The 72,089-nt window shown below is 39.8% G+C and overlaps 3 protein-coding genes and 1 non-coding gene across 4 annotated transcripts; 3 read left to right on the forward strand and 1 right to left on the reverse strand.

The window, feature by feature from the left end:
• The first annotated feature begins 11,425 nt into the window (after positions 1 to 11,425).
• Positions 11,426 to 21,422, forward strand: TTN7 (Structural maintenance of chromosomes (SMC) family protein). The gene is made up of 30 exons (XM_078979385.1): positions 11,426 to 11,601; positions 13,155 to 13,194; positions 13,310 to 13,385; positions 13,495 to 13,533; positions 13,616 to 13,683; positions 13,782 to 13,853; positions 13,942 to 14,021; positions 14,100 to 14,178; positions 14,271 to 14,388; positions 14,460 to 14,635; positions 14,713 to 14,958; positions 15,759 to 15,880; positions 15,981 to 16,125; positions 16,224 to 16,396; positions 16,487 to 16,586; positions 16,693 to 16,829; positions 16,926 to 17,127; positions 17,211 to 17,298; positions 17,379 to 17,528; positions 17,673 to 17,824; positions 17,909 to 18,100; positions 18,195 to 18,378; positions 18,721 to 18,791; positions 18,878 to 19,029; positions 19,286 to 19,454; positions 20,195 to 20,341; positions 20,453 to 20,545; positions 20,622 to 20,796; positions 20,907 to 21,111; positions 21,230 to 21,422. The coding sequence occupies exons 2-29, from the start codon at positions 13,180 to 13,182 to the stop codon at positions 21,095 to 21,097; spliced, it is 3,612 nt and encodes a 1,203-aa protein (XP_078835511.1). The 5' UTR covers positions 11,426 to 11,601; positions 13,155 to 13,179; the 3' UTR covers positions 21,098 to 21,111; positions 21,230 to 21,422.
• A 1,108-nt stretch (positions 21,423 to 22,530) lies between these two features.
• LOC145030936 (putative disease resistance protein RGA3) lies at positions 22,531 to 26,165 on the forward strand. Its single transcript, XM_078979383.1, has one exon. It carries the CDS (start codon positions 22,609 to 22,611, stop codon positions 25,786 to 25,788), a length of 3,180 nt encoding a protein of 1,059 aa, XP_078835509.1. The 5' UTR covers positions 22,531 to 22,608; the 3' UTR covers positions 25,789 to 26,165.
• A 4,162-nt stretch (positions 26,166 to 30,327) lies between these two features.
• Positions 30,328 to 30,933, forward strand: LOC145029710 (uncharacterized). Its single transcript, XM_078978190.1, has one exon. The coding sequence runs from the start codon at positions 30,328 to 30,330 to the stop codon at positions 30,931 to 30,933; it is 606 nt and encodes a 201-aa protein (XP_078834316.1).
• Positions 30,934 to 40,918: 9,985 nt separating this feature from the next.
• Positions 40,919 to 41,025, reverse strand: LOC145033139 (small nucleolar RNA R71). Its single transcript, XR_013677378.1, has one exon. It is a non-coding gene; the product is annotated as a small nucleolar RNA R71 (small nucleolar RNA).
• Between the last annotated feature and the right edge of the window lie 31,064 nt (positions 41,026 to 72,089).

Raw genomic sequence — 72,089 nt, forward strand, 5'->3', positions numbered from 1 at the left:
GTTGAATCGTACACAAAGGCACATTTTATAACATCGAGTTACCAGTGCGGTTTCGTGCAATCAATGTATAACCAACTCATAGTAACAACTCATATCTCTAGGTTTGAAGAATATAAGATAGTATCGTCTCATGATCACTCGTGATAAAATCCATGAAGTGATTCCAATGAGCGTGGGTTGAATCCAATACTCAGAACTTATGAGCACTCATGAGTGTTGTAGCACCACTTTGTCCAACAACTTAGACCTTTACAAACCAACCCATGACAGTCTTGATTAATATATAGTTCCAACATATGACCAACTGTGGATGGTTTGAATAACTTAGCCTTTCAGGAAGAATGACCTAGTTTATTATGGAAGTCAAAACATGCAAAATGAAATACAAGAATAATTGAATCTGATATGGTATCAAAACCTATGAATATAAATAAAACACCTTTTATTTATCATCATATTGATTACTCATTATTCATTGTTTCCGTTTTATCAACTTAATACTCGAATTAAAAACACTAGTTGTCCCATGCTCCAAGCATGTACACCACTATGTTTTTCTAAACAATAGCTTTGCCATACACTAAGTATGCACTCTATCTTTGTCTATGATCCTTAATTTGTGAAATAAACCAATTTGAACATAATTTCAATGATTCTAATTTCACACTCCCAAATCCTTATCGAAAATGTAAGAATTCCAAATTCCTATCATTTATCGAAATCTTTTAGATTTTAAACTTATATGCACAGGTCCTCTTGTAATGACTATGTACAAAGTCACAAAGACTTGTCAAAAGACATTACAGAGTATTCCAATGGAGATCAATTCCATGGGAAACATCCTTCTTGCATTAAGTTTTCTAATCTTACATAGATTTAATAACTTCCACCTATGAAACATTCCCATTTTGACTATCACTTCTGAACAAGAGTTGCCCCTTTTTTTTTTCAGAATATGTCAATATGGTCCTTCCAAAAATTATACTTCCAACTGTCCCTGAACAACCGATTATCAGTAAACCTTAGATTGTCCTCGACAATTGCTTAATCATTTTAGTCATGTCCAATTCTAGACCTTTTCCCTCTTAATGCCCCAGACATTTGGAAAATTTAGAAAGGATGAATATTATAGCACATGTATGGGACACGATTCATGATGTCGCACATAAAGACATGATACTAGACCAGTCCTTTTGCTACAATATTTCTATCTGCCAAGTTCTCATAATTCAAATTATAAAAAGGGATGCCGTAATCATAATCGAATTTTAGAACGTAAATAATACACCCACATATAGAATTTTCTTATGTTGAGCCATTCTAACACAAAGTTCATATATATCCTTGACTAAAGATGATTAAAACATCAATCTAAGCTTTTAGACTTGAAATGAAGTATAATTTCCTCTCCCTTAATTATAACAAAACAACTTTTTCAATAGGCCTAGCAATCGTGTCGTGTTCGGGTTGGCGTGTCGCGGGTTGGCGGATCAAAATATGCCAACCAAACACGACCCATTTAAATATACAGGTCCCGAGTTGGCGGGTTTGGAACATAAACCCATATATGACCCACCAACCCATTTATTTATACGAGTTCACAAGTTGGCGGGTTTGTGGGTCAGATTTGGGTTCCTGGGTCTAAATTTTAGATATTTAAGTCTTAAACATCCAAATGAAAATTAAAAACGTTCATAGAAACATGTTACAGACTTAGCCAGACTTATGACCTTAGACCATCCACCACGAGTAATAATGTCAAAACAATCAAATGGTTTATGAATAAATGGCATATACTACATAATACTTATTAAATATTAATACTTGATACATAAATACATTTAAAAATATAATAGTTTTTTTATTAAGAATATAAACGGGTTAGCGGGTCAACCCGTTTATTTTTTGAGAAATCCATATATGACCCGTTTAATAAACGGGTTGGCGGGTTGAAAAACTCAACCCAAACCCATTTATTTCGTGTCGTGTCGCGGGTCGTGTCGAGAATTGTCAGCCCTATTTTTCAACCGCTGCAACCTCACGAATTAAAACTTTTGTTTTCTATAATTAACATTGTTAACTTGCAATACTTATCATAATTATCATGCTCCCACTAACATGATGATTATTAGCATAACACTTATGCTCCCGCTAGCTTTGATGTGTACTCAGAAATCAGCTGGACTTCTAAAAGTCAATACTTTACTGACTTTCTTACCAAAGTTCAGATTTTTGAGACGAGATTGCCTTGATAAGACTTTATCAAAATCATACACCTTACCTTATATAGCTCACAGATGTGTCTAAACAATTTTAGAACTATGAAAAGGGATGCCTTAATCATAGTCTCAATTGTTTATATCTTTGATATCTGCTTCAAATCTACTTGGTGGAAGTGTTTCCTCACCATCATTTTCATGAATCGGAGAGAAACCTTATGACCCTTAGATTTTATGGTGTATGTGTTCTTATCCGTGTGAATTTGTCAAAACCATAATCACAAGACACAGTTAATGACAAATCCAAACTCATATGGACCGAACTCAATCTTAATTTCTTGCCACCTGGCAGCTCAAGGGCCTGCCATTGCTTCCAAGTTGTTATGCAACCAATTGAGAACTCTAAGAACTCATATGCAAAGCCAACTTTAACTGGAATGGGCACAAAAATATAAATATGTCAACACGATAGGTTATAAACCTCATGTCGTGTGCTAGTGTAAAACTACATGTTTTTATTCTTGATTAGATCTTGACATTCTTTTCAGGATCTTTAGGACTCCCACTGTCCTCTTGACATATAAGACTATCTTGCCAAATATTCAAGAGATAGTTTGGATTCTTTATCAAGACAAACACTTCACACAATTGGTCTTAGTTGGTATTTGTTTTATCCAAAACATCACAACTTACCAATTACAAATGTACAAAAGTAGGATACTTTTACTCTTACATTTGACTACTGTTAATAAACCTTTCTTTAAGATATGTCACTCAAGTTACAGTCTTGGAGTATGACTCTAAGAATTATTTTCTGGAACGAGGTATGAATCATCTTCTTGATTTGACCACTTCAACAATTCATAGCTCATCTTCTTAGCTATCAGAATGCACTTAGAAGATGAATTGTGATAAGGTCTCTTAATCATTAAGATGATCATATAACACGATACTAAAGTACTCTCCCATCTTTTAAGATTTGAGAAACTTTTATCCTTCTGTCTAACTTGATTCTTTTCATTCGTTCTGCCATACATCGGAAATTTTCCAATGTATCAGAATTACACTTAAACTTGTAAGTGTAAATCATGACGAATAGTCTTATAGATCTTTTGTGATGGAATTGATCAGTGTACAAGAATGTGTACTCGCTCCCTTAGTCCTTCACTTGATTCATTTAAACATGTGAACAAGGAATTAGTCTTAATTTTCCAAAGATGAAAATTCTCATTCATCATACAACTTACATGATTCCAAGTTTCTATCCAACTGAAACTTGGGTGATGAGAATCTTTCCTTGTTTGGTAAATTTAGACACTACTACAAATGAAAGAATCAAATCCACTTTCCAATATTGCTATCAATGGAATCATATAAACAACAATTTTTCACAAATGCCATTGTAAGGATACTTAGAATAAATAAAACCAAAAATTTTATTTTAAAACTTTGCGGAAAACTTATCCTTACAATGCAAAAGCATATGAAAAACTTGTTATCTATTCCTAAGCAATATTACATAACTCCTAAGTAACAACTCAAAATTTTGATCACCGAACCATGCGATCGAAATCCATCTTCGCGGTCAGAATGAGCATATACTTCCTTCTTCACTTTTTATTTGATTCTTAAAACATCAATATGTGACCCAGTTACATCAAGTGTGACATCCCTAAAATCACGGTCAGAAAAGACCGATTTCATTTATGCTTTTTAAAATAATTTCAGAGTAAATCCTTTTGATTTAAAAGTGTTGCGGAATTTGTTCCCAAAACAAAACATGATAAAATAATATTTATCAAAACATTTCATCAAGAGATGCATTTTCATTATATAATTAAAACTCGGGGTGTCATGTTCCGATATAGACCATAAAGCATAAACGATAACATTACAAGTCATTCAACAAATATATACATATACAGACTTGTAAACAAAACAACTCGATGATTCATCCATCTTACGCCCTTGCGCCACTTCCTGTAATACAAATAAAACTGAGTGGGTCAGACTTGGGAGCCTGGTGAGCATATAGGGTTTTCAACCCACAATAAATAAATTATATTTAATTTCACCAACCAATCACTATCCCGATTACCCATTCCCGTTATCCTCACTTTACGTCCCTAAAACAACATCTATCTCAAGGGACCTAATCTAGGATTTTCATCGGGACGGACATTACTGCTAAGGGGTTTCCTCAACAATAGATATCCTAAAGGCAACCATGAGGGGGATAGAGTACACCGGTGAACACATCATTCACAACACATACAGGTTATGAACCTGCTAGCGTTCCACGAGATTGTCTAGAAGGAGTCTGTGGTCGTTATCCATACTCCGCAGAATAACTAGGTCAACAACAACAACATCGAGGCCTCTCATCTGTTTATTACACACCAACTATCTATCCATGTTCTACCCAACATATTAGTAGATAAAAATATATATTTTTATACATAGTTTAAAACCTGTATAGCATTTTCATCCAATACATATTTCACATAACAGATGAGGCATACCCACATAACACGTATTTTATAGAAAACAAATCAGATCTATGAGATTGAAGAGAGTGAATATACATTCACGTACATAACAACAAAATTATACACATACCACGTATTTCGTATAAAATACTTCATAATTATGCGTTAGAAGAAAGTAACTACGCACTCACTTGATCAGAAGATGATCGGCCAACACTACGACTTATAGAAGTAGTAATCCTCAGCAGATCTGGAAGATCTTCACAAAAATCGAACTTCTCGCGGGCAGAGCTTTGGCTCGGAAATCGCACTTCTCGGGATCTTCGGGGCTTCGAAACTTGCTTCGGGGCTCGGGAATATTACCGGGGCTTCGCGGTACTTTTGGCACGCAAATCGAGGTAAAACGGGAGAGAGAAGAGAGAAAAATAGCAAAAGAACTCGGCAGCCTCGCATCCTATTTATAGGAGACTGGAGCCTCGGAGTACGCGGGGCGTACTGCTCCGAAATGTCATTGCTTACGTACTGAAGAACTTGAGTGCGAGTGTCGACATACCTCGATGTACGCGGGGCGTACTTCGGATGAGTCCGATGACTCGCCTCCGGATAATACCGAGATTTAATAATTAAATTTAATTATAAATTATTTAATAAACTTCAAAAATTCATATCTTCTTTATACGAAATCCGTTTTCAACGTTCTTTATATCCACGCGAAGGTGAGACTACGCTCTACAACTTTCGTTTAGACTCCGTCGGCTAATTTTGATTTTATTTTTATTATTTATTTTTAATAGGCCGGGACAGAAAATTTCGTTATAAATTCATAACTTCTTCGTTTGACGTCCGTTATCGCCTAACTTTTTATCGCTTCGATACTAACAACAAGATCTTCGATTCTCGTTTAGATCACTAAGGCTAAATATCGCTCTAACGTAAATTTTACTTTTTACGTCACTCAGCGTTGTCGGTTCTGTCGCGAAACTTCGACAGGTCATAACTTCTTCGTTATAACTCAGATTTCGGCATTCTTTATATCTTTGGAAACCTTGTTTCAACTGCTACAACATTATCCAAAGATATCAAGTTTATTTTATACTTAAATTTTGACGCTTATTTTTATTCTTAATTAATCAAACCACATAATTAAGCAATTAAGCACAAAACACATAATACTCAAATAATACACTTCTATTATTTCAAAACGGGTTACAAAGGTTAACCTAGAGTATTATATCAACATTAATGACAGGCCCAGAAACACAGGCGTTACATCAAGTAATAAGAATATTATAATAGAAAATTAACAGAGTTTGATAATGGACTTTACCTGAAGATCTTTCAGGTAAATTTGGCAGCTTTGTAACCAATGCCCCTTACCATGTACTGTTGTCAATGTCCATGGAAGTTTGGGAAGTTGATCTTCTAATCAAATTTGCGTTACTAGTCCTCCTAATCATTGTTGATTTAGAAGCACCAAGAAAATATATAAGATCATTAAGGGTTATGTCATAGTCTGTTCCATAGTAGTCCTAAAGGAACTCACTATGTGACATAGAAATTGATTGAACATCCAACTTTCTCAAGACTTTGACACCCAACTCTCCTAGCTTGTCAATATGTGACTTTATCTCCAAGATGTGAGCACACATAGACTTTGCTTGCCAATAGGGCTTGAATGACCTTGAACTTGTGGGTTAGGGAGAATAATTGGAGGAGATGGAGGAAGTGAAGTTCCAAGAGATTTAGGAAGATCATAGATGTCTGAATTAGACATCTTTTGAGAGATATTCAAGATAGTTGATTTAAAGTCCTTAATATAACACCAAATATAAAATATTAAGGCTAGGACCCAACACAATATTTTATAACTTGGAAGAGGGATGTCGTAATCCAAGCTATAGAATATTTGAAGGTAGGTGAATGACGATTCACCAATTTTCACCACGAAAACGAAATAATTTGTTAGGTTTTTATTTGAAACTCCTAGATCTTTTGAGATTCATTGAACTGTTCAATGACATGTTTCAATATCGAGTGTACCCTTCAGGTTTTGTGACTGGGATGCCGAGGATCACAAAATAAGGTGTGAAGTAATCATGCAAATTACTTGGTACTCTTAAGTGTTTACCCCTCAATCGATGTACCGGTTAACCACACACGCTCTATCGATACTATGATAAACAATAAGTTACCCTTTGCCTACCTTGTTAAATATGAGTTAGTGCGCCGATTAACCACACACGCTCCACTAACCGACTTAAACAAAGTGAAATGTGTAATTTCATGGATTAACACCTTATTCACATTTTCAGAAAGTAACTAAGATTGGGTTTTATAAAAACATTTTAGTTACTTTATATTTATCATTAATACTTTTAATGAAGGGAGAATTATAGTCCTTGTCCTACTTGTTCGGCTAACGACCCTCCACCAGTAAAGGAAGCGGTGGGTGAGAGTGGACAATCATTAAACTGTCATTTTATAGGTAGTAACCTTATACCCCCCCCCCCCCCCCTTATAGATCGGCTTCGTAAATGAGGCCTACTAATGGTAAGACGACTTGCTCTTATACACACACACACACACACACACACATATATATATATATATATATATATATATATATTAACTTATAATATTATAAAGTATAATGGTTGAATTTTAACTTTTAAAATTCTAAGGGCTTACCTTGGAATTAAAGTATTCATGGGAAAACTTTACAAATTCCAAAACTTTAGGGCAAGTTTTTGAAACTATTCAAAACTTTTCATTTCATAACTTATGAGTTTAATGGTTCATTAAAATAAAGACTCTTCATTTTTTATGTAACCTCTTATTCTTTAATAACACTTTTAAAGAAGTGATTCTTAAAAATCCATAACTTGAGGACAAGTTATGGAGTCATAATACTATTTAATAAAAAAGACTCTTCATTTTTTTATGTAACCTATGACACTTTTATGAGTTTTAAGATTCATAAATGTGACCTTTTATATAACTTGAGGACAAGTTACAAAAACACATTTTATGAACTACCTCTAGATTAATTAGGATTGAAAACAACTAAAACACAATTTTTTTCGTTAATCTAAACTAACTCATAAAACTTTTGGTAATCCATAACTTATGGAGTTAAATGCTTGTTTTATGATGAAACTTTTCATGTTCCATAACTTGAGAATAAGTGATGGAATTCTTTAAAACATTAACACAAAATTTTGTAACTCCATAAAAAACTTTGAATCAATTTTTTTAAAACCTTTTCATATTCATAACTTATGGAGGTTTAATAAAAACACTCTTTAGATCAAACTTTTAAAACTAATAAAATAATCATATAAGTTTATCTTTTACTAAATTTGACCTAATTCAACTCATATAGCAAATGATTCAAATTTTACAAATAGTTTTTCACAAAAACAAGTAATTATCTTAAAATTTGACAAACGTCATGTTTTTTTTTTCCTTTTTTTTTCCAACTTTGAAAATAAAACAATTGCATCAATATAACAGAAAACAACCCATGTCTTTGATACCACTGTTGGGTTTTGAGCATTCTAACACTCCTAAGTGTACATACAAACCTAAATACCTTGGATATATGTTTTCTCTATTATATATGCAAATATGAATATTCCAAGGTATTACCCTAACTAGCATACAATCTTATGTACTAGGATAACAAAAACTAGATAAAATACATACCTTGTTATTGTAACTTGTCTTCATGAAGCTTGAGTGCCTAGTGCCCCAAGTGTGACACCTCAAATGGTTCACACAACACCATGAACACTTGGAATAACCTTGAGAATAAGGATACTTGGTTCTCTCTAGTGAAATCGACTACCCTCTTAGTGTACCCACTTTTGTGTCAATTTAACCAACCAAGGACATCTTTATATAGTGTGGAGATTAGGGTTAAACCCTAATACCCATGACCTTTCATTTCTTATGATCCATGGGTTAAAAACTACATGGACTATCCATGAAAGCTTAGCCCAACCTAAATGAACTTGGGCCATCACACATATATATCTAAGAGTCCATATTTAATTAGTTCCTTTTGATCACTTAATTCATTCCAAATTAATTCTTGATCAATACTAATTAAATAATATGATTATATATTAATATATTAGAACTTATAATATATTAATATAAATCACTAGTATCCTTTTTCCTCATCTTGTCTATCCAATTGTCCTGATGCCATGCAACCCAAATGGACCATGTCGGGTTGGGTCAAGTCTTACCAATTATAGTTATGGACTTAGATATTAATCCAAAACCTTCAACCCATACAAACAGTGAGGAGACTTCGCACTGCTGAAGTCCCGCAGATAATCCTCTGGCTGCTAGCTGACAACTCCCCGAACTACTAATCCTCCGGCTCCCCGAGCTACTAGTCATTATATAAACTAATTAAGTTCGGGATTCTCACAACTTAACCATAAGTCCTCACTGGGGTAAAAGACCATTCTACCCCTCACATACACTCGTCCATATATGGACTCCACTCAACCCTTTTTGAACCCATTCCATACTTCATAACCTCTAAGGGTCAACCTTGGTCAAAGTCAATGTCAAAGTCAACATTCTGGTAAAAGTCAACATCCTGGTTAACTTAACCCACCAAGTTGGTCCATCAACTCGTCGAGTTCTTGATCCATGAAATTCTAGAAGTCACGATCCTACTCGTCGAGTTCTTTCATGAACCCGTCGAGTTCCCCTTCAAACAGAGTCGGGACATTTCACTCACAACTTGTTGAGTCCCTCCTTGAACTTGTCGAGTTCCTCGATCTTTATAGCTCAAAACCATGGCCAACTCGCCGAGTCATCTCATAGACAACGAGTTTACTCAATAACAGAAAAGGTTGGGGACCACGACCCAACTCGCCGAGTTGTGTGAACAACTCGTCGAGTCCCCCATAGTCCATATCCATTAAGTCACTTTCTGTTGGGCTCAATGCATCCAATCCATAGATCTAGTCCTCCAGAGTCGATATATCACGTAAAGTTACTAACTTTACGTCCATGCATGAGTTATTCAGCTCAAAAGGCCCTAAAAAGGTGGTTCAGAAGTTGCATGGGACTCCCATGGCCGTAAAGTTGGCACCTTTATGCCATGGAGTCCCTCAAAGGCTCTAGATCCGAAGCCATGACTCCAATACATGCTTGCATCCATGAATGGTTCCAAAACAAGCTACTAAAAGCCCTAAACTCCTCCATGAAGAGATCTATTAAATGAATAGTAAAGGTATAGACTTTATACCTTAATATGGCCGCCTTGACAGAGAAACCCTTGGATCCAAAGCTTCTTCCTTTAACCAAGCACCTCCAACTTCAACTCCTTCAAGAATTTACCAAAGAATCACTCTCTTTTCACTCATACACACTCAATAGAGCTCACACTCACAAATTAGGGTTTACTGGACTGAGGGAGGCGATGAGGGAGGCTACAATGAGGTGTTAAGGTCCTTAAATAGGGTGCAAACCCTGAAAATTAGGGTTTCACTCTGACAGTCCTACTCGTCAAGTAGGTTTCTTACCCCGCGTCTAAATTCCCATTTATACTCGACGAGTTTGGGGCCTCCAACTCGTCGATTCCCTTTGCAAAAATGAGAATTCTTACTTAAAATACCTACACGGAACCAGGCGTTACAAACCGAGACTTCATGTAGTCTCCAGGGTTGCTAGTAACTCATATGGCGTGTTGTTTTCCAACTAGGATTGCTGATAGTCCCCATGGTTGCTGATAACCCATAACTGTTTATTTATGTTGTATTATATGTGATATATTGGGGAACTCATTAAGCTTTGTGCTTACAGTTGTTGATTATACGTGTTTCGGGTACTTTTGAGGATCTCAGGAAGGCGCAGGTCTGATTGTACACACTCATTGAGAGATTTGTTACTAGACATTTTGTGATACTATAATATTTTGTGATGATGATTTGTATTTAATACTTGCGTTTTTCCAATGATTTGGTTTATGAACAATATTTTGGATAATTTAATATTGAAAAAATTCGGTTTAAAATTTGAGGTGTTACAGAATGTAGAGTTAGGAAAGAAAAGGGGGAACGAGGGTGAAGATATTTTTTTTTCTTTTGTTTTTAATCTAAAAGTATTAAATGAATAAAAGAAAATTTAAAAAGAAAATGTTAAAGACAGAATAGTTTTTTTATGTTTGGATGGACTAAACTTGCAAGAAAAAAACAAACCAATAGACGGTTCAAGTTAATTTTTGAAAATAGGAACTAAACGTGCGTTTTGACACATGCACGAGGGACGATTTGTGTAATTTACTTTAAATGTTATAACATCGTCTGGTTTTTGGTTTTTGAGACCGGTCCAACTGGACCAGTTGAACCATCAAACTCATAAAACTGTAAAACGATTCGTATGGTTTTCAAAACTTTAGACTAGAGGGAGTAGAGTGCGGTAAGGATGACATGACGCCTATGTGACATATGGAACACCGCCCCCTCTACGCGGTTTCAAACTGCGGCCATTCTTGGGAGCGCTCATCTCTCTCGCTTACCCTTCCTCCCTCTATCTATCTCTCTCTTCTTTCTTTTTGCTCTTTCCATGGTAAAATGAGGGAACGTACCGACCTATTTATTTTTTTGAGCGGGGTGTTGAGAATTGTTACCATAAAGTCAATCCCTAAAAAAGTCATTTTGTTCAAAATAAATCCCAAACAACCTCTAAATACGCGTAGACCTACAGAACTGCGCTCAATTCGGCGAACACCAAAGGGAGGGAAAATAGAAAGAGAAATGGAGCAAGCGACTCGCTGAGTCGACACTGTCACTGCTAATACTCCGAAGTGTCTGCGACGGTTACTCGCCGGAACAGTAAGCTTCGAAGAACGTTTTCTCTTTGCTCGAGTAAGTTTGCCTTTTCTCACGCAATTTATTCGTAAACATACAGTTTAATATGATTACTAAATCTAGAGCAAAACTAGGGCAAAATGTATAGTTAGAAGAATTAATTGCTCACCTGTTTGATCCGGATACTCTCAGTCGATTTTTGAGTATTATATGTTTAAACTAGGGCATTTTTGGTTGTATCTGTTAAATTTGGTGCGACACTTTCGCATTGTATAAGGGTTCTCTACATACTTATTTTGTTGTTTGGTCCGTGTTATTCTACATAATTTTTTTCGCACAATTGAACATGGCATTTTAATCGTCTTTGCTAAGTTAAGTGCGTGTTTTTTTCTTCTTGTATGCTTGAAAGAGGTTGCTATTGGCGACGTTGCTGTCTGACGGAAAGGTTACTTATGCAATTTTAATAGTACTGTACGTTTTTTTGGTAGATCCAGGTTATTTAGATAACTTTTTACTACAGAATGTTTGAAGGTTTAGTATCTTTCAATCATTTTTGCTGAATGAAGTGCAAATATATGTCTTATGTAGCGAGGGTTTACATGGTAGTGTTTGTGATTTGATTCAGGATGTTTACGAACTTCTGAGTACAAAATTTTTGCCATTATGGTAGTTTTTTAGATGATCTTTTGCAAAATTTAGTATGAATTGAGTCCGAAAGTTGGATGCTATGTAATCCAATTCTTCTACATAGTTTTGCTCTGTGCTTGATTTGGTATCCTGAAGAACTTGAAGCTGAAATGAAAACATATTGAATTTGACTGGTTGCTATTGTTTGATAATATCACACATAGACATCGAGATTTGTTCATACCCTCATTCATGCTTTGAGGGCCGGCCTTACCTTGTTCATAACTAAGTTAGGGCTTAGGGCCCCTAATTCTAAAAGGGCCTACTTACCACTAGATACTTTAGCAGATCTCGATTCTTTCTTCTCCTTTCATAGTCACGCAGACCACAAAAATCATCAGCCAAAATTGAAAGTCTCGATTCTTACAAGTGAGCGACAGTTCTTCTTCCTTCTCATTTTCTGATAATCGATTCTTGAAAACCGATTCTGAATAATACCTATTGTTCTTCACTTCCTTTTCTTCTATTCCTTCTCCATTCTCTGAAAAATACCTTCGGCTTCTCAATCTGATTCTTTCTCTGTCCTCTGATTCTCCATTGTTGACTGTTCAAACTTTAGAAGACTCAAACTTCAAGGCTGTCAAGAAGACAAGAACTGAAACAGTATGTGCGATGTTTCCACTTTCCAGTTTTGAGTAATTGAGTTTTCCATTAATTATAAGATTATTAATTAGGATTCATAGCCGATTTTAGGGTTAATTTTCTTTATAAAATTATCCATTGTCCATTGATTACAAATATAGAATCAGCGAATTTGAATTTTTCATTATCTTCTATTCTCAATCTCAAGGCTGTCATTGTCAAAAACTCACTGTGTCAAGCAGGCACTTCCAGTTTACTTCTTGCTTCCACTATTAGGCTGTGTTTTTATATTAGTTATGTTTTTTTTACACTGATGCACTTTTCAATATGATTATGTGTAGGTTCAAACAAGCTAGGTTTATCAAAATGTACATAAAGCAGGTAATTGTCCATTTGTTCTAGATCCTTTGACCTCTTTTGGTTTTCCTCTTTCTTGACTTATTCTTTCCGCTTTTCTCATCTTGATTTTGACATTTGTGTGTGGGTTCTACTGAAGGTCATCATCGAAGGGTTTAAGAGCTACAAAGAACAAGTTGCAACTGATGATTTCAGTCCAAAAGTTAACTGTGTTGGTAATGATATTCATTCATTTTTTCTGTTATGCTTATTTGCTGTGCATTCATATTTATCTTTACTTCTTATGCTCATAAGTCATAAATACTGTTTGTTCATATATTGCAGTTGGTGCGAATGGATCTGGCAAATCAAACTTCTTTTCAGGTATGTGTAGCATGATATTTCAATCATCTAATTTCTAACTAATTGAGAATTACATCCTAACTTACTTAATTTATTCCTGAAGCAATTCGTTTTGTGATAAGCGACCTCTTTCATAACCTACGTAATGAAGATAAACACGCCTTCCTCCATGTATGCTCCTTGTTTATGTCTCCATGACCTATCAATTAATCATATATTAGTTGGTTTTTGATACATTAATCACCACTTTTTATATGAACATTTCTCAGGAAGGAGCAGGACACCAAGTTCTCTCAGCTTTTGTTGAGATTGTATTTGATAACTCTGACAATCGCATCCCAGTAAATCTTCATCACCTACTTATGAACTTAATAAAACATTTTCCCTAATTTCTATTTTGGTTGCTGAATTCTTTTCTACCACTTAAAGGTTGATAAAGAGGAGGTGCATCTACGAAGAACAATCGGGACAAAAAAGGATGAATATTTTCTTGATGGGAAGCATATCACGTGAGTACCACAATATGAATAATAATCTTTCCACTTCTACCCTTAATATTAATAAGTGCTTAAACAACAAAATTGCAGGAAAACTGAAGTTATGAATCTTCTAGAAAGTGCAGGGTTCTCCCGTTCCAATCCATATTATGTTGTGCAACAGGGGAAGGTAGGAAATAATATGGCATCTCCTTTGTTTGATTTTGATGTGTATATAATTAAGCTTGTTGATAATAAATAATTCCCATGAGTTTATTGTAGATTGCATCATTGACTTTGATGAAAGATGCTGAACGACTTGATCTACTGAAGGAAATTGGTGGAACCCGAGTTTATGAAGAGAGAAGGCGTGAAAGCTTGAAAATCATGCAAGAAACTGGCAAGTTATTGTTTTGAATTTTATACTTTTCATATACCAGATGCTTTTTCTTGAATTTTGTATATAATCAGGAAACAAGAGAAACCAGATAATTCAAGTTGTGCAATACTTGGATGAGAGATTAAGAGAGCTGGATGAAGAGAAAGCAGAGTTGAAAAAGTATCAACAGCTTGATAAACAGAGGAAGTCTCTAGAATACACCATTTATGATAAAGAACTTAATGATGCACGAAAGGAATTGGTTGAGGTAAATCCTTTTCTTTTCTTTTCTTTCTTATTTTATTTGGATTTGTAGTTGTATAAAAATGTCTCATTTGATGCCAGGTGGATGAGGAGAGAAATGCTATATCTGAGGAGTTAGTTAGGAAGTATAATGCATCTGTAGAAGAAGAGGAAGAAGTAAAGAAATTAGACAAGTCATTTAAAGATTTGACCAGAGAAGTTCAGGGTTTGACTAGAGAGAAACAGACAATAGAGAAACAACGAACAATAGCTGTTAAAAAGCACACTGAGGTTGAGCTTGATGTGAAAGACCTTGAAGAGAAAATCATTGGGAGTAGTAAAGCAAAGGTATTATTTTAGCTTCATAAACACTTCACATAGATTATAGGGCTAAATTCAAAAAATAGCAAAGTACTTTGATTTATTTGTGGATTATAGCATCTTATGCTCATTTATTTCTATTAAAGGATTGATTTTTTATTCTTACTAATGCGATGTTCTTTAAAATCTACCCAATTATAGCCTTCTACTTTCAATCTTTTTCTTATTATGACAACTGAGTTTAAGAAATATACTCAATTATAGCAGTAAAAAAGGCTTCTCATATGGATGAAATTCTTATAATTGGGTAGATTTTTCAAAATACAATGCTGTAATAGGAAAAGATTAAGTATGATGTTAATGTTAATATGTTATAATAAACAGATCAATGAAATTACATTGCAATTTCTTGCATTTCATTGGAGATTAAAAGAAAAAGAGATAGTATGTGTTATAGCAGTCTACTTCTAGTTCTTTCTATTACAGCAGAGTAACTTTTTATTTATTTATTTATTAAAAAGGCATTGTTCTTTGGATAATCTACCTAATTGTAGCATTGTACATCCAATTTGTTTCTTATTAGGGCATTATAATAAATAAATAATTGAAAGTACATCTCTATTTCTTGCATTTAACCCTAAAGTAAAGAAATAAGAACAATGCGAATAGAGACCTATCTCATCATAAAAGTCACTTTTGTAAAGTCAATATCTTAAGTAGTTTAAATCACTTCACATATAATTTTATACAAAATTCAAGGATGTGGAAGAACTTGTGGATATTTCAGGAAGCTGTTCTACTTTTTTAATATAAAATTTTACGTGTAGGATGAAGCTGGAAAGCAGCTCGAGGTTCTTCAGAGAGAAATCAAGGAATCCACATCAGAGTTAAACAAAACCAAACCTTTATATGACAAACAAGTTAAAGCAGAAGAGGACATCACCAAAGAGTATTTCTTCATACTTTCCTTTTTTCTGTTTGACTTTTTAGTGTTTCTTCTTAATTTCTCTCTTGACTTTTTTTTTGGTCTTGATATGTTTCTATGACAGAATTATGAAAAAAGAAAAGCAGCTGAGTGTACTCTATCAGAAACAAGGTCGTGCAACACAATTTCGTTCTAAAGCTGCACGTGATGAGTGGCTACAAAAAGATATTGATAAGTATAACAAGGTTTTGTCCTCAAATGAGAAGCAGGTAATCATTACATTACATATATATACATATACATGAATGGAAATAATGTTTGTGAGATCTTAACCATAAACCGGTTTCCTTTTGTAATATTATAATAGGAGAATCTACTGAATGATGAAATCAGTAAACTTGAGAGAGATATGGAAGCACAAGAAGACCATGTCCAAAATCGTCAAAAGGAGATAAATGCTTTAGAAGCTCGAATATCTAGTTATCGCAAAGGTTTCAATAAACATAAGTCAAAAAGAGATGAGCTTCATGATAAACGAAAGTATATCTTTGTTCCTTTTTATTTTTGTTTGGAGTATAACAGTATTTCATTTTAAATGTATCAGATGCTGATTTTTTTAAACCTTTTTAGGGCTTTATGGGGGACAGAAAATGAAATTACAGCTGAAATCGAACGTCTTAAATCAGAAGTTGTGAAAGCAGAAAAAGCCTTGGATCATGCTACTCCTGGGGTATGTTAATACTTAATATTATTGAATGTATATTTGCTTCTAGAAGATTTGAATGTTGTCATATTCATGAAAGTGAATTAATTTTTTTTAATCTTAAAAATAACAGGATATAAGGAGGGGAATCAGTACAGTTAGAAGAATCTGCAGAGAGTACAGCATTACAGGAGTGTTTGGTTCACTTATCGAGTTGCTTGAATGTGATGAAAATTTATTCACAGCTGTTGAAGTTACTGCTGGAAACAGGTTTTCACAAAGTCTTTTCTTTTCTAGACACTTGTCTTTCTAAAATTTCTTGCTTATATATAAACTTGTATTCTTATTTTTATTTTTTCTATGCAGCTTATTCCATGTGGTGGTTGAAAATGATGACATTTCAACACAAGTAATTCGACACCTTAATGCAGAGAAAGGTGGTAGAGTTACATTTATACCCCTTAATCGTGTCAAAGCTCCTCATGTCACTTACCCAAAAACTTCTGATGTGATTCCTCTTCTCAAGAAATTAAAATATTCTCCCAATTATGAGCAGGCATTCTCTCAGGTTAGCAGTTTCCCATGTTTCCTTTTCTGTTTTTCATGCTGTGATAATAATATTAGTTTTTTATTTTTTTATTTATTTTTCAGGTGTTTGCTAGAACAGTGATTTGTAGAGATTTGGATGTTGCTACTCGTGTTGCACGTACTGATGGTTTGGACTGCATTACTGTTGAAGGTTTTGTTTTATCCTTTTTTTGTTTTTTGCTTTTCTTTTTTCATTTATATATTTCTGTTAATTTTTTTAATTTGTTACAGGTGATCAAGTTAGCAAAAAGGGTGGTATGACAGGTGGATTTTATGATAAAAGGCGTTCAAAGCTTAAGTTTATGAACCTCATTCGACAAAATGCCTTGTCAATTACTGAAAAGGAAAATGAACTCCAAAATGTCAGATCAGAACTTCAAGATATCCTTTTTCTTTTTCATTTTAATATATATATTCTCAAGCAAGGTGTCTTTAGTGGACATTTTTTTCTAGGGCTGTTTTTGATGATGAGTATGAGGGCATTTATGTCTTTTGTACAGTGTGATGACTTGACTCTCTCCTTACTTATAGACAAGGAAATCAATGCATTAGTTGCTGAGCAGCAGAAAGATGATGCTGAGCTGGCACATGAGAAATCAGAAGTGGAACAGCTTAAACAAGAAGTTGCTAATGCTAAGAAGCACAGCCTTAACATCTCTAAAGCTCTTGAAAAGAAGGTTTCCTCATTTCTTCCATTGCTAAGCTTCATGAGTTATTTCAATCTTTTTGTTCTTTTTTAACTTTTTTTGATTGAATTTCAGAGGAAGTTGCTTGCAAATGTGGAGACTCAAATCGAGCAAGTGAAAAATAATATTGAAATGAAAAGAGATGAAATGAGAACAGAACTTGTTGATCATTTAAGCCCAGAGGAAAAGACTCTGCTCTCACGTTTGAATCCTGAAATAGCAGAACTTAAAGAAAGGCTTGTAGCCAGTAGAGCTACCCGAGTAGAGGTTTGCTAATATAATAGTTTTTGCTTGGAGTTATTTAAAAAAATAATTAATATATATATTTTTTTATAATATATATATTTTTATGGATTGGTAGATTGAAACAAGAAAAGCAGAGCTTGAGACGAATCTATCAACAAATCTTGTTAGAAGGAGACAAGAACTGGAGGCAGTTCAACAGTCTCAAGAAGCTGATAATTTAAATGGTGAAGTTGATGCAAAGAAGCAGGAGCTTCTAGAGGCAAAAATGGCTGTTGAAGAAGTGAAAAAACAGCTCAAAAGTAACCACTCTTAGTCTGTTTCTCGCATATAAAAGAAAGTAAAATGCTGTAATAGAAAGAAATGGAAGTTGAATGCTATATATATATATATATATATAATGTGCATATAAATCTAAGTACATTGCTATTTCTCGCATTTAGCTCAAATGAAGAGCAAATGTGAAAAAAGTTGGGACTCCATGGAAAAAAACCTCCTTCCCTTGACTTTCTCTATTAAGTCCTATCTTAATTAAGTCGTGTCTCCAATAAAGTCTACTAAGTAAAAAAGAAAGTAATTAACAATATGATTGGTTTCCTTGTCTAAGCATTATATTCTATTGTATTCTTTTCAAATATCAACAGGAGTTTCTGAAAGCATAGATGATCGCAACAAGGAACTCAAGAAAATCAACAAGAAGAAGGCTGATTCAAAGGTAATTTATAATGAAAGATTGCAGATATATATGTTTTGTGATTTTCAACTGTTCTCTGGTAATAATACATTTTCTTTTAAGTGTAGGGTCGTTTGGAGGAGTATGAAAAGACACGCCAAAATGAAGATAAAAGAGCAGAACAACTTATTAGTAGAAAAAACATTTTGCTTGCAAAACAAGAAGAGTTCAACAAGAAAATCAGAGAACTGGGTCCTTTATCATCAGATGCCTTTGAAATGTAATGTACTCCTCTCTTCACCATCTTATTTAAAGTAACTAAACTTCTAGGGCTGTTTTTGACTGAGGATGAGGAGGGTATTTACGTCCTTTACTCGGACCAGATACCAATACCAGTCCTAGTCTAAAGCATGGCAAATGTGGATATTGAAGTGACAGTTTTTTTTTTTTTTTTTTTTTTATAGTAATCTGTAAATTAAGGTGGTTTCTATTTTTGTGTTTTTAACATGGTGAAAATACATTACATTACATTACAGGCACAAGAAGAAGAGCATAAAGGAACTATATAAAATGCTGCACAAGTGCAATGAGCAGTTAAAGCAGTTTAGTCATGTAAACAAGAAAGCACTCGATCAATATGCAAACTTTACAGATCAAAGAGAAGAACTTCAGAAACGACAACAAGAGCTTGATGCTGGTGATGAGGTAGTTAATCATTTCCCTCCCTCACTTTGACTTAATGGATTGGACCTAATGGGCAAAATAGTCATTTATGCACATTCAGACAGTTTGTTCTGTCAGAAAAAGAAACAGACTTTGTTCATACAACACTTGAAGGCTGTTTTTTTTCCTCCCCATTAAGTCTTGTATAGGTAAAGTGACTGAATGGGTAAAGATGTCTTGTCTAGATATTGTGATTTATATATCAATTCTGTTTCTTTTCTAGATAGACTAAATTGTCTGAATGAGACTAAGTGACCATTTTATCTTTACATTTCATAAAACAAATTTCACAAAGTCTGTTAATTTTGTTCAAGTTTATCAATTTTACTGTGAAAGGAAGTGAAGATATCTAAAGAGTTACTGTCTTAATATATTAAGCCAGATTTTTTTTTTTGCCTTAACTCATTAAGTTATTTTATTTAAGATTATGTAAAAAAGAAAGTCATATATAGTTGTCCAGATTCAATGCATAAGTGTATTGAGCTCATTAAGTGAAAAAGAAACAAGCCCCATAATGAAAAAAAAAAGAAACAAGCCCTTAATGGTAAACTAGATATGTTTTTCTTCGACATAATAATACAAACAGAGCAAAGAAAGCGAGGAAAACAAGGTTTCCCTGTTAAGTCCTGCCATTTTACATATTTGCCTTCATATTGTTTCCTTCTATTTTCACAAGTAGCATAATAATTTAAATATATTTAACAATGTGTTTTGTGTATCAGAAAATCAAAGAACTTATATCAGTGCTGGACCAACGTAAGGACGAATCTATAGAGCGGACATTTAAAGGTGTGGCTAAACATTTTCGAGAAGTATTTTCTGAACTTGTCCAAGGTGGTCATGGGATTTTGATCATGATGAAGAAGAAGGTTGCTTTGCTTTTTTATTATATGTTTTTTGTCATACAACTTATAAATTTCTTCCATTTTTTCAAACTTCTAACTTCTTTCATTTTCATTTTTTATAAAAAAAAAAAACAGGACGGTGATCCTGTTGATAATGACTATGATGAGGATGGGCCTCTACCTGATAGAGAGGGACGCGTTGAAAAATACATTGGAGTGAAAGTGAAGGTATGTATGTGTATATCATTTAGATGATAATTGATTGTTATTTGGGATTAATATAATATAATATTTGATATTTCAGGTTTCTTTCACTGGACAAGGTGACACACAGTCCATGAAGCAGTTATCTGGAGGCCAAAAAACCGTGGTAGCGTTAGCTCTCATATTTGCCATACAACGATGCGATCCTGCTCCTTTTTACCTCTTTGATGAAATCGATGCTGCACTTGACCCTCAATACCGAACAGCAGTCGGAAGTAATAAACCTATCCCTCTCTCATACTTCAGATTGAGGGCATTTACGTCTTTTTGCAAATATAGCAAGTATATTGTTGAAGGAGTTGACGATTTGTTTGTTTGTTTGTAGATATGGTTCGGCGTTTGGCTGATATGGCAAACACACAGTTCATTACAACAACGTTTAGGTCCGAACTGGTGAAAGTTGCTGACAAGATTTATGGTGTCACGCATAAAAACCGTGTTAGTCGTGTAAATGTTGTCACCATGGAAGAGGCCTTGGATTTCATCGAGCATGATCAATCCCATAATGCTGAATGAGCTAGCTGTAAATGGTATATATTATGTTGAATTAGAAATACAATTTCTGAAATTAGAAACAGTTTTTCTTTTTCAAGTAAAATAGGGAGTTAAGTTGACTTTAAAACTAATTTTTGGTTTATTTTGGTGCAGTAACTAATGGAAGAAAGGGTGTAGGAGGATTTGGTTTGGTATTATGTATAAAGCCAGTATTGCATTGTTAACAACCCTTATTTGATCTTTTTAGTATTGTTGTGATGGTAGAATTGATTAAACTTTGGTCCATGTTTGTGTTTAATTGGAACTAAATTTGTAGAAACTAAGCACGATAGACATCATACTTTAATCTCTTCCTCTACTATTGTTATGGCATTGCTACATCATCGCCATATGGCCGACTTGGCGCCACCCTAGAACCAGAGATGCATGTGGCCTAAAATGTCTGGTCTGGTCAAAATGATTTTTCAAACTAAAAAACTAAGACTGGAATTAACATATTGATTGGTTGATTTCTTAAAGAAAATTTCCAGTTTAAATAGTCATCATGAAAGCTTTAGATACCAATACTATTTAGAATTAATTTCTGTTATATCTTATACGACTAGATGACTCTTGCAAACAAGTATGAAGTATAACGTAAAAGCCACCATGGACATTTGAAAGATCTATTGAGGCGTGTGTCTGCAGCTAGTATTATGCACTATACCCTTTTGTTAAAAAAAATGAAGATATCTCGATGCTATATACCCTTTTGTTAAAAGAATGAAGATATCTTGTTACTATATACCCTTTTGTTAAAAAAATGAAGATATCTGATTATTTGATACTAATTCAAGCATATTATAAACAAATATAATTGAACACATATAAACATAAACAAACATATAATATAAATATATAATATACTTATGTAATCAAATATAATTAATCATATATAAACATAAAAGAAACTAATATGAACGAACATAAACAAATTGGAATATTAGGAATTAGAAAATTGGAACGTTGGAATTAGAAGAGTGAGAGTCTGCCTTCCTCAATCTTGTACCGACACAATTTTGTTGTGTATTATAAACATATACATGTGGCATTCCTTGTGACATGAATGATGGATTAGCGAATGAGATTTATTTGACATGACAGACTGGTTAGGCAGCTCCGTAGAAGGATTGTCGCGGCGCTACTAAGGAAGGAGCGTAGTGAGTTTGGAAGTAAATCCTTGGGTCTCTCTCTCTCTCTCTAAATTTAAGCTAAGGGCGTAATTGTTAACTAACTATAAAATTCTGTGGATGGATAACAAAATATGCCCTCATTTATTTTTTTCCTTCTTTTTTTATCAGATATTCTTTTAGTTATCCATAGAGAATTTAATGGCTAGAAAGAGAAACAATAATTCTTATATATGGATAACTTTTATTCCTAACTATATATAGGATTCCCCTGATTTCTGTGACCTTATATTTCACTCTCACCCTCTCTCTTTCTATCTTTCCTCTCTCAAACACACATACACACACCATTGAAATTTGAAAATGGCCGACACTTTAGTTACTGTTGCTGCTGAGGCGATCCTGAAAAAGGTAGCTTCCATAGCTGCCAATGAAATCGCCCTTGCTTGGGGTTACAAAGAGAAATTGTACGCACTTGAAGGGACCTTGAAAATGATTCGTGCCAAGTTACAGGATGCCGAGAATCAGAAAGGTCAAAAACAGAGTGTCATGGAGTGGCTGAAACAGCTAAAAGATGTGGTTGCTGAAGCTGATGATGTGGTGGATGAGTTTCACTACGAAATGCTTAGGCGTGAGGTAAAGAAGCGAGATCGGGTGGGAACAAAGGTACCCTCACTCCCAAGCTTGAAAAATCTTTTCTTTCGTAGCGAAATGGGTCATAAAATCAAAAACATTAATGAAAATTTGTCTCAAATCAATAAACAAGCAAACGAGTTGGGACTACAAAATGAACAGCCTGGCCCTGTTGTTCGTTATCGTCCATACCCGGAGACAATTCCAAATTTAGGCGAAATCAAAATTTTTGGGAGGGAAGAGGATGAAGAGCGCATCATACACCTTTTAACCGAGTCAAAAAAAGAAGAAAAACTTACGATTGTTCCTATTGTGGGAATGGGCGGGATAGGGAAGACCACTTTGGCTAAGTCCGTCTTCAATAATCCAAAAATCCAGCAACATTTTGATGTGAAATCTTGGTTGTGTGTGTCTGTTAAGGTTGACATCAACACACTTCTGGCAAAGATCTATGAATCTGTTGTAGGAGAGAAACCTAAGTCGGAAACAATGGCTAATTTAGTTCAAGATCTTGAAAAGAAGTTAGGAGCAAAAAGGTATTTGCTAGTCCTGGATGACGTTTGGAACGAAGAGAGATTATATTGGGAAGATTTTAGTAGTGTTATGATAAATGTGAAGTCACAAACTGGAAGTAGCATTCTTGTCACTACCAGGAAACTTGACATCGGAACTAAGGCTATGGCAATGGATTCATGTCCTTTAAAAGGTCTTTCTAATAATCATTGTTGGTACATCTTTAAAGAGAGAGCCTTTCTAGCGGGACAATCACCACAACCTGAATTGGAGGAGATAGGGCGTGATATTATCAAAAAGTGTCGTGGTTTGCCGTTGCTATTAAATGTAATAGGAGGTATGTTGCAAAATTACAGTGACCCTGAGAAGTGGTTGGCCATCAAAAATAGCAAAGTTTGGGATCTAGAAGATGAAAGGGAGAGAGTTCAAAAGAGTTTGGAACTGAGCTTTGATAATCTCCCCAATTCTATGGCCAAGCAATGCTTCACATATTGTTCCATCTTTGAAAAAGATACACTCATGGAAAGGGAAGAACTGGTTCAACTTTGGATGGCTTTAGGGTTGGTTCAAGCGGATGAGGAAAGAAACAAGGAGATGGAGGATGTGGGGAATGATATTTTTCAAATTTTGGTAAACAATTCGTTGTTTGAAGATGTTAAAAAGGATGAGTATGGTCACATCATCAATTATGGTAGCATGCATGATCTGGTGCATGATCTTTCATTATCACTTTCAAAACATGATAGCTTATGTCTGGTGGATGCAACAAATGATGACATTGCATGTATCCCTCAGGCTAAACATCTTGCTTTTTACCAAGAAGAGAATGAGGATGATGAATTCAACACCAAGGTTTCTATGTTCATTGAAAAGAATACAATGGCTAGAAGTTTGCATACATTGTTCATCAAAGGTGAAGTTGAGAAGAAATTTTCATTTCAACGATTAAAGTGCATACGCATCCTAAAACTCAACGGATATGGTATTAAGAAGTTAGACGATTCAATTGGAGGGTTGGTGCATCTCAGGTATCTTAAATTGTCATCTACGCCTATCCGTGTTCTTCCTGAATCGATTGGTAAATTATACCACTTGCAAACTCTGAAGTTGCAAAATTGCTATCATCTTAACAAGTTTCCAGAATCCATGAAAAATTTGATAAGCCTAAGATTTTGTAAATCTGAAGAAAGCATTCCCAACAATATCGTGGGGCAATTGACTTCTCTTCGAACATTAATGCCTAATTCCTTGGGCATGCTTAGAAATGATGGACACGGTATTAAAGAGCTAAGCCGGTTAAAACACCTCAGTGGAAAGCTCTGTATTTCCAATCTAGAAAATATTAGTAGCAAACAGGATGCAGTCATGGCAGATTTATCTGGAAAAAAAATTTTGAACGAGATTGACTTTAATTGGAGTACAAATTATGGAGTTGACCACAGAAACGACAAGGAAGTATTGGGAGGCTTGCAACCCCCTGGAGGTGTGAAAATATTGAGAATTAGAAGATTTTCTGGTGATAATTTTCCAGAATGGGTAATGAAGATGGCAATCAATATCCATGGGAAAGAGACTCCCCTTGACAAGCTGGTGGATATCACATTATCTGGATGTTGGAGATGCCTCTCTCTTCCGATGCTTGAACACCTACCACATCTTCGGGATCTTAAGTTGGAGAAAATGGACAGCTTGACATGTTTAAGGAGTTCCAATGTTACTGGATCAACGAAGCCTTTGTCTCCATCGTTGCGATCGCTCCGACTATATAATATGAAAAGACTGGAAAAGTGGATAGATGGAGCACCCAACAGCTCAAAAATGATATCCCCTGTCCTCCAGAGCTTCGTCATTCGTCATTGCCCAAAGATTATTCTCTTAGATGAATGCCATCCCCACCCTCTTGTTTCCTTAGAGATATTGGGCTGCAATGGTCTGGTCTCCATTAACAGCATACAAGGCCTCACATCTCTTGAATCTTTAGAAATTTCCTACTGCCAGAGTCTTTTAGAAATATCCAATTTGCCCAACCAGTGTCATTCTTTGAAGACTTTGCAAATTACCGATTGCTACAAACTTACTTCCCTACCTCGTGAAATGTTTGACTGTTTTGAGTTCTTAAATGATTTGACACTTGGTCCGTTCTCGAAGGAGCTGGATTCTTTCCCGAGTCTCCAAGGCATCCAAAAGTTAAGGAACCACCTTCACTCATTGGAATTGAGAGGTTGGGATCATTGGGACTCAATGCCAGAAGAAATACAACACCTCACTTCACTCACTTCACTGACAGTGTTCACCATAAGTGGATTTGGAATGCGAGAACTGCCCATGTGGTCATCTATCCGACATTTGAGGTTGCAAAGGGGGCTAAATAAAGAAACAGTTAGACGGGGAGGATAGCCGGAAGCAACTCATGTGATAGGCCCCCAATCCGTCAAGTTTACACTCGTAAGAAGAAGAAGAAGCCCATGGGTGGCAGCCCAGTAAGGCTGGTCCAGTCCAGTGAAATGCAGGGGACAGACCAAGGGTAATTTGGTCTTAGGAGCTCTTTTTGCTGCAGGTATTTCGTGGGAGACATCCTTAGTGGGAGTGGAATGTTCTCTGTCTTTTCATGGCTGCTATTTGTCCTTTTTGTCTTTTCTTTCCAGTATTTATAGGGAGTTTTGTTTTCCGTTTGCATAGGAGAAAATTTGTAATTGCTTAGGCAACTTGGAGAGCACTCACCTCTCGAAAGTGAGATTATCCCTAATTCTATGAAAACTCCAGTTCAATCCAAATCCCATTTTTACTCTTAGATACAACGTTGTAAGAACAGCAGGACGGAGCTTAACAAGTGGTATCAGAGCAATTTCCAATGGGAGGAGCATCAAAGGAAGCAGTGGCTGTCAAGAAGGTAGAGGAACAAGTGGGGGTGATTCAAATCCAGCTCCAATCTCATGGAGTGGATATTCAGGAGCTGAAGCACAGGATGGACGAGATCCTCCATGGTCAGGATGAGATGAGAGACAACATAAACAAGTTGCTGGAACGCAATGGAAACCCAGGTACACCAAACTCTGGTCTTGTTACTCCTTCTAATGAACCCATGAACAAGAACAAAGGACCAGAGGGGTCTGGAACGGGGGGCTCCGGCCACGGGGGTTCTGGCCAAAGTCATGGAGGGTTTAACGCCGGTGGTTCCCAAATCGTTTTTGGATCAATGCCTCCAACCGAGACAGGAAGGGGAAAATATGAATATCGTCATCGGAAAATCGATATGCCGGGTTTTGACGGTTCTGATCCAGACGGGTGGATATTGCAAGCGGAGCGATACTTTACAATCTATCAGCTGAATAATGGGGAGAAACTCGAAGCAGCAATCCTTGCTCTCAGCGGCGACGCCCTAGCCTGGTATCGGTGGTCTCACAATCAACAAGCAGTGGTGACATGGGAGCAAATGAAAACCCTATTCCTCAAGAAATTCCGACCAATATTGGGAGGCAACATCTACGAACAGTGGAACTCGTTGGTTCAAATGACCACCACCGCCGACTACATACGTCGGTACATTGAATTAGCGGCTCCTCTTGAAGGAGTCTCCACCAACGTCGCTATTGCAAGTTTCTTGAAGGGCCTGAAGCCAGAGATCCGCGACGAACTATACATGTGGGCTCCTCAAGACTTGGGCCAAGCGATGGATCTGGCCCAACAAGCAGAACAACGGCTCCGAAACCTCAAGAACAACATAATCGCATCAATTGGAGCTCGTAAGCCCATACCTGGAAGATCCACGAATTCAGGTACCTTCCCCACTTCCATTGCGAACAATTCAAACCCGTTTAGGGCAGCAGAACAAACACAACGACTCACCGAGTCGCAAATCCAAGAGCGGCGAGCCAAGGGGCTGTGTTACAAATGTAATGAGAAATGGAACAAGGGCCACCGTTGCAAAACACAAATTAACGTCATCCTGATTGAAGAATCAGAAGACCCAGGAGACGAAGGTGACATAGTTCAAGAGCGAAGAGAAGACGATCCCGCTACTCTAGATTCAAAGGAAGTGGACGATCTGGTGGAGGTTTCCCTCAATTCGGTAGCGGGGCTCTCCTCTCCAAAGACAATGAAGTTAAGAGGTCAAGTCCTGGGTCAACCGGTGGTGGCTTTGATTGACCCCGGAGCTACCCACAACTTTATCTCCTTAAGTTTGGTAGAAGACCTGGGAATCCCTGTACAAGAGACGGAGCCATATGGGGTCAGGTTGGGAACAGGGGACTGTGAGGAAGGACAGGGCATCTGCAAAGGGGTACTCCTACAGCTCCAGGCAGTCGACATAGTGGAGGAGTCCTTCCTCTTAGATTGGGAAGCTCTGATGTAATATTGGGAATGAAGTGGTTAGAAACACTTGGAACCACCCAGACAAATTGGAGGGAACAATCAATGACATTTGAAGTAGCCGGAAATCCGATTTGCCTAAGGGGGGACCGTTCTCTCGGGAAATCCCTAATCTCCTTAAAAGCCATGGCAAGGGAGTTAAGGAGAAAGGAACCAAGGATATGGGTGGAATTGAATAATGCCGAGTTGGAGCATACGAGCACGCCCCCAATTCCTAAGCTCTTGATGGGGGTCTTGGATCAATTCCAGGGGTTATTCAACGAACCCAAGGGGCTTCCACCAAACCGATCCATCGAACACCAAATCGAGTTAAGGGAGGGAACCTTACCGGTTAGCGTGAGACCCTACCGGTATCCACATTTTCAGAAGAACGAGATCGAAAAGATGATACAGGAAATGCTCCGGGCAGAAATAATTCAGACCAGCACAAGCCCTTACTCAAGCCCTGTTATCCTTGTCAAAAAGAAAGACGGGTCTTGGAGGTTCTGCGTGGACTATCGGGCGTTGAACCGGGCCACCATACCTGATAAGTTCCCAATTCCGGTGATAGATGAGCTTCTGGATGAGTTGCATGGGTCCTCTATCTTCAGCAAGTTAGATCTTGGATCCGGGTATCATCAAATTCGAGTCCGTGCTATCGACGTGCACAAAACCGCTTTTAGAACGCACGACGGACATTACGAGTTCAAGGTAATGCCCTTCGGACTTACTAACGCTCCTGCGACCTTCCAGGCGTTGATGAATGATATTTTTCGTCCATTCTTGCGGAAATTCATACTGGTATTCTTTGATGATATACTAGTTTATAGTCCCAATGACGAACTACATAAGCAGCATTTAACAGCTACCTTTAAAAAACTGGAAGAGCATCAGTTATTCTTGAATCTCAAAAAATGTGAATTTGGAAAATCCAAGCTCTCCTATTTGGGCCATGTTATTTCTAGTGAAGGGGTATCAGCAGAAAACTCGAAGATTGAAGCCATGTTGGATTGGCCTACCCCCAGGAACATAAAGGAATTAAGGGGCTTCCTTGGTCTCACGGGGTATTATCGGAAATTCGTCCGAAATTATGCCCAAATTGCGATTCCCCTGACCGAACAACTGAAGAAAGATCGGTTTGGGTGGGGAAAAGAAGCAGAACAGGCTTTTCAGAACCTTAAAACAGCTATGACAACCTTACCGGTCCTAGCCATGCCCGATTTCCAACAAACTTTTGTTGTCGAGACGGATGCATCGTGGTTCGGGTTAGGGGCGGTGCTATCACAAAGCGATCGACCGGTGGCCTACTACAGCTTCACATTAGGGGTAAGGGCACGGGAGAAATCTATCTACGAAAAAGAACTCATGGCTATTGTGAAAGCAGTCACGAAATGGCAACCCTACCTGTTGGGGCGAAGGTTTGTGGTAAGAACAGACCAGAAAAGTCTGAAATACATCCTAGAGCAACGGGTAATTGGAAATGATTACCAACAATGGGTAACCAAGCTAATGGGATTCAATTTCGAGGTTCAATACCGCACCGGGGCTAGTAACCGAGTGGCTGATGCCCTGTCCCGGCGAGACACCACCATCGTGTGCAACTCCGTTAGCATGACGTTATGGGGAAGTTGGGACAAATTAAAAAAAGAATTAGACCAGGATGTTTTTGTGCAAAAGGTAAAACAAGACTTGGAAGCCAACCCCCAAACCCACAAAGGCTTTGGAGTTTTTTTGTGGGAATTTGTTATATAAGGGACGGCTGGTGATTCCCGCCTCCTCCCCACTGATTCCGGACATTATCTCGACGTTTCATGACTCTCCTATCGGAGGTCACTCGGGAATCAAGAAGACCTTCCAGCGGGCAGCAGCAGAAGTATATTGGGTTGGTATGCGTGAGTCTATATCTGAGTTTGTCCAACGGTGCACCATTTGCCAGCAACATAAAGCCCTCACTTCATCCCCTGCTGGGTTGCTGCAACCCATCCCAATTCCGGAGCAAGTTTGGGACGAAATAACTATGGATTTCGTGGAGGGGCTACCCAAGTCAGGTGGGTGGGATACCATATAGGTCGTAGTGGATCGCCTTAGCAAGTATAGTCACTTCATACCTCTGAAACACCCCTTTTCAGCAGCAACTGTCGCAGGCAAATTCATGACGGAGGTGGTAAAATTACACGGAATGCCCTTGTCCATCATTAGCGACAGGGACAAAATATTCCTAAGCCAATTCTGGAGGGAGCTCTTTAAACTACATGGGGTAGATTTGAAACGCAGCACGGCCTATCACCCTCAATCGGATGGCCAATCTGAAGTGGTGAATCGTTGCCTCGAGACCTATCTTCGTTGCTTTTGCTCGGGAAGACCAAAGCAATGGGCCAAATGGTTGTCATGGGCCGAGTACTGGTACAACAGCTCATACCATTCGGCTACCGGTACTACACCTTTCAAAGCCCTCTATGGACGAGAGCCGCCACCCCTGATCAGATATGAAGGTCAGCAAACGCCAATGGATGCTCTCGACCAGCTGCTGGAAGATCGTGACATCGCCCTTGATGACCTCAAGATGAATCTCATCCGGGCCCAGCAGAGATGCAAGTTCAAGCTAACAGGAAAAGAAAGGATGTGGAATATAAGGTTGATGAATGGGTTTACTTGAAGCTACGGCCATACAGGCAACTAAGTTTGGCTCGTAGGAGGTCGGAAAAGCTGTCGCCCCGTTACTACGGACCTTTTCGGATTCAGCAAAAAATTGGGAAAGTCGCTTATAAACTCGAATTACCCCCCACCACTAGTATTCATCCAACGTTTCATGTTTCACAACTCAAGGCTGCTATAGGAGCTCCAACACAAGCTAGGGAAATTCCACCTCAGCTCAACGAGGACTTAGAGCTGGTGACTCAACCAGAAGAGTTGCGAGGGGTTCGATACAAGAAGAATGGGGGGGCTGAAGACAAAGAAGTCTTAATTAAGTGGGAAGGGCTAACCGAAATGGAAGCGACATGGGAAGATTACTCCAAGGTGAATTTGCAGTTTCCAGGTTTTAACCTTGAGGACAAGGTTGAAGTTTGGGCCGCCGGTGTTGATAGGCCCCCAATCCGTCAAGTTTACACTCGTAAGAAGAAGAAGAAGCCCATGGGTGGCAGCCCAGTAAGGCTGGTCCAGTCCAGTGAAATGCAGGGGACAGACCAAGGGTAATTTGGTCTTAGGAGCTCTTTTTGCTGCAGGTATTTCGTGGGAGACATCCTTAGTGGGAGTGGAATGTTCTCTGTCTTTTCATGGCTGCTATTTGTCCTTTTTGTCTTTTCTTTCCAGTATTTATAGGGAGTTTTGTTTTCCGTTTGCATAGGAGAAAATTTGTAATTGCTTAGGCAACTTGGAGAGCACTCACCTCTCGAAAGTGAGATTATCCCTAATTCTATGAAAACTCCAGTTCAATCCAAATCCCATTTTTACTCTTAGATACAACGTTGTAAGAACAGCAGGACGGAGCTTAACAAAGGGGTTGCAAAGGTGGATAGCCGGAAGCAACTCATGTCACACTAAATTATGGAGAATGTTAATTAATTAGTTATTTAATGTGTTGGTGCATACATATATGTTGGATCGCTCATTCCTCCGCTTGCTCAATAATATACTCTCTTCTCATTTTCTTGTTTAAGTATAAGCCACAAGTACAAAAGATGTCTAGAACTGAAATCCAAACATTTTATAATTTGATACTTAATATCCCAAAATTCTTCTCACTTATAACTTGCAGCTACCGTTGACTTTGAATCGCAATTGATCAACAAATTTTGCAAATTTTAGCTGTGCTTAATATTCTGTCATAATTCATCATTTATCTAATTCATTGCAAGATGGCTCTCGTCCATTGCAACTGATTTGTACTATATAATTTGTTGTTACCCTGTCATGCAATCTTAACAATGATTATATGTCTATTTTATTTGTGTTATTAACCTGGAAAGGTTTCTGCAAGTTAATTAATGCAGCTTTTACTTTTGGTAGTTGTATTGGTCATAAAGCTAAAGTTAAGGACTGGCAGTTAATCTAAAGAACTTGAGGGCTACAGAATAAAATGCAGGGGCTGATCCTATCATGTGCTAAAAGTTGGAGGTGGCTGAGGATAACATAAGTTATTAATAGTTGTTCCCATATCAATCGAGTCATATTCTACTTAGAAGTCAATCCAATTGATTTCGGTTTTCAAGATATGAATCAAGATAATACAAATTAAATTCAATTCCAGTTTGAACCAACTAAATTATAATTCGATTGGATCGGTTTTTACAATTCAGTTTTCAAAAGGCATGACATTTAAAAGAGCATCACATAAATCTCCATATCATTTTAATAACAAGAAACAAATTGTGTTTGGCTAAATCAAATCTGGATGATCCATGTTTTACTACTATAAAATCTACACAAGTCGTTAATCATTCAATAAAATTTCCCAAAAACACTCTCATTCCAAAACAGATATATACAAAAAAAACCAATACAATCAAGAAGTAAACTGTAAACTTGAAAAAAAAATACAAAAATCTACATTTGGTGATCCATACCAACACCAAGAATCAACTGTGCAAGATGAGTCAAATATGGTTCTGCCTGTGCCCTGCTGCTCAATATTGGCCTTAAACTCTCCAGCTCACTACTGAACTCCCTCTCAAATTTCCTGCCAAAAATCACTCCACTCCATCACACATACATACATATATAGTATATACATGCATACATAAATACATAGAAAGAAAAAGAGGTATAGTTTTAAGATCTTACAGGACACATTCGATGACTGTAGACTCATCTGTGGGTGAATTTGGTTTTTTGGAAGACTTTTTTAGCTTTCAAACCTTTAGATTTTCCAAGGAAGATGAATGCAAATCATCAATATCATTATCTATTCAGACATTTTACCCATACATGACTTAATGGTGCCCGAAGTCATGTCTCCATTAAGTAAAAAAGAAATAGTCATAATTTATATACAAGGTTTGTGTTTGTGAATTTGTTCTAATAATAAGTTTTTGGGTGGAATGCAGAAATTTGAGAAACTGAAACTTGTATGCCTTCAGTACGCTTCTGCAACTCAGTGGCTAATGAGCTTCATTGAAGCTCCCTCTGACTAAATTACCATTTTACCCTTACATTCCGAAAAAATTCAAAATATTCGCCAATTTTTAAAATGAAAGAGTACTTACCTCGTTAACCTCATTAAGTCAAAACGAAACATCCCCTTAATGTGGTAAATTACATACTTACATATCAATGTTTCTTTTTAGCCTAACTTTTGACGAGTTTGATCTCATTTAATTTTTCCTTCCATTTACCAAGTGTGTATAATTTTCTCAAATATTTTTTAAACATCATTTATCCAGACACAACTTAAAAAAGAAATAATGCGTAATGAAAATTGTATTAGATTTGCATACTATTCTATTCCTCTATTTTTCATATTGTATTTTGAAATTTAGATATACCAATATCAGAGCATTATGAATAAGGAATGATGAGAACCTTCAGGAGGATTGGTGACAGAAGTGAACATTCCTTGAGGCACTTCTCCATGAAAAAGTCATGATATTGAATCACCTAATTTCATACAAAGATTAGAACCACACACAGGAAAAAATTAACTTACTTTCATTTATTTGTGAAAAATAGAAATGTACTTTTATTTCTTTCTTTTACAAGCATTGTTGTACCATATTTTTCTTCTTATTAGAACATTATATTTATAAAAATCTACCCAACTAGAGAAGTGAAAATTGCTTTGTATTTGTATGACATTGCTATAACTGGGTAGATTTTTCAAAGTACAATGTTGTAATACAAAAATTAAATGAAAGTAGTATGCTACAATAAACAAATCAACAGAAGTACATTGCTGTTTCTTGCATTTTAACCCAAGAGTTTAGAAGAATCAATATCAACATATACCTCATCTATGCTCTTTGCATTCTCAAGTTTATTATGCATAACATGCCAATTTTGTTCAAGAACCTAAAAGAAGATAAAAGAGTATGTTATTCAATCATAATAATATAAAATCACTTCTATCTTCGTTATTTAACAAAAGAATTAAAGAGAGATAAATAGCCACATTAACATCGGTTTAATAAATAAATAGGAAATAGTAATATATTTATATTTCTTTACCCATAATAGCAACATACTCATAACATGAAACTTACACAATATACTTCATTTTTTACATAAGATACTTACCTTTTTATTGATAATAATTATATATTGTTATTATTAGTAAGGAAATGTAAGTACATTGTTATTTATAAACTTAAGAACATGGTTTTTATTTTTACCTCAAATGTTAGATAATGTAGAAGGCTATTTAAAAACTTAAGCATATTCCTGCATAGTATTGATGATGTAGTTTCATTTATAGGTTAATCTCATAAAAGACCTTATATTTTGTGTTTTTCTGGATTGAATCTCATTTTTTTTCATGATATATTTTTTTCATTTTTTGCGAAAAACCCTCAGCTTTGTCTCTTTTTTTCGAAAAAAAACCCACAACCTTCTAAATGTTTCCAAATAAATCCTCAACTTTTTTTGGCTTTTCCTAGGAAAAAAACTCACATTATACAACTTTTTCTAGAAAAAAAATGACTAAAAGGGCTGGATCGAAAAAAAATGAACAAATGCAAGGTCTTTTTCATTAAAAAAATTAAGTTGAGGTTTAATTGTAACACCGTAAAAATTTAAACAATTTTTCACATTTTCAAAATACATTTCCATTCAATATTATTATAAAGATCTCAATGTATCACATCTCAAATCCATAAAACATATCCCAAGATCAAAAACATATAAACTCCGCGCGTGTGTACGAATCATGCCGGCGCCGTCCCGCGATCATCACTAGTACCTGAAACACATAACACATAACACTGTAAGCATAAATGCTTAGTGAGTTCCTCAAAATACCACATATAACACATACTAGCCACTCGAGACTATAATTCTGTAGGCCCGTGGGCCCTAGCTCTGTAGACCCCATGGTCCTAACTCTGCGAACCTTCCGGTTCTAACTCTGTAAACTCTGATATACACACAACATAAATCACATAGAAATAATGCAGTGCAACACATCACATAAGTAGCATACAATAACTCTATCACATAACTCTAATTACCACTCAAGGTAAAGTATAGTGAGAAGACTCACCTTGGGTAACTCGGTAAATCTCTGACTCGGTAAAATCTGGTCTAGCCTCCGCCTAATCACGTCGAACAAATACTCTAATCAATATAACTCTAAAGGCTAGAATAAGTCCTCCTTTGGCACTCTCAGAAGGGTAAAAGACCATTTTACCCCTCTCATAACTCAAAGGCCCCATTATGGACCAAACCCTAAAAGTCAACCAAAAGTCAACTCTCCGGGTTACGCTGCGCGTACCAGATGTGTACGCTGGGCGTACCTGGCAGTCTCTCAGAATCGGGGAACGCCACCCCTTACGCTGTGTGTAATGGGATTACGCCCGGCGTAATGCCCAGTTTCAGTCCTTTAGCTCTTAGGGTCTTAAACAGTTAAGACCCACGTCCAACTTTTAGATCTGACCATTCCTAAGCCTCTTAATCCATAAAGTCGATGACTTTAAGCCTTTGCATGGCTGAACAAGTCACTAACACCCATAATATTCCATTTCCTAACCTTAGAAGGCTCCATACTCAAACATGCCCTCGTATCAACGATCAAGATGGAAACTTTATGGATCTATAACACAAATACCACTGAAAAGGGACATATCTCGGACCATGGAGCACCTCACACTCATAAAGTCTCCACCTTTGGGGTTTTTAACCATGGAAATGGCACATGCAACAATAAACCAAAAAGAAGAGGAAAATTTTGAACTTTATACCTCTAAATGCAGCTGTCTTCTCTATAGATCTCAGATCAAAACTTGCACTTCAAGCTCTAGCCTCCACAAGCTCCTTTCCTTCTTCTTCACTAACACACCAAGGCACTTTTAGCTCCAAAACACACACACACACACACTAAGGACGATGTAAGTCTCTCTCTTAGGGTTTCACTCATTGCTATGGAGGCTGAGAAATGAGCCTTAGCATCCTTTAAATAGTGCACAAGTCATATTAGGGTTTTGCACCTGGGCCGGGTACGCCCGACGTAACTCTGGGTACGCCCAGCGTACCTTGGCAACATCGCGTCCAAAATAAGCGCATGAGTATGCGCAACGTACTCTTGAGTACACCCAACGTACTTATTTGCCATATATTTCCTCTTAAGGGCTAAACTTGACAACTCGGAAAAAAAGGATGGTTAAATAGTTTTACCTGAATCTCGGGATGTTACAATTCTCCCCCACTAGAACCAGACTTCGCCCTTGAAGTCTCATGCTGTAAACAACTACGGGTGCTGCTCCCATTGAACCTGAACCAGGGGCACCTCCTTGTTCATCAGAACCTTGATCCTTCGATCCACAATCGCGATTGGCCTCTCAGCATAATTCAGGCTCGCATCCACCTGTATATCCTCTAATGGCACCACTGCCGACTCATCGGCTATACACTTCCTTAGTGGAGACACATGGAAGGTGTCGTGAATTTGGCTTAACTCCGCAGGTAGCTCCAATCGATATGCTACCCTGCCCACCCTCGCGATCACCCTAAACAGACCAATATATCGGGGCCCTAGCTTGCCCCTCTTCCTGAATCGGATCACTCCTTTCCAAGGAGATACCTTCAAGAGTACAAAATCTCCGACCTGAAACTCGAGCTCGGACCGTCGCCTGTCCGCATAACTCTTCTGGCGACTCTGAGCGGTCAACAACCTCTGTCTGACTTGCTGTATATGCTCTGTCGTCTGAAGCACTATCTCTGTACTACCCATCACATGTTGCCTTACCTCACCCCAACAAATGGGAGTCTGACACCTCCTCCCATACAAAAGCTCAAAGGGTGGCATACCAATGTTCGAGTGATGGCTGTTGTTATAGGAAAACTCAGCCAAGGGTAGATATGTGTCTCAACTCCCTTCAAAGTCCAATATACATTCCCGAAGCATGTCCTCGAGCATCTGAATCGACCGCTCGCTCTGCCCATCAGTCTGTGGGTGGTATGCGGTACTAAAATGCAGCCTCTTACCCAACTCCTCATGAAATTTCTTCCAGAATCTGGAAGTGAAATGTACATCTCGATCTGAGAAGATCGAGATCGGTACTCCATGCCGCGATACCACCTCCTTCACGTACAACTCTGCCAGCCTCCAGCAGAAGAGCTCTCGCTGATAGCAAGAAAGTGAGCGCTCTTCGTCAACCGGTCCACAATCACCCAAATTGCATCGACACCTCTTGCAGTCCTTGGAAATTTGGTGATAAAATCCATGGAATCTATTCCCACTTCCACTCGGGAATCTCTAATGGCTGCAACTTACCATACGGATGCTGGTGCTCGGCCTTAACCTTACGACAGGTCAAGCACCTCTCTACAAACCATGCGACATCCCTCTTCATACAGGGCCACCAATACTCTATTTTCAGGTCCAAATACATCTTAATGGCCCCGGGATGGATCGAGAATCTCGATCTATGTGCCCCCTCCATCAAGATGGTACGCGTTCCGCTCACAAACGGTACCCAAATCCGACCCTGAAAGGTCATAAGCCCTCGGCTATTGGTAATGAACTCCGATACCTGCCCGATACCCGCTCTCTCTTATGGTTCTCCGGCCTCACGACCTCAGTCTGGGCCCTTCGAATAGTGTCCAACACCGGAGTCATCACCATCAATCTCATACAAACGTCTCGTATCGGGACGCTCTCCGCCCTACGGCTCAGGGCATCGGCTACCACATTAGCCTTGCCTGGGTGGTACAGGATCTCACAATCGTAATCCTTTACCACATCTAACCATCTCCTCTGGCGCATGTTCAGATTGGGCTGATCCATCAAGTACTTCAAGCTCTTATGGTCCGTGTATATGGTACACCGAACCCCATACAGGTAGTGACGCCAGATTTTGAAGGCGAACACTACTGCCCCCAACTCCAGATCGTTGGTGGGATACCTCGTCTCGTGAGGCTTCAGCTGTCTCGATGCGTATGCTATCACATGCCCTCTCTGCATCAGCACCACTCCCAGCCCCGATATCGATGCGTCACAATACACCACAAAGTCCTCCATCCCCTCCGGAAGAGCTAACACTGGGGCTTCGCACAGTCTCTGGCGAATTGTCTCGAAGGAGGCCTGTTGCTCTGGACCCCATGAAAAAGCAACACCCTTCCGAGTCAACCTGGTGAGTGGCACGACGATCTTGGAGAAATCCCTGATAAATCTCCGGTAATAGCCTGCCAACCCTAAGAAAATCCTGAACTCGGTGGGTGATCTCGGCACCTCCCAACGCATCACTGCCTCAATTTTGGCCGGATCGACCAATATCCCTTTCTGGTTAACGAGGTTCCCCAGGAACTGGACCTCTCGTAACCATAAATCACACTTGGAGAATTTGGCTTAAAGCCTCTCCGATCTCAGAACTCCGAGGATCTCCCTCAAATGCTCCTCATGCTGCTCTCTGGATCTCGAATACACTAATATATCATCGATGAACACGATCACCGAGCGATCCAACATCGGCTTGTACACTCTGTTCATGAGATCCATGAACGCCGCCGGTGCATTGGTGAGCCCGAAAGGCATCACCACGAACTCGTAATGTAACGAGTCCTGAACGCTGTCTTCTGAATATCCTCATCTCGCACCCTCATCTGATGATATCCATACCTCAAATCGATCTTGGAGAACCAAGATGCCCCCTGTAACTGATCGAACAAATCGTCGATCCTCGGCAAAGGGTAACGGCTCTTGACCGTTGATATGTGCATAATTAGTTAATTATTTAGCATACATTTTTATTCATTTTTAACTAATTATGTGTATAATATGGACAAAAGGTACTTAATACTGGTTAAATTTTGTTTTCAGTCCAAAAGACATGCTTGGGAATAAAAGGGAACAAGGGGAAGAAATTAGAGACCAAAGAATAAAGATTGAGGGACAAAAGCTTACCTACTCGGCGAGTCCATTAGAATATTCCAGAAGATAAGCCACTACTCCTGATTTGAGACGGATAACTAAGAACCTACTCGGCGAGTTGGGTCTACTACTCGCCGAGTACACCCTGTTTTGAGATAGTTATAAAAACCGAGCCTTTATCCAATGGGGATACTTTTCTGGCGTTTTTTGAAGATCCATCTGCGATTGAGAACCCTGGAAGGCGCTGAGGAACTCTAATCTTCAACCTTTTGAAGAATCAAAGCAACTAGGTTAATCATTCCACTTAGCTTTAGGAATTAAGTATGTCTAGCCTAGTTAAACTTGTTTTTGTGTTTGTTTTTACTGCAACTATGAGCTAAATACGTTTTTGTTTCTGTTTGGGGAATACCAAGGAACTCCTATGGTTTAATTCTTAGCTTTTGATTAATTGTTTATTGGTGATTTATTAAATTAAGTTTGTTAAAGAACCTTATGCATTAATCACAACTATTTTCTGTTAATTGGAAGACAATTAAGCTGCATGAACATCTCTTAGTTGTTAACCTCATATGTCTATGTGAACACTTAATCATATGCTTAGGAATAATGAATATGAAACTTAGATTAGCAAGATAATGGGTAGATTAATGTGTGAGCTTGTTTGAGAAACCAGCAAACAAGAAGTTAATTGAACCACTAATTTGATTAACCATTACAAATCTTATTTAATCCAAATTATTAATCTAGGGAATTAATTAGTTTAAACACTTGATCACTGCTTGAATTAATTAATTGTCTAAGGGTTAGGAGTAATGAACATGAACCTAACCACTATAGTTGGTAGCCAATAACAATTATTCTATCATAAATTCAAAATAACCATAGGAGTGAATTGGTTGAACCTAAATAGAAACATCTTTATCAAATTTGGTGAATTAGTTGTTTGCTTTAGTTACTTAGTTAATTAAGTGTTTTTGTGGCGTGTTTAAGTTTCTAGTATTGCAAAACTAGAGAAAAACCTTTTACTTTCATTAATTGCTTAGTTAAAATTAGCCATTAGTTTAATTTTCCGTTCCCTGAGTTCGACACCATACTTATCCAACTATACCATTAAAAGACAGGTTCACTGCCTTTGTGTGCTAAATTTATTAATAAAAAGTAGGAATAAAACAAGTGCATTTTACACACATCAAGTTTTTGGCGCCGTTGCCGGGGAACGGTTCTAAATAATTAATCTAATCCCTAATTTTTTCGATCCTTTGTGTGAGTTTACTGGCACAAAGTTAATTTATTGCAATTTAGTAGTTATAAATTAGGTTTTAGCATCTGTTTTAGTTTTAATATCGAGTTTATAATTTCTTCAAAATTACACTGATACTCGCTGAGTGCAGTCGCACCTACTCGGCGAGTACAAGTGTATTTGGCAGATTAGTTTTCGATTTTTTTAGTACATCTTTTTGTTCTTTTTATGTTTTTATCTTGTTTATTTCAGGACTTTCATGACCAGAGGATCAAACACCCCGCTGGTACCCCCGTTTGAAGATCCTGAATCCGCATTGAAAAGGAACAAAGGAAAGGACGTGGAAATCTCGAGTACACCAAAGAAGTCACCTTTTTCCAATTTGAAGACTGTTTTTGGGAAAAAGAAGAGCAGCAAATTAGGAGCATCCAACGCTTCTTTAGTAATCGACGAACCAGTTAAGGAAGATATTGAGTACGAGACCGAGGAAGAAGAGGAGCCTACATACGAGCACGAATCCGATTCCGAGGAAGAGTTAGCTATCACTATGGCTAACATTGATGAAATTCCCATGGGGGAATGGAAGAAGAGGATGCGTGACGACATTGGCCCGGGACTTGTGCGACCCGCAATTCCCGCAACTGCTACTTTCAAGCTCAAGGGTCATATCCTATCTTTACTTAAAGAAATACCTTTTTTATGGAAAAGACCACGAAGATGCCTACAAGCATTTGGATGAAGTCAATGATGTAGCTGACTACTTCAATGTGCCTCGCGAGACTCAGCTACTTCGCATGCTTCCAGTGACATTCAAAGGTGTTGCAAAAGACTGGCTCAAGTCACTTCCTCCCGGATCAGTCACCACATGGGCCAAGATGAAAGAAGAATTCATTGATCACTTTTGCCCACCTTCCAAGATAGCCAAGTTGAAAAAGGCCATTGCTAACTTTGAACAACAAGCTGGAGAGTCGCTATATGAAGCTTGGGAGAGGTACAAGAGCTTACTAAGAAACTGCCCGCACCATGACTTAAACAGCCAGCAAGAAGTCTCCATCTTCTATGATGGAGTCAATGTCACAACTAGACAGTTACTTGACTCGCAAGACCCACTCACAAAGAAGCCGCCCCCGGTGATCAAAGAATTGATTGAAGAATTCTCTAAACACTCTAGAGAATATCACAACCGTAGACATGATGTCACTAAAGGAGCCACATATGTAGCTACTGAAGACTTATCCACGGTCATGACTATGTTAAAAACCATGGATAGGAGGATGGATAAAATGGACCAAACGATCCATGCTATTCGGGTGGGTTGTGAAAACTGCAATGGACCTCACTTCACTAGAGACTGTGATTTAGATGAGAATGGCAACAAGAAGGTGCAAGTTTGTTACTCAAGTGGAGACCGATATGATGAAGACTGGCGCAAACAAAAGAAAGAGTGGCTCCCATATGAAGAGTACAAGGAGGCCAAGGAGGAAAGGTTTAGGCAAAAAGGGAGAGGTTTCTACTAAAAGGAGGAGCCGGTACAAGAGAGAAAGCCAAGCTTGGAAGAAATGCTCACAAAATTTGTAGCTACTTCAGAAAAAAGACATAGTGATCATGATGTTGTCATTCAAGAAACAAGGACCATTCTAAGGAATCAGCAAGCATCTATACACAATATAGAAACACAACTTGGGAAACTTGCTCAACAAATCAACCAAAGGTCACCGGGCGAACTTCCTAGCAAAACTGAAAATAACCCACGAGGCGCGCACATAAACATAATCACAACAAGAAGTGGGAAGATAATCACTCCCCTGGCACCTATTCAGACTGAGGCATCCAAGGAATCACAGAAGGAGGAGGCAGAAAAGCAAGCAGAAAAGCAAAACTTACAATCTGACAGCCCTACTCGCCGAGTACCACGTATGGACTCGGCGAGTACACCACCAAATCCAAACGAGCAGGTCCCTGAAAAGCTTTACCAGCCTCCAATGCCATAACCAGCCCGAGATAAGAAGGAGAAGCAGGAAGAGGAGTATCAGAAGTTTCTAGATCATATCAAGACTCTTCAAATCAACATACCCTTCATTGAAGCCGTCATGCAAATGCCCAAATATGCAAAGTTCCTTAAGGAACTTCTCACTAATAGAAGGAAGATGGAAGAAGTGAAGAAGGTAGTCCTCAATGAAAACTACTCAGCTGCTATGCTAAATAAGCTACCGAAGAAGAAGGGTGACCCGGGGAGTTTGACTTTACCTTGCCAATTTGGCAACTTGGCTACTATTCATGCCTTAGCCGATTCGGGAGAAAGTGTGAACCTAATGCCATATTCATTCTTTAAGAAGCTGGATCTCCCGGAACCAAGGCCAATTCGCATGGCAATTCACTTGGCAAACAAGACAGTCACCTTCCCAAGAGGCATATGCGAAGACTTACTAGTCAAGGTGGACAAATTCGTCTTTCCCGCTGATTTTATCATTCTAGACATGGAGGCGGATCCACAAGTTCCAATCATCCTTGGAAGGCCCTTCCTCAACACGGAAAGTGCTATAGTAGACATGATGGACTCGAAGCTCACCTTGCGGGTAGGAGAAGATTCAGTCACATTTGGGGTAGACCAGGCTATGAAGTATGCAAGGAACAGTGATGACACGTCATTCTCAATTGATATGCTTGACGAGTTATTGGAGGAATACATAAGTGAAGATTCCAGCAAGTTCACAACTGATGATGAAGAATTTGATCCAGAAAAAGACTTAATGGAGATTGAAAGGCTGCTGGAAGAAGCTGATTTTGAAGACTTGGTGAAGCAAACTGACAGCCCTACTCGCCGAGTAGGGCCGGTCTACTCGCTGAGTTCCTCCTTAGAAAAGGCAGAAGTCGTGAATACAGCCACAAACTCGCCGAGTACCTTACCTGCACTCGGCGAGTCCAACAGTCAGAACCAAAAATCTGAGCTTAAAACCTTACCAGAACATTTGGAGTATGCTTTCCTTGAAGAAGGCAACCAAAGGCCTGTAATCATAGCCTCTGACCTTTCCAATTCTGAAAAAGAAGAGCTAGTACAAGTGTTGAAGAAGCGGAAGCGGGCCATAGCATGGAGCATCACCGACATCAAGGGAATAAGCCCATTGTATTGCTCCTACAAGATCAACCTGGAAGAAGGAGCAAAGCCGGTTGTACAGCACCAAAGAAGGTTAAACCCAAATATGCAAGAAGTAGTCAAGAAGGAAGTGATTAAACTCTTAGATGCGGGAATTATCTATTCCATTTCCGACAGTCCGTGGGTGAGTCCGATCCAAGTGGTGCCCAAGAAAGGAGGGATGACGGTCATAACCAACGAAAAGAACGAGCTAATTCCGACACGAACGGTAACCGGTTGGAGAGTGCGCATCGATTATCGAAAGCTAAACGATGCCACTCGAAAAGACCATTTTCCCTTACCTTTTATTGATCAAATGTTAGAAAGACTATCAGACCATAGTTACTATTGCTTTCTAGATGGATTCTCGGGTTATTTCCAAATACCCATAGACCCAATGGACCAAGAAAAGACCACATTTACTTGCCCAAGTGGGACTTTTGCTTATAGACGCATGCCCTTTGGGCTATGCAATGCACCCGCGACTTTTCAAAGGTGTATGACAGCCATATTCCACGATATGGTGGAAAAATTCATGGAAGTTTTTATGGACGACTTTTCCGTTTTTGGATCTTCTTTCCATGATTGTCTCACAAATCTTGACTTAATGCTTGCTAGGTGTGAAAAAACCGACTTGGTCCTCAATTGGGAGAAATGTCACTTTATGGTCAAGGAGGGTATAGTTTTGGGCCACATGGTTTCCAAAATGGGAATTGAAGTGGATCGGGCAAAGATTGACACCATTGCCAAATTACCCCCACCAACTATTGTGAAGGGCATTAGAAGTTTTCTAGGACACGCAAATTTTTACCGGCGTTTCATAAAAGATTTTTCCAAAATAACTAGACCTCTAACACAATTACTACTAAAAGATGCACCATTTACTTTTACTAAAGAATGTTTCGAGGCATTTGAATGTTTAAAGGAAAAATTAACTAATGCCCTGTTCATTATTGCACCAAATTGGAGCTTACCCTTTGAGATTATGTGTGATGCTAGTGACTTTGCATTAGGAGCTGTCCTTGGTCAAAGGGTTGATAAGCACTTTCGACCCATATATTATGCTAGCAAGACTCTAAATCTAGCCCAAAAGAATTACACCACCACTGAAAAGGAATTATTAGCTGTGGTGTATGCCTTTGACAAATTCCGCCCTTAGTTGGTTTTATCCAAAACTACTGTTTTTACTGACCACTCGGCTATCAAGTATTTGTTTGCCAAACAGGATGCCAAGCCAAGACTAATACGATGGGTGCTACTTCTTCAAGAGTTTGACATAGAGATACGAGACAAGAAGGGAATGGAGAATGTAGCAGCTGACCACTTGTCAAGGCTTGAGAACCCGCAATTGCAAGAAGATAAAGTTGGAGACGACTTCCCGGACGAGTACATTATGGTGACCGTGGGAGAAGAGCCATGGTTCGCAGATATAGCTAATTATTTAGCTACAAAATACATCCCAAAAGATTTTAGCAGTCAACAAAAGAAGAAATTCTTTTCTGAATTAAAATATTACTTTTGGGACAAGCCATACCTCTTCCGGAGCTGTGCGGATGGGATCATACGAAGATGCGTATTCAGGAAGGAAAGCCGGAAAATATTAGAGCATTGTCATAGCGGGCCCACGGGTGGACATCATGGAGCACACTACACTGCAAAGAAGATCTTTGACATTGGGTTCTATTGGCCCACAATTTTTAAAGATGCAGCCCAATTTGTCGAAGAATGTGATGCTTGTCAAAGAGTGGGAAACATTTCATCTCGAAATGAAATGCCACAACATAGTATCCAAGTGTGCGAGGTGTTTGATGTGTGGGGAATCGACTTCATGGGACCATTTCCTATGTCTAAAGGAAACAAATACATATTGGTGGCGGTGGATTATGTATCCAAATGGGCGGAGGCACAAGCATTACCAACTAATGATGGTCGGGTGGTGGTGCGGTTTTTAAAGAAATTATTTTCACGATTTGGAGTCCCGAAAGCCCTTATAAGTGACCGAGGCACACATTTTGCCAATGACCAATTCGAAAAGGTGTTAAAGAAATATGGGGTAACCCATAAGTTTTCCACATCCTACCATCCACAAACTAGTGGACAAACCGAAGTGACAAATCGAGCTTTAAAGCGAATTTTGGAGAAATCGGTGGGGAGCAATCGCAAGGAATGGTCAGATATGCTAGATGATGCACTTTGGGCTTTTCGTACAACTTTCAAAACACCTATTGGTACTACACCATATAGGTTAGTTTATGGAAAGCAATGCCATTTGCCGGTGGAGCTAGAGCATAAGGCGTTTTGGGCTTTAAAGATGTACAACTTCAACATGGAGGAACTCAAGAGCAACCGGTTGATGCAAATGAATGCTCTTGAGGAGCTTAGAAAGGATGCATACTCTAGTTCGTTGATTTATAAAGAGAAGACCAAGATGTGGCATGACAAAAGGATAAAGGAAAATAAAGAACTTCATGAAGGCCAAAAAGTGTTTCTCTTTAATTCACGACTAAAGCTTTTCTCGGGAAAACTAAAGTCAAGATGGGATGGTCCTTTTTCTAGTGAAGACGGTGTTTCCACATGGTGCTATAGAGCTATTGTCAAGAGATGGAACACCTTTCAAGGTCAATGGCCATAGGGTCAAAAAGTATGAAGAAGGAGTCCCCCAGAATGAAGGAATGGAAGAGTTGCTGTTGCTGGAAGGGATTGCAACCACTTAGAAGGGGAGGAGTCCAGCTAATGACTCCTTAAAAAGAAGCGCTTCTCGGGAGGCAACCCGAGTCTCAAGTTTGCATTTTCTTTCCTTTTCTTTAGTTTTATTTTTATCTTTTTTCATTCGTCTTCTTCTAAGAATATAATTGCTTGAGGGCAAGCAATGCCTAGAGTGTGGGGTGGATGGCTAAAAGAATGAAAAAATACTTTAATTTTTCAAAACAGTCAAATTTTTACAAACTGCAAGGTTTACTCGCTGAGTAGGCACGTATACTCGGCGAGTACCTGCCCGAGTAACCCAATAAAACAAGTAACAACATTTCTACTCGGCGAGTAGGAACTTTCTATTCGGCGAGTAGCCAATTTACACAGATGATATTTAATCTGTAAAATAAGGGTTTTCACCCATTCAACCCTTATACTCGCCGTGCACAACGTTCCCTCAAGCATCTTCTGCGATTTCTTCAATTTTCTTCAAATTTCCACTTAATCTTCGTCTTTCAAAGGAAAAGGTAACATCTTTACACTTTAAAATCATCAAAGGTTCAAGCTTTATCATCGATTTGCCCCTATTTTGCTTGAATTCGGATTTGGAGGGTTTCCTCAAATTTAGGGTTTTAATTTAGCCATGAATTAGGTAATATCAGTAGAAATTTCTTTTGGATTTATGGTTAGATGACACATTACAACAAACCCCTGTGAAAAGTTTGGAGTTTTGGACAGCCTACACATGACCGGCACAAGACTGTTACCGATGTTCATCCTACTCGCCGAGTAGGTCGTGTACTCGGCGAGTAGATGACTATTCAGACCTGATTTGTTCGTTTTTAATTACTGGGTATTGTTTGTTTGTGTTCCTTTGATTTTGTTATGCAGGTATCATGGCCAGAAGGGGGCAGTCTTCTAGGGGGGGGGGGGAGCCAAAGTGATATCCCGTGGCTTTCATTTCAACAAACGACTTCCAAATCATGCCAAGCTCGGGCGAAAAACAGATTAGAGGCGCTCAAACAGAAGGAAATCCATTTGCCCAACGCTGTTGACTGGGATTGGTTGGGAAATGTGGGATTGGAGGAGGAGCTCACACCATACTTGGTGAAGGAGTGCAGTTTGGGGTATACCACCATCACATGTGATGGGTGGTTACAATTATTCAAGATACAAGAACCTGTGTATGCCGAGTTGTGTTAGGAATTTTTTGCTACCATCTCATTCCGAGGTGGTAGTGAGTATTACAACCCCAACATAATTTCTTTTTCTTTGGGCGGGGAGCTGCGACAGTGCAGCATTGCTGAGTTTTCTTGGAGGCTGGGGATTTATGATTAGAGCACGATGATGACTGAGGACTTTGAAGCTTTTCTAGAAAACTGCCATAAGGAACTTCCCGAGGCAGTGGTGGCCTCTACATGGTGGAACACGATTGCCAACCGGGTGTATATTCCTTCCACCGCTCAGGAGGGTCATATTCTCTCACCGATCCATCGCCTTATTCACCACTTCGTGGCAAGCACCATCAACATGCGGAAGGACTGGGACAAGGTCCCAACCCTTGATATTTTCTATCTTTGGAGTATTATTACTCCCGATACTTTCTGCACTCTCCCCTATTGCATTGCTAAATTTCTTGCTGAAGGGGCGGTTAAGGAAAAAGTTAACTCCAAAATTAATGGAGGCATGTTTGTTACTAGGCTTGCCAGGTCGTTTGGGGTCCTAGATTTGCAACAAGCTAGGGCACTTACGGTCATTCACCCTCCACCATTCAACACTGCACTATACAGGAGGGCACGGATCGTTGAGAAGTTTGGTGATTCATTTTCCATTCCACATGCAGACGAGCCGACAATCCCCGAGGAGCCGGGAAGGCAGGTACGACAACGAAGCGAGCGGGTACGAGAAGACCCACCGGTTATTCCGGTGGAGGAGGACAACGATGGGTGGAATCAAGTGGAGTACCGATGCTATTTGGACGATATTGGACGAGGGGTTAATTATAATAATCAATCTTTGGAATACCTCTTCCAACAGATGACCATTGCACCAAGACCAGAACCCGGCTATCCATACATTATGAGTTGGGACGAAAGAATGAGGAGAAATGAAGAAGGAGGAAGTGGTGCGGGAGGAGCCGATATGGAGGATGAAGATTGAAGAGTTTTTTATGTTTTGTGTTTTGATGATGTTTTGTTTGGTTTTGAACTATTGTTAAACACTTGGATGATTTTTATTTTTGTTGGGATGGTTATTACTTTCACTTTTAGTTGTTTATTTTTCAGGGATGGAAGATTAGGAAGCATACTAAATTGTTGAGGGTCAAGTAAGGAATGAGAGATTTTCAAGAAAAGTATGGAGTCTTGTCCTTAGGATTGAGTCCGTGAGAGTCGAGAATAATGGAGAGTGTTGCTGCTGAAGGATTTAGAGTGAGGGTCAGTGAAATTTCAAATTTCAAAACCTGAGTCGAAAGGAACATGAGCTGGATCATTTTTTTGGCAATACAATGCCTACTCGCCGAGTGCACAAATTCTACTCGGCAAGTACATGGGATATTACACGTTATCGTTCCAAGTCAAAAGATACTCGCCGAGTCCACGCCACTACTCGCCGAGTAGACTTGCAATTTTTGATTTCCAAAACTACTTTGAGCACTTTCACTGCAGCATTTATCCACTTTTTGTGAAAAAATGTTATTGGGGATTTTCTAAGAAGCTTGTTCCGTGAAATTTTTGAGCTGTCAACCACACGAGACGCATGACACCCAAGACATGGATGAGCTGTTCCCATGGCTAAAGTCAAGTGAAGATGGAGCTGAAGAAAAAACTATCAACCTATCAACTGCTACCCCAGGGGAGTTTGTTCCAATTCTCTCTATATTTGCGTTTTTTTGCATAATGTGCAATGAGGGCATTGCATAAAATAAGTGTGGGGTAGGGGGTTGGTCACATATTAGAAAATTTAGAATCTTAACTTAGTGCTAATTTTTTAAAAAAAATTGTTGCATACCAAAAATATTACTTAGGACTTAATTTAGAAAATTTTGGTAAAAGCAAATTAGGATTCCATGTTAGAATTGTGTTGATAATTGCATGAAAACCCAAATGTTTAGTTGAGCCTATACACGTTCTAGTGCATTTGTGGCTTCCTTATTCCAGTGAAATCATGGGACAAAAACACGACCCCGCTCAGCCTGAGGGATGCAATATGTTTAGCAGCCTAAACCTGAAATGTATCCAGGAAAATTATTATCGTTAGCCAATAAAGGTTGAGGTTGAGCGCCCCTGCTTAAGCATGAAGGTTTTGAGTGAAAAAAAGTGAGGTACATGTAAAAAAAAAAGAGAATTGCAAGAAAAGTTGAAGAATTTTGGAGCAAATAAAGTGAAGATCAAAAGATCAAAATTCCAAGAAATTCAAAAAGTTGAAGATACCAAAAGTCAAACAATAAAGGTGGTGAATTCAAAGAAATCGAAGATCAAATTATCAAGAAAGTGAAGAATTAAAAAAAAAGCTCCATAGTGGTATCATAAATTGTAATTCTAGATTATGTATGCTTGGGTTGCTCAACTAAAAATACCTTGAGGGTAAGAGGTTTTCTACGGATGGATTCAGAGGGATGCATAAAATGAGCATAGTTCGGGGTGAGTGGGCGAATGTTTATGAGGATTGTGAGTATTTGGAGTATGGGGGGTACTTAGGACAAATTTTAGACACAATTGTATGCGTTGTGGTCTTGGCATAATGGCTGGGTTAGATTGGAGTTGTCATATGTGATTATAATATGTTTAAAATTTAGTTTTGCTTGGGGGCAAGCAAAAGTCAAGTGTGGGGTATTTTGATATGTGCATAATTAGTTAATTATTTAGCATACATTTTTATTCATTTTTAACTAATTATGTGTATAATATGGACAAAAGGTACTTAATACTGGTTAAATTTTGTTTTCAGTCTAAAAGACATGCTTGGGAATGAAAGGGAACAAGGGGAAGCAATTAGAGACCAAAGAATGAAGATTGAGGGACAAAATCTTACCTACTCGGCGAGTACACGAGCCAACTCGGCGAGTCCATTAGAATATTCCAGAAGATAAGCCACAACTCCTGATTTGAGACGGATAACTAAGAACCTACTCGGCGAGTTGGGTCTGCTACTCGCCGAGTACACCCTATTTTGAGATAGTTATAAATACCAAGCCTTTATCCAATGGGGATACTTTTCTGGCGTTTTTTGAAGATCCATCTGCGATTGAGAACCCTGGAAGGCGCTGAGGAACTCTAATCTTCAACCTTTTGAAGAATCAAAGCAACTAGGTTAATCATTCCACTTAGCTTTAGGAATTAAGTATGTCTAGCCTAGTTAAACTTGTTTTTGTGTTTGTTTTTACTGCAACTATGAGCTAAATACGTTTTTGTTTCTGTTTGGGAATACCAAGGAACTCCTATGGTTTAATTCTTAGCTTTTGATTGATTGTTTATTGGTGATTTATTAAATTAAGTTTGTTAAAGAACCTTATGCATTAATCACAACTATTTTCTGTTAATTGGAAGACAATTAAGCTGCATGAACATCTCTTAGTTGTTAACCTCATACGTCTATGTGAACACTTAATCATATGCTTAGGAATAATGAATATGAAACTAAGATTAACAAGATAATGGGTAGATTAATGTGTGAGCTTGTTTGAGAAACCAACAAACAAGAGGTTAATTGAACCACTAATTTGATTAATCATTACAAATCTTATTTAATCCAAATTATTAATCTAGGGAATTAATTAGTTTAAACACTTGATCACTGCTTGAATTAATTAATTGTTTAAGGGTTAGGAGTAATGAACATGAACCTAACCACTATAGTTGGTAGCCAATAACAATTAATCTATCATAAATTCAAAATAACCATAGGAGTGAATTGGTTGAACCTAAATAGAAACATCTTTATCAAATTTGGTGAATTAGTTGTTTGCTTTAGTTACTTAGTTAATTAAGTGTTTTTGTGGCGTGTTTAAGTTTCTAGTCTTGCAAAACTAGATAAAAACCTTTTACTTTCATTAATTGCTTAGTTAAAATTAGCCATTAGTTTAATTTTCCGTTCCCTGAGTTCGACACCCTACTTATCCAACTATACCATTAAAAGACAGGTTCACTGCCTTTGTGTGCTAAATTTATTAATAAAAAGTAGGAATAAAACAAGTGCATTTTACACACATCAACCGTCAACTTGTTCAACTCCCGATAATCAATGCACATCCGGTGTGAACTATCATTTTTCTTGACAAAAAGGATAGGCGCTCCCTACGGCGAACTGCTCGGCTGAATAAACCTCTTCCCTAACAGCTCCTGAAGCTGTGAGGATAACTCCTGCATCTCTGGAGGTGCAAGGCGATAGGGTGCCTTGGTGATAGGCGCCGCCCCCGGAACTAAATCGATACAGAACTCTACCTGCCTCTCGGGAGGCACACCCGGCAACTCCTCCGGGAAAAGATTCGGGAACTCTCGCACTATCGGAACCTCATCAACTAAACTCGGTCTCTCTGAATCAACCCTCGTATCCACCACATACACCACAAACCCACTACAGCCCTACTGTAGACTCTGCCTTGCTCTAGCGGCCGAACAAAATGCCGACCCAGAACGTGTACCCTCGTCGTACACCGTAAGAACTCCCCCACTAGGGTCTCGTATGGTCACCAGCTATCACTCGCAGTCGATAACCGCCCCAAATATGCTCAGCCAGTCCTTGACCACGATGACACAAACATCTCCCATCGCAATAGGAACTAAATCAATCAGAAAATCAACGCCGAAAATCTCGAGTACACACCCTCGGATCACCTCTGTGGCATACACCGCCATCTCGTCAGCTATGGAAACTCTCAGAGGTCGACTCAACGCCTCTCGACTAATACTGATGTGCTGACTAAAAGCCAAAGGTACAAAAGACCGACTCGCACCTGAGTCAAATAACACCAAGGCAGGTACAAAACTCACAAGAAAAGTACCTACGCATAACATAATATAAACACAATATCTCAAACATCAAAATAAATACATGAAAGAATACATACCAGCCACGACACCGGGCGCTGCGCAGACCTCCTCCGCGGTCAACTGGAAGGCCCTCGCTCGTGCCTTCGGTGCCTCGGCCTTCACTGGACGACTATCAGTAGCTCTAGCTGTAGCAGGGGCAGATCCCGGAGATGCTCCCTGTGCTGACCCTCGTAACTGTGGACACTCTGCCTTCTGGTTTCCGGTCTGGTTGCAATGGAAACAAACTGCAAACCCCTTGGGGAAATCCTTGGCCATATGCCCCTCCTTGCCACATTTGTAGCAAGACCCTTCTCTGCACACTCCATCATGACTCTTGCTGCACTTGCCACAAGTGTGGCCCCTATGGTTCCCCGATCTGGAATTGGTGGGCTTGGCCCGCTTGGCGGCCGACTGGGGCTGTGCCGCTCGTCAATCCCTCCCTTGAGACTCTGCCTCCTCCCTGGCCCGAGTCTCTAGCTCTATCTCCTTCTTCCAAGCATTTGCCTGAAGCTCGGCAAATGTTCGGTACGACGAGTTCGCAGCAAACTCTCGTATATCCCTCCTCAAAACACTCAGATATCGGCTCATACGTGCCTGCTCGGTAGACATGTGCTCTGGGCAGAACATCGCCCTCTCATTGAACATCCTGGTAATCACTGTAACAAACTCAGTACCCTACTTGAGGGTCAGAAACTCCTGGGCCAAACGCTCCCTCTCCATCTGGGGAACATACTTGTCTCGGAACATGGCGGTGAACCTCTCCCAGGTCACCGCAGCAAGCTCAGCAGGCAAAAAGTGTGCCGTCACAAATTTCCACCAATCCTTAGCTCCCAAGCGAAGCTGGTTCAGCGCGAACCGGACCCTTAAATGCTCTGGACTCGAGCACGTAAAGAAACACCCCTCAATGTCTGAAATCCACCTCATCGCCACAATCGGATCCTGCGTCCCATCAAACTCTGGTGGTTTTGTGTTGCTGAACTCTCGAAACCGCAACACATCACCACCCTGCGGTCTAGCCGCAACTACAGCTGCGGTGGCCGCATCAACAGCAGCATCGGAAAGAGCATCATATCGCTCATCAAAAGTCTCTATCAGCGTGGTCTTGATAGACCCAAACATCTCTGGTATCTCTGCCCTGATGGCCGCAACGACTTCCTCATGAATGATCCTACGGATCTCCTCATCACTAGCACTGTTGCTCTCTGTTGTGTGGCGTGTCCCAACCATGATGTCTCTGAAATCAACATAATAAAATATCAGGGACTCGCTCGAGTATGCTTGCACTCGGTAACTCTACCCTACATATCTCATAACACTTATTGTAAGGGTATTTTCGGAAATCACCGTTCGGGCGCTGGCTGATCGTACACACGGCTCTGCTCTGTTTGTCTCAAAACTCTTTTACTCTTTGAAAATTATTTTATTATCCAAAAATTTTCCTCAAATCCTCAGTTTGAGTTCAGAAACGCCCGAAGGTGCATCCAAATCCCTCAAACCAAGGCTCTGATACCAACTTGTAACACCGTAAAAATTTAAACAATTTTTCACATTTTCAAAACACATTTCCATTCAATATTATTATAAAGATCTCAATGTATCACATCTCAAATCCATAAAACATATCCCAAGATCAAAAACATATAAACTCCGCACGTGTGTACGAATCATTCCGGCGCCGTCCCGCGATCATCACTAGTACCTGAAACACATAACACATAACACTGTAAGCATAAATGCTTAGTGAGTTCCTCAAAATACCACATATAACACATACTAGCCACTCGAGACTATAATTCTGTAGGCCCGTGGGCCCTAGCTCTGTGGACCCCATGGTCCTAACTCTGCGAACCTTCCGGTTCTAACTCTGTAAACTCTGATATACACACAACATAAATCACATATAAATAATGCAGTGCAACACATCACATAAGTAGCATACAATAACTCTATCGCATAACTCTAATTACCACTCAAGGTAAAGTATAGTGAGAAGACTCACCTTGGGTAACTCGGTAAATCTCTGACTCGGTAAAATCTGGTCTAGCCTCCGCCTAATCACGTCGAACAAATACACTAATCAATATAACTCTAAAGGCTAGAATAAGTCCTCCTTTGGCACTCTCAGAAGGGTAAAAGACCATTTTACCCCTCTCATAACTCAAAGGCCCCATTATGGACCAAACCCTAAAAGTCAACCAAAAGTCAACTCTCCGGGTTACGCTGCGCGTACCAGATGTGTACGTTGGGCGTACCTGGCAGTCTCTCAGAATCGGGGAACGCCACCCCTTACGCTGTGTGTAATGGGATTACGCCCGGCGTAATGCCCAGTTTCAGTCCTTTAGCTCTTAGGGTCTTAAACAGTTAAGACCCACGCCCAACTTTTAGATCTGACCATTCCTAAGCCTCTTAATCCATAAAGTCGATGACTTTAAGCCTTTGCATGGCTGAACAAGTCACTAACACCCATAATATTCCATTTCCTAACCTTAGAAGGCTCCATACTCAAACATGCCCTCGTATCAACGACCAAGATGGAAACTTTATGGATCTATAACACAAATACGCACTGAAAAGGGACAGATCTCGGACCATGGAGCACCTCACACTCATAAAGTCTCCACCTTTGGGGTTTTTAACCATGGAAATGGCACATGCAACAATAAACCAAAAAGAAGAGGAAAGTTTTGAACTTTATACCTCTAAATGCAGCTCTCTTCTCTATAGATCTCAGATCAAAACTTGCACTTCAAGCTCTAGCCTCCACAAGCTCCTTTCCTTCTTCTTCACTAACACACCAAGGCACTTTTAGCTCCAAAACACACACACACACACACACACACACTCACTAAGGACGATGTAAGTCTCTCTCTTAGGGTTTCACTCATTGCTATGGAGGCTGAGAAATGAGCCTTAGCATCCTTTAAATAGTGCACAAGTCATATTAGGGTTTTGCACCTGGGCCGGGTACGCCCGGCGTAACTGTGGGTACGCCCAACATACCTTGGCGACACCGCATCCAAAATAAGCGCATGAGTACGCACAGCGTACTCTTGAGTACGCCTAGCGTACTCATTTGCCATATATTTCCTCTTAAGGGCTAAAATTGACAACTCGGAAAAGAAGAGGGGGTTAAATAGTTGTACGTGAATATCGGGATGTTACATTAATCCTAAAAAAACAGAAGATATAAGGTCTTTTATGAGATTAACCCTTCATTTATTTTAATTCCAATTATAACATTGTAATATTGAAAATTATTTGTATTTGAATGACATTGCTATAAATAACTAAATGGATTTTTTTTCAAAGTAGAATGTTGTAATAGGAATAGATGATAGTAAGATGTTATAAATTTATAATAAACAAATCAGTGAAAGTAAGTTGCTATTTCTTGTATTAAATGAAAGAAAATGTCAATGGTGTGTTGATATTTACCTTGTAATTGAAAGAGAAGGTTTCCATACCAGTGATCAAGGGCTCTAATCAAACTTGGTAATTGTATATTGATAACACATGATTATAGAATATATACTAAACAAAATTACACTTTACACCCTCTAAATATAAGTCTGTAATAGTCCCCCTCAAGCTAAGGCCGAGTAGCGACCTATAGCTTGTAGCATAAGAAAAGAAACCGTTGTGAGGGTAGAGGTTTTGTAAACACATCTACAATCTGATCATTTGTGGAGATAAATTGAACCTTTAGTTGTTAATGGGTAACCTTATCTTGAACAAAGTGAAAATCAACTTCAACATGTTTTATACGTGCATGAAAAACAGGATTTGTCGATGCGCATGGTTGCTGGATCACGGTTCGGGCATTGAGATGGGACATGACCAATACCGCACCTGTTACAAGTTCCATAGACGGTGTTTTGGTTGGATGACCAACTGAACTGAGTTCGATTACCTAATCCCCCTCTTTGTTGTCGATTGACTCTCCCCGATCCTGACCTGTTATTGAAATTGCATTCTCGGTTGTTACCCGATCGCTGTGTAAAATATGCTTGATCCGTCGGTTGAGTTGCTAGCGGCTGCAGTTGGTACCCCAATTATTGGGCAAGTTGTTGGATGGCATGAAAAGTATCGGTGGGGGATAGAGTAGATGTACGAGAGGAAGAGGCAGCCAAAAAAACTTGAGTTGGTGGTATATTGGTGGGTGTTTTCTTGATCATGAAGTCTTGATCAACCAAAAGTCTATGGAGTTCAGAGAAGGCTATAAGAAACTATCAGGCAAGAAGAGTGGATTTTAATCCATTGTATTCATCCTGTAGTGTAACGCCCGGTTCCTGGTATGTATTTAATTCTCACTTTATTCATTTTTGTATAGAAACTCGACGACTTGGAGGCCCCAAACTCGTCGAGTAATGATGGAGTGGGACGCGGGGTAAGAAGTCTACTCGACGAGTTGAGAAGCCTCAACTCGACGAGTAGGCCTAGCAGAATGAAACCTTAATTTTTAGGGGTTTGCACCCTATTTAAACACCTTAACCCCCATAAGTTGGCCTCTTCTACAAACTCCTTTGTCCCAAACCCTAGCCACGAAACCCCAATTCACTTTTGAGAGTTTTGAGCCATTTTGTGCATTCCTTGTGATTTTGAAGAAGAAGATACTTGAAGAAGGAGCAAGGACGTGTAGGAGAAGAGTAGATCCAGAAGTTGAGCTTCATTTCCGGTTCATCTGAGGTTTAAAGCTCCTATCTTGTCTATTGAATGTTTAGATCTAGTTTTAAAGTGTTTTCTCCATGTTTTGGTCCAAGAATGTTGGTCTTTGGGACTTGGATGTCCAATGTGTGAAAAACCTTCAGATCTAGGGTCTTTAAGGGACTCCATGGCATAAAGGTGCCAACTTTATGGCCATGGAAGTCCCACGCAACTCGTGGACCATCTTTTTGACCTTTTGAGCCAAGTAGCCCATGCATTCAAGTAAAGATAGGAACTTTACGTGGCCAAACTGTCCTTGGAGTCCAGATCTATGACCCTTTGGCTTATCTTGAAGTTTTGATGGTTTTTGGAGTTGGATCTAAGCCATTTTGATTTAGGGTTAGGGCTCATTTCTTCTAGGATGGGTCTTAATGGGTAAAGTCGGAAACTTTACCCTCCTAGTTGTGTATTTGACCTAGATCTGGGATATGGGACTTAGATTCGAAGAATAATGGCTTAATACATTAAGAATTCCTAACAGACTGAAGAACTCAACGAGTTCATAGAGGAACTCGACGAGTTGGGAAGAAGTGTCGCGATTCTGTATAAGGAAGGACTTGAAGAGTTCAAGGACGGACTCGACGAGCTGAGTGGGAAAGTCCCAATTTTGTTGATAGGAGGAACTCGACGAGTTGGATTGCGATTTCAGGGTTTTTTGATTTATGGAACTCGGCGAGTTGACTTTGAATTTGACCAGGGGTAAAATGGTCATTTTACCCTAAGAAGGATTATTGGGTTTGACTAAGTGTTACTTTGGTACTGATTGCTCGGGGAGCCGAAGGATCCACAGTTCAGGGAATTGCCAGTTAGCAACCAAAGGATTATCAGCAGTACTTTAACAGTGTAAGGTGAGTCTCCTCACAGTTTGCATGGGTATACGACACAAATGTCGGCTCATTATGTTTGTGTATAGTAGGAAGACCCGGATTTATGGTTTCCCAAACCCAGACCAACTCGTCGAGTTCCATATATCAGAAAACTCGCCGAGTTGGTCCATCAACTCGTCGAGTTCCATATATCAGAAAACTCCGTAATCACGATCCAACTCGATGAGTTCTTCCACAACTCGTTGAGTTCCTCCTATCAACATCATCGAGACTTTTCCATTCAACTCATCGAGTCCTTCCTTGAACTCGTCAAGTCTTTTCTTTACAGAATCGGGACATTTCTGGGCAACTCGTAGAGTACCTCCTTGAACTCGACGAGTTCCTTAGTCTTCCATACTCAAAGAACCTTGACTAACTCACTGAGTCATCTCCTAGACTAACTGGGTTGGTCCAAATTCAGAAAATTAAAGGTTACGATCCAACTCGTCGAGTTTCTTGAGCGAATTTTCGATTTCCCTTTAGTCTACACTCATTTAGTCGATTCTAATCGAGTCCAATGCTTCTAGTCCACAGATCTAGTCTCCTTAGGTTAGCATAACACGTAAAGTTTCTAACTTTACGTGCATGCATGGTGTTATGAAGCTAGAACACCAAAACTAAACTATAATGGTGACCTAGGGCATGGAATAGGACGATGGCTAAATAAAGGTGGCAACTTTAAGCTTCTTGAGTTCAAATTTGCCCAGATCTAAAGTCATTACTCCATAGTGAACTCAAATCCTAAAAATGACTTTGAAATGGCCCAAAAGTGATAACATGCAAGCCTAAATGAAGATTTAAGTGACAGAAGGCCAAGGTATAAGCTTTATACCTCAAATGAATCCGAAATGTGGTTTGAACTCTGGATCTACTGACTTTCTCTTGAATCTCCAAGCTTTTCCTTCCTTCTCCAAGCTTCAAAAGCACAAGAGGGCTCAAAACTCTTCAAAAACGGATTAGAGTTTCTTAGCTAGGGTTTGGGACAAAGAAGGCTGGAAATGAGGCTGAAAAGAGGGGATTAGGATGCTTAAATAAGGTTCCAAAACCCGGATTTAGGGTTTCCCAAACCCAGACCAACTCGTCGAGTAGGTCCCTCTATCCCCGTTCCTACTCGTCAAGTTATCCCCCATGGACTTGATGAGCAGACCTTCAAAAATGAAATTATCTTCCTTTTATTAGCCTTCTAGATTCCGGGTGTTACAATCAGAGCCTTGGTTTGAGGGATTCGGACACACCTTCAGGGGTGTCTGGACTCAAATCGAGAGTTTGGAATTTTTTTACAAGGAAAACAATTTTTCAAAAATTAAAATTAAGAGTTTTGAGAAAGAACAAGGTGTGTGATGCGTGCAATCGGCTGAGCTCAAGTAAGTTTTTCCCAAGATACCTATACATGTTATGTTATGATATGATTATGAGAACTGCATGCTAGGTTAGGGCTAAGGATCTAGGAAGGATGCATTGTATGCCTGCTATATGTGTATGAGAACTGTATGCTAGATTAGGGCTAAGGATCTAGGAAGGATGCCTTATATGCCTGCTGTATGTGCTTACTGAACTATATGCTAGTACTGATTAGTCAGTGATGCGATGGCCTGATTAGGATATGCTTGGTTTTGGTTACTCAATGCTTGAATGCTGCTTGCTTTGTGCTTTTAGGAGATCTAGCTATCTCTATTTAACTAGTAAACGAATATGTTAAGTTACATATTCCGAGGACTAAATAATTTCAGAAGGTTAGGTTTAGCCCTATTGCGCAACTCTCATTTGAGTCTAACCGTTGTTGGGAGAGACCTCTCATTCGAAGAATTATCTGGTCTTAGTAACATTTAATGGTATTCGCGAGCTAGTTAAGAAGGGATAACATGGACTTCTTATGCAGCTGATAGCGGAGAGTGGGTTGGAGATTACCTTAGGGCAAGCCTAGGATGAGATTAGTATCAGAGATTACTTGAGAATCGTATACATGGATAGGAAGCGCATTTGGGAAACAAGGGCAAACCAAGGGGATAATACGTATAGATGTGGAAGGTAGTATGGTACCGTACTACTGAAAGCATAGGATATGTACTTGACTCTTGGGGAGCTGTGGGGAACCAAGAGTGGCAGAGTGTGAGACCTCTTGATGTTATGTATGACCCCGACGATTATGTGTTTTCTCTCTAAATGGTGGTGACACGTCACAGAGCAGGAGGTTCAGGGTCTGGTTCAGGTTCGAGAATGGGTTCCGAGACCATTGATGATGGATTGCGTGAGTTCATTGCATCTGAGATTACGAGAGGCATCCTTAAGGCGACCCCGGTGATTTTCGGGTCGATCAAGGAAGGGATCATTGAGCTGATGGAGGATCGCCTGAGGGAATTCAGGAGTGACATGGCACATGGCCAGTCCGGGACTCGCACACTCTCCTTCAAGGATTTTAGGGGATGTGGGACGCCCGTATTCAGTAGGGTGAAGGACCCTATTGTGGCAAGACAATGGATCGTGGACATTGAGTCTACACATGTGAAGAGCTTTTGCCTTGAGGGGTCGAAGGTCAGGTTTGCTGCGGGATGTTTGAGAGAGAGGGCTAGAGACTGGTGGGAGGCAATCAGTGATACTTTGGAAGCCCCAACCATTAAGGCTATGACATGGGCTGACTTTGTGTCCAGGTTTCGGGCATAGTTTGTGCTGTCCGTGGAGGTTCAACAGCTGGCCAGAGAGTTCTTGGACATGAGGCAGACTACTGAGACTGTGGCAGAGATTACCGCCAAGTTCAGGGAGAGGGATTTAGTAGTGCCCCAATACGTAGGGAGATCGGGCTGCTATAAGTACGGCAAGTTGGTACACTATGGCAATGATTATACTGCCCCTACCCCCATATTCAGACATTAGACCTGATTTGCTTTCATTGCAATCATAAGGTCCATAAAAAGGGCAACTGCTCGAGATTGGTATCAGGAGCACCGACTACGGCGCCAACTCCAGCGACCCTGCGGACCACGAATGGCCGACAGGTCAAGACAAATGCTCCAGTGGTGAGGAGCCAAGCCTTCCAGCTGACTACCGAGGAGGCATGCATGGCACCCGATGTGGTGATGGGTATGTTTCTTCTCCCTTTCTCTTATTATATGTCAGTTTGATATTTATGTTTCATGTTTCATGTATTCGGTTTTATGATCGTTCCATGTGAACGGTATCCCAGTGTTGGTGTTATTTGATTTGGGGGCTACCCGATATTTTGTTTCCTTTGCATTCAGCAAGAGGTTTTTCGAGTCTACGAGCATGTTGGATTGTCCTTTAGAGGTCGATATTGTGGACGATCAGTCAGTTCGGGCATTAGAGGTTATAGGGGCTACGTTCTGAGGATATATGACGAACGATATCTAGTGGATTTGGTTCCCATTCCTTTGAAGGGGAACAAGGTCATCATAGGCATGGATTGGTTGAGCCCTAATGGGGGCGGTGATTGACTGTGAGCAGCAGTTGGTTCGTGTCAGGACTCCAAGTGGGGGAGAGCTGGTAATTCAAGGTGAGAGACCACAACACAGACTAGTTATGTGTTCAACAACGAGAGCCAGACGTTACCTTCATCAGGGATGTTCATGATTCGTCGCCTATGTTATGGATACCCGGGAGATGGGTAAGGCGACTGTGGGGGATGTACCGATTGTGGGAGAGTACCAGGACGTATTCCCAGAGGATTTTCCCAGAGTTCCTCTAGAGAGACAGGTTGATTTCAGGATTGACCTGACTCCAGGGATGACTCTGATAGCCAATGCCCCATATCGGTTGGCTCCTCCCGAGATGCAGGAGTTGTCTACACAGCTGCAGGAGCTGTTAGACAAAGGATTCATTATACAGAGCAGTTCAATATGGGGAACCCCGATGCTATTTGAGAAGAAGAAGGATGGGTCCCACCAGATGTGTATAGACTACCAGGAGTTGAATAAGGTAACGGTGAAGAACTGTTACCCCTCCCGAGGATTGATGATCTGTTTTACCAGCTACAGGGTGCATCTTGGTTTTCCAAGATCAATTTGTGTTCAGGCTATCACCAGATGAGAGTCAGATATGAGGATGTACAAGAGACTGTTTTTCAGACTCGCTACGGTCATTACAAGTTCGTGGTGATGCTCTTTGGGATCACCAATTCCCCTGCCGCGTTCATGGACCTCATGAACCGCGTATGCAGACCGATGTTGGATCGGTCTCTGATAGTCTTTATTGATGGCATCTTGGTTTACTACAAGACATAGGAGCAGCACGAGGAGCACTTGCGAGAGGTGTTGGATACCCTGAGGAGGGAGAGCTAGTACACCAGTTCTCCAAGTGCGACTTCTGGTTACACGAGGTGCAGTTTCTGGGGCACCTTGTCAACCAGAACGGTATTCTAGTCGACCCGGCCAAAGTGGAGGCCGAGATGAGGTGGGAGGCTCCAAAGTCTCCATTTGAGATTCAGAGTTTCCTTGGTTTAGCAGGCTATTATCGAAGATTCATTTAGGATTTCTCCAAGATAGCGGTACCCCTGACCCGACTGATGAAAAAGGATGTTGTCTTTCGCTAGGGGCCTGAGCAGGAGGCAGCGTTCGAGACTTCGAGGCAAAGGTTGTGAGATGTGTCGATCTAAGCACTGCCAGAGGGTGTTGAGGATTTTGTAGTGTAATGTGATGCGTCAATCTCAAGTTTGGGCGCAATGTTGATGTAGAGGGGGACACGTCATCGCCTACGCCTCGAGGCAGCGGAAGCCTCACTAGGCGAATTAACCGACGCACGACCAGGAGTTGGGGGCGGTTGTTTTCGCCCTCAAGATTTGGCGACACTACCTCTATGGGTTCCGTTGTACCATTTACACAGAGCACAAGAGCCTAAGGTACCTGATGGAACAACCAAATCTGAACTTGAGTCAGTGGTAATGGTTGGACGTAGTGAAGGATTACGACTGTGAGATCTTCTACCACCCGAGGAAGGCCAACGTTGTGGCTGATGCACTTAGCTGCAAGGCATTCTCATCCCCGCTCAGAGACATCTGCCTGAGGATGACAGTAGTGACTCCGCTTCTGGAGCGGATCCGGGAGGCCCAACAGGAGGCTATGAAGGAGGAACACCGGAAGAGTGAGCGTATTATGGGTCAGATTTCCTCCTTCGACTATGATAGCTGCGGGCTGTTGACACTCCATCGCAGAGTGTGGGTTCTGTACGTGGGCGGTGTGTGCCATATCCTGATGCAAGAGGCGCACAAGTCCATATTTTCCATCCATTCCGGGGCGACGAAGATGTATAGAGATCTTCGTCCTGGTTACTGGTGGCCCTGCATGAAGTGCAATGTAGCCTGGTATGTCGAGAGGTGCTTGACCTACAGGAAGGTCAAGGCCGAGCACCAGAGACCTCACGACAAGACGCACCCGTTGGATGTCCCAGTATGGAAATGGGAGGATATTACTATGGATTTCATCCCAAAGCTTCCCAGGACCGCACGGGGTGTGGATTCGATTTGGGTCATCGTGGATCGATTGACTAAGAGTGCCCATTTCATTCTGATTCAGGAGAGCATTTCGTTCGAGAAGCTGGCTGACATCTACATCAGAGAGGTAGTAGCTCCGCACGGGTTTCCAGTTTCCGTGATTTCTGACCGAGATGTACAATTCACTTCCAGATTCTAGAAGAAATTTCATGACGAGTTGGGGACTAGTCTGCACTTTAGCACGACTTTTCACCCACAGACTGATGGTCAGAGCGAACGGCACATCCAGACCTTGGAGGATATGCTGCAGGCGTGCGTTCTAGACTTCGGTGGTAGTTGGGATATCTACCTTCCCTTGGCATAGTTTTCCTACAATAATAGCTACCATTCCAGCATCGACCGTCCTCCCTTCGAGATGCTTTATGGGAGGAAGTGCATGACCCCGATATGTTGGGGTGAGGTTGGAAAGAGGGTCATGGGGAGTACCTAAGTGGTACTCAAGACGACATAGAAGATCCAACAGGTCTGGAGTAGACTCCAGACGGCCCAGAGTCAACAAAGGAGCTACGCTGACAGACGTCGATCAAACCTGGAGTTTCATGTAAGAGATATGGTTCTCCTGAAGGTGACACCTTGGAAACGTGTCATCCGGTTCAGGAAGCGAGGCAAGTTGGGCCCCAGATACATTGGTCCGTTCAGGGTATCGGCCCGGGTGGGCCGGGTTGCGTATCGACTGGATCTGCCAGCTGAGCTTAGTTAGATCCATATCACCTTTCTGTTGGATAAGGTCTCTAAGTCCATAACTATATCTGGTATGTACTTGACCCGGTTTGGCATGGTCCATTTGGGTTGCATGGAATCATAATAATTGGATAGAAAAAATGAGAAAAAGGAGACTTATGATTTGTTAATATATTATAAGTTATAATATATTAATATGAAATCATATTATTTAATTAGTATTGATCAAGAATTAATTTGGAATTAATTTTGTGATAAAAAAAGACTAATTAAATATATGGGGATTGATTGTGTAAATCATCTATTATTATATAGTGGGCTTATGATCCATGGTTCATTGAATTGGGATAAAACCCATAGGGTGCTCCGTGGATGCTCCATGGAGATTAAAATCCATGGATCATGAAGGAAATGAAAATTCATCTCAATCAGGGTTTACATGGTGTAACCCTACTTGTGACACACTATATAAGGAACCTCATAGCTAAGAAAATCGGCCACTAAGACATAACAAGTGAGGGCTAGCCGATTTTGAGTGCAAGTGTACTTCTCTCAAGTTATTCCAAGAGTTGTGGTGTTGTGTGAAACATTTGAGGCATCACATTTGGGGTGCTAGGCTCACAAGGTCTTTAAGGAATCCAAGCTACAAGAAAGGTATGTCATTCTACTAGTTTTTATATTACAAGTACCCCATGCCATGCTAGTTAGGATAAGAAGCTTGGAAAATTCTTATTTGCATGTATATTAGAGAAAACATAGATCCAAGGTTTCTAGGGTTGCATGTACACAATAGGAGTGTTAGAATGCTCAACACCCATCACTTTCATGTCTCCCAGCTGCGGAAGTGCTTAGCAGATGACTCCGCAGAGTGCCTTTAGAGGATATTCAGGTGGATGACAGCATGAACTGCATCGAGATACCAGTAGCCATTCTTGATAGGAAGACGAAGGATCTGAGGAACAAGAGTGTAGAGTTGGTAAAGGTGCAGTGGCAGCACCACAAGGGCTCAGAATGGAAATGAGAGCCGGAGGATGAGATGAGGGAGCACTACCCAAAGATATTTTCAGACGTAGCAGACTTCGAGGAAGAAGTCAAAAATAAGTGGGGAGATTTATAACGCCCGGTTCCTAGTATGTTTTTGATTCTCAATTTATTCATTTTTGTATAGAAACTCGACGAATTGGAGGCCCCAAACTCGTCGAGTAAAGATGGAGTAGAACGCGGGGTAAGAAGTCTACTCGACGAGTTGAGAAGCCTCAACTCGACGAGTAGGCCTGGTAGAATGAAACCATAATTTTTAGGGTTTTGCACCCTATTTAAGGGGTCATGAGTATGAAAAGGTAATTAAAGGAAATATTTTATGTGTAGGAGAGTGAGTGGGGCAGATCTCAGAGCCGAGGATCGTTCAGCTACTTTACAGCATTTGAGGTGAGTTGCCTTCCAGTAGAAGTGGGTCTAAGGCCATAATGTCGGCCCACTAGTAGGAGTTGTTTGTTAGATTATTGTCTTTATGATAATTGTCTGCTATGCCACTATCTGCTATGTTTTATGTGCTAGTATGGTATGATGTTATGTGATAGTGGTAGGAGGGGTGGGATAGACCCCGTTACCGGTCGAAAGGACCGAAAGGGTAGGCCAACACCTAGATATGTTAGGCAGTATGTGACTTATGTGTTTGTGTACTAGGATGATATGTGGTAGTAGTAGGCGGTGAAATAGTCCATGTTATAGGTTGAAAGAGACCGAAGGGGTAGGCCAACACCCATATATGCTAGGTAGTTACCGGTTGAAAAAGACCGAAGGGGTAGGCCAACACCCAGATATGCTAGGCAGTTACCGATTGAAAGAGATTGAAGGGGTTGGCCAACACCCAGATATGCTAGGCAGTATGTTATCGTATGGTATGTCGTATGATGGGGAGAGCTCACTAAGCTTTGTGCTTACGATTTTCAGTTTTGGGTTCAGGTACTTCTTCTTCAAAAGGAAAGGAGCCGGCATGACTGCAGTGCATCACACTAGGATTTCCGCACATGAGATCTTTGGGAGTTATACTCTAACGATGTTTTATCATGACATGTTTGACTATTGATACTTTGGTATTGTTATGAGTTGATACTATGGTTATTTTCAGACAAATGGTTTTATAATTAGTATATTAAAAATGAAAATTTTGATCGTAAATTTTGGGATGTTACATGTAGGCCCGAGATAACAAGCATAATAAGATCCTTTTCTTTGATAGGTTCGACAATGTTGACTAAAGCATCAAAATATTCTTAAGCACGAATCAGATATGTAGAAGAAGATTCATCACCTTTCATCGAGATTTTAAGAGTTATGTTTTGAGTGTGTATTCACGTGAGGTGTAGGGAGCATAGGCACATTCAATAGACAACCAAAGTTCACGATAGTTATTGCCCTGAACATGATGGAACGCTGCTTCGGAGATAGTAGACAAGATTAGCATTCAGACGTGAGCATCGTTGGTGACCCATGTTGTGTTTTTTGGATTGGGTTGAGAAGTTGGAGTAACATCCGATTATCAGGTAATTTCCATTTTAGCCCTTAACCTAATTGAAGTTTGCACATTTGGTCCCATGTGGTTGAGTTTCACATTTCAGCCCGTAAGTTGGGCGTACATGTGGGTACGCACAATGTACTCGTGAGAACGGATCGTGGAAGCCAAGCCAATACGCTGAGTGTACGTGTGGTACGCCGTGCGTACTAGCTCATCCTCAAAACCCTAATTTTAAGTGTTTTCTCCTATATTTAATCCACCTTATGCCTCCTTTGGACATTCTTCATCAGCTATATTCCCTCAAACACTCTAATCTAGAGTCTAAGCCTTGTTTGTGAGAGATTGGAGCTTATTAATGATTTTTGGTGCTTATTTGTTGAAGAAGAAGGCTATTGAAGATGGAGGTGTTTCTTGCAAGCTTATAGATCCAGAAATTACTCCTCCTTATGCATCTTTTGAAGGTATAAAGTCTATACCTTCATGTGTTTCCTTTTGGATCTACGGAGATGAGTTTTTATGAGCTTTTTGTCCCAAATTTTGGACCTTTATGAGTATGTGGCACTCTAGAGCATATTAGTTTTCCTTTCATGCATGTTAGGTCTTGTAGAATCATAAAAATGGTTGCTTGATGGTCCCTTTTTAGCCATGCAAGAGTTTGGTGGTGTTGAGTGTAGATTAAGTTAGAGTTTTTAGGTTCAAGCTCTTTTCAACCATGCAAATGCTTAAAGTTTTAGACTTTATGGATTGAGACGTTCTAAGAAGGTCAGATCTGTATGTGGATGCATGTATTAATGATTAATACCATTTTTGAGTGGTTTTGGGGTCAGAAGGCATACACCTCGCGTACTATTGGCTACGCCTAGCGTAGCCAGGTGAGACCTCGATCCCGCCTGATTCTCGAGTATGCCCCGTGTAGGAAGAAACTACGCCCAGCATATGCGTTTGGCAGTTGACTTTTGCTGACTTTTGATCTTTGGTCAAGATTTAGGGTTTTGGACCATGAGAGGGGCAAAAATGGTCTTTTATCCCTTAAGCGGTTTTGCTATGGGCTTTGGACTCACGAGTTGAGTAATGGACCTTAACTATTAATTAGGGTTAATTATGGTGTTATTAGGTGGAGTCTAGTTCCAGCAGTTCGGGTGCGAGATTTATCTGCCATTAGTATCAGGTGAGTCTCTCACTTATAGTATCAGGTGAGTCTCCTCACTTATTCTTACCTGTGTGGTAGAATAATTGTATTTGTGATGACCAGGTAGGTCTAACTGTTATTATTGTGTATGTTGTTTATGTGTGATTAAGACTATGGATAGTCTCCAAGGTTGCTGATAACCCACAGGACAAGTTGTTTGCCCACTGGACTGCTGATAGTCCCTAGGGTTGCTGATAACTCATAGTTGTTTATTTTATGTTGTGCTGTATGTGGTATCTTAGGGAACTCACTAAGTTTTGTGCTTAAAGTTATTGATTTATGGGTTTCAGGTACTTCTAAGGATCGCAGGAAGGCAAAGGTCTGATTGTACACACTCACTGGGAGATTTGTTACTAGGGTAGGTTGAGATACTCTAATATTTCGTGATGATGTTTGTTTTTGACACTTATGTTTTTTGATGAATTGGTTTGTGAACATTATTTTTGTAACGACCCAAAAATTATGAAGTAAATATTTCATTTTTAATTCAATTAAAACACTAATTATATTTAATTCAAACATCCAAAAGTATTTCATAATAAAACAATCAACAGAGTACAATACCAAAATCATCACAATGCGGAAGCATAGGTGGATGCGCTGCGATCACGCCATGCCCTTCCCTTTCGAACCGGAAGTATTTGAAACCAAACCATAAGCACAAAGCCTAGTTAGTTCCCCAAAATACCACATACCATACATATCAAACATATAATGGGCCCTGCCCGTCATTAGGCTACACCCGACATCGATCCCCGCTCAGCATATAATAAACAAACACATAATCATATAAACACATGAAATAATCACAAATATAAATAGCATACAAGATAATTATCAGGACCCAACTGGCATCGGGCTCTGCCCGGTAACATATAAACACATATAATATGCAAGAGTCAGGCAGACAACTAGCATACAAAACATACAAATCATGGGCCGACATTGATGCCTTCGACCCGCTAAACACAGTGACGAAACTCACCTCAGTCCGCTGATAACCATATAACTGCTTAGGTCGCTGAATCGGATAACCTTACACCAACTAACAAAAATACAACCTTAATAAATAATTAAACCGATAACCCAAAGTCTGAGGCCCACTCGAAATCCAACTTCCTAAAGGGTAGAAGACCATTTTACCCTTTTCTTACTTGTCCCAAAACCAAGGCCCAACACATTTGCTCAAAAAGCCTAATTCTAAATGGTATCCCAAGGCCCAATATGGTCCATCTTCCTAATTAGGCCCCAAAACTATCATGAACCTAATTCCAAGCAAGCCTTTAGTCTATCCACGTCCCAAAGTTAAAAGTCAAATGGCCCATCAAGGCCTAAACCTTAAAAGGCCCATACTTGACATACTGGGAATTACGCCTCGCTTACCAGAAGGGTACGCCCCACGTACACCCCCCGGAAGCACAAGGTCCAAGTTGCTAATGCACAAACCACACATTACTCTAAGATTAATCCTATGTATGCCCAACGTACTCAACATAGAGCCAAAAATCCCACAAAAGCTCTTAATAGTTAAGCAAAGGACTTCCAGATTTAGATATGACCCTAAGGAGATGTCTTAACACGTAAAGTTGGCAAATTTACTCCTTTGCATGGCTCAATGAGACCAAATCCTCAATAAAATCCATAATAAACACCCAAAATCATGCATGGTCCAAAATAACTCATCAAGATGACATTTTATGAACAATGGACCTCTCAAATGCCAAGATCCAGCATTTTAAGCTCTTGGAGTAGATCATACTCACAAGGATGACTCTAAGGAGCAAAATAAACCCAAAAACATTCCTTAGACTAATTCTAACACCTAGAGCCATCAAGTTAGAAACTTTATACCTCTAGAAGGTAGATCAAGGTGCACCAATCCTGGATCCAAAAGTTTCAAGCAATCCCACACTTCTCTAAGAAGCTCCTTCTTCTTCAATGAGCACCAAAATGCATGAAATACCACCAAAATCTCAAGAACCACACCAAAGGGGACTAGGGTTTCGTTTCTAGGGTTTAAAGGGATGGAGACTGAAGATAATTGGGTTTGGTGTTGAGTTAAGGAGCTTAAATAGGGTCCAAGACCCTGAATTAGGGTTTGGGTCTGACTGGAGTACGCCATGCATAATTCTGGTACTCCCAATGGACTCCAAAGAGCACCTGCGACTTCCCTGCCTAGTACGCCCAACGTATTTCCCAAGTACGCTTAACGTACCAGGCTTGGTCCTTAAACCTTCAAACTTCTGAATTCCATATATTCTTTGTTCTAAGTCCGATTTCTATGATCCTTATATCCATGGAAAGGTAACGAGAAGCGTTACACTTCTATCAACTCATCCTTGCCTTAAAACTTCCCGAAATAAAATCCAAAATTCCTAAAACGTCCGAACTACCAATTTACAGTTTCACTCTTTGGCACCAAATCACAAACCAGACTCCCGGATCATCTAACTTACATTACCCATACCCAAATGGGTCTAAATGTATGTTTCCTGAAGGCCCTAATCCTTACGATATCCGATCCTTGGTTACGACCCTGAATTAGGAAATGATTCGGAACATGGTATTACAACCATCCCCCACTTAAGTTAGATTTCGTCCTCGGAATCACTCTTTACCATCCTACTGAACAAACGATCCGAACAAAACCTCCTAATGCTAAACAAAGCACCGATTCTTTAACGATCGAACCAATACGTTACTGCTATAATTCTGAAGCCCCATAACTTGCCTGACCTCCACATAGGTAGACCCATTTAGAAACACAATCATAAGGGCCTCTTTCTACCATCAAAATTGAAAACATCCTTTTGACCTTGAATCCTCCAACTGATACCCTTGACATACAGATTCCTTAATCAATTACTTGTTTAAGCAAAGATCTTGCATATATACACTAACGACTCCCAATGCGAGTCTCGACCAAAAGTCAACCCGGTACAAAACTCACGACCTAAGATCCAAGGATTTACACTTGCATTTCACTCGAAATCTTTTGATTCATGGTGACCTTCCATTAAACTGGGATATAAAAAAAATCCTCAATCCACCACTGAGATTGCCAGTCTCACACCTGATCCGGCCACCAGGTTCTTGAGAGTCTTACTGATAAGGCTACCTTAGCCTATGCATCACTCTTATGCCACTTAGTGACCACATAGTCATCCCACTCTAACCATGAACCAATACCTTGACCCAATCGGTCCCTAACGGGTCTTACCCGCACTGTCATAACCATACGGGCCTCGCCCACGGGTCTCACCCAATCGAGAGCTACTCAGGTCTAACATTGCCTCGGACCCCAATGGTCCTCCTCCCATAACAGGGATATATTCTCCGACGATACTGTCCGCCTTGACCAATGCACAAGCTAATCCTCCTCCATATCATCGACTGCCCCAACGATGGTCTACTTCAATCTGGCGAATACTACGATCCCATCACAAACTTTCAATATTTCTACGTCTGTCCATTATCCTGGTGAATGCTACGGCTACCCCATAGTCTTACAATACTTCCACGCTGCTGTGGCCCCACCAATGGTCTTACCGTCCATCTACTACACCGACCACAATAATCATGAGTTGATCCAACATTCGACTATACCCTAATCAGGTGTTTGGGTCAAGCTTCGAACCCCAACGTCTTAATCAAACAAGAACATACAGAGAGGCTCTAACACCACCCTCGACCTGGGTCCATCCATACTCCTTCCATGTGTCACTACCGATGTGCAACGAAACCTGAATATCCTTTCTTGTGAAACCCCTTAGACCAATGCTCCCCCCTACTTGGGTTTGACTGCGCTCTTCTAATCCTCAAGATTTGATGGATTTCCAATCCATCTCTCAACCTTACGATTCAAATTGTCGACAACCCGAGCTTCCCAATACTAGCGTTCCATTACTAGACAATCTCGATGATTGTGCAAACACCTGGAATCCAGATAAACACTCCCCGAAATCTCAGCAAGTCCGATAATCCTAATCGCTTCCCATGATATAACACCAATTCCTTAAGTCCTTATGTTGGGAACAAAGACTATAATCCTTGACCGGAATTGGCGAATTTTCACTCCAACTTCTCACTCTCTGAAGATCTCTGCATTCTAACCATCTTTAACCTTAGCGATTAAGAGATTCCCTCGGCACTTCCAGTGTCCATACAGACTCATACGACTGCCACCATCATCTTCTTGTTATCGTTTCTTCCCTAACAACGGTAGTGATTGGATCCAAAGGTCCTCCCATAAAGGACTGTCGTTCCTACCTGAGCAAATGCTAACACGTCTGAACTATGACTTTGTCGATGAACTAATCCGGCAAATTCGTCCATAGAACCTCCAAGCGATACCCCTGAATTGACCCCATCAAAGAACTAAAACAACAACCGAAAAAACTGAATCCCGCTCTGCAAGATGCGACCCATTGGCATGCAAAAATGGCATATAACAATTCTCGATGATATGGCCTAGGAAATAACAGAGAACTAAACCCAAGATGATGCTTACACATACCAAAAAAAGATTTCAAAGCAAATATAAATACTGATAATAAGGCATGGAAGAAATACAAAAGAAAACATACTGCGACAACATCTGATGAAACTATGGCCTCTCCTGACTGACACTGCAATGCTCGACTCCTCGCCACTGGGAATCCTGCCCTACCCTCATGATTGTCTATGATCCTCAAAGTAACTGGAGCAGGTGCACTCGTTGCTCCACCCCTCAACATCGGACAATCGACCGTCTTGTGGCCTACCTAGTTGCAGTGAAAATGCA

The sequence above is a fragment of the Lactuca saligna genome, chromosome 2 (genome assembly GCF_052625555.1).
Source record: "Lactuca saligna cultivar CGN05327 chromosome 2, ASM5262555v1, whole genome shotgun sequence".
In the NCBI taxonomy this organism is placed as follows: Eukaryota; Viridiplantae; Streptophyta; class Magnoliopsida; order Asterales; family Asteraceae; genus Lactuca; species Lactuca saligna.

What these genes read in the sequence shown, in the direction of transcription:
- LOC145030936 (XM_078979383.1), top strand. Translation starts at nt 22,609, where the DNA reads ATGGCCGACACTTTAGTTACTGTTGCTGCTGAGGCGATCCTGAAAAAG.
- LOC145029710 (XM_078978190.1), top strand. Translation starts at nt 30,328, where the DNA reads ATGCAAGTTCAAGCTAACAGGAAAAGAAAGGATGTGGAATATAAGGTT.
- TTN7 (XM_078979385.1), top strand. An exon ending in TCCAAAAGTTAACTGTGTTG is followed by an intron (nt 13,386 to 13,494) that starts GTAATGATATTC and finishes CATATATTGCAG; the next exon opens with TTGGTGCGAATGGATCTGGC. An exon ending in CTTGATGGGAAGCATATCAC is followed by an intron (nt 14,022 to 14,099) that starts GTGAGTACCACA and finishes ACAAAATTGCAG; the next exon opens with GAAAACTGAAGTTATGAATC.